The 72089-nt window shown below is 42.5% G+C and overlaps 1 protein-coding gene and 1 pseudogene across 1 annotated transcript in view; both read right to left on the reverse strand.

The window, feature by feature from the left end:
* Window positions 1-18084: 18084 nt before the first annotated feature.
* On the reverse strand, window positions 18085-35190 carry LOC129364979 (homeobox protein Mohawk-like; annotated as a pseudogene).
* Window positions 35191-42310: 7120 nt separating this feature from the next.
* LOC129364965 (outer dynein arm-docking complex subunit 2-like) overlaps window positions 42311-72089 on the reverse strand; it is a 31347-nt gene continuing 1568 nt past the window's right edge. Inside the window, 19 exon segments of the mRNA XM_055037924.1 lie at window positions 42311-42580; window positions 46973-47194; window positions 47351-47539; window positions 50648-50762; window positions 52804-52865; window positions 52944-53038; window positions 53041-53123; window positions 56666-56820; window positions 56950-57060; window positions 58102-58335; window positions 59140-59349; window positions 59836-59982; window positions 64218-64371; window positions 66755-66874; window positions 67394-67578; window positions 70370-70486; window positions 70939-71075; window positions 71577-71683; window positions 71876-72035. Of these exon segments, the coding sequence (XP_054893899.1) occupies window positions 42470-42580; window positions 46973-47194; window positions 47351-47539; window positions 50648-50762; window positions 52804-52865; window positions 52944-53038; window positions 53041-53123; window positions 56666-56820; window positions 56950-57060; window positions 58102-58335; window positions 59140-59349; window positions 59836-59982; window positions 64218-64371; window positions 66755-66874; window positions 67394-67578; window positions 70370-70486; window positions 70939-71075; window positions 71577-71683; window positions 71876-72035 (2714 nt within the window). The 3' untranslated portion in view covers window positions 42311-42469.

The raw sequence follows: 72089 nt of genomic DNA on the forward strand, positions 1-72089 counted from the left end.
GCATACACCGAGGATGTGCATCAGCCACACACCGCACATTAGTGGTTTGGGTCCCAGCTATCTGATGTGTATTTTTGCTACCTTTCACAGGAAGATGGCTGTTTGGCTTTGTTTGGCTAAAATGGGATCACAGCAAACATTCCAGTGGAAAACTCAGCTTTTGTACAGTATCTGCTGTCCTAGGAGGTTGTAATGGGAATGAAGTTATGCTACATCCCCTCGTAGGTGTTTGGTTCTCCTCAGGGTTCTGTTTGTTCCTGGGCAATAAATGCCCTGTTCATGCCACTGCTAGTCTTACACATGAACTCTCTCAACTGAACTGAAGAAGCAGTCAGGTAGACACCAAAAGTCCCCCCCCCAAAAAAAACACCCAACCCCCCCGACAAACAAGCTTGAACTTTGCTTACCTGGTGAACTCCTGGAGCTCACGAATCTGTTATCAATCAGAGGCGCTGAGGACACAGCCTGTCCAAACACCTTGTGATTATGTATTTCCTGCTGCTCAACTGTCTTTGAACTCCTGCATACTTTTATTAATTTGCTCAAACAGCTTCCAGAGCCACTCCAACCATTTTTAACCCCCCCTGCCCTCCTTCACAGCACTGAGGTGGACACATTCCAGATTCACTGATCCACATTTTCCATTGAAATGCTAAGTGATATTCCACACAGCTTATAGCGTCCCCATTCTCTCTGTCTCTCTCTCTTTTTTTTTTTTTTTTTTTTTTTTTGGCAGCGTATCCCCTGTGTGCTGCTGAAAGGTTTGAAAGAACTCATGAAACTCCATGTTTACCTCAGATCCGCCGGTGGGCAAGCGGAGGTTCGTGGACTAACACTTTTACACACTCCAGACTTCACCTTGTCCACCTTGATTTTCCAGACACGAATTCAGGTCAACGGCAGGCAAAACGCCGCAGAGATGAAATCGAACAATCGCCGAACTCTAAAAATAATCTCACGTTTGATGAGGTAATATGACTCCCCCATGCCGGAGCAATTAGACTGCCATAAAGGATGTTCCTATTTTCATCAGCGCTCTATCCTTCACCCCAAACGTCTCAGAAAGCTCTGGGTCGAACTGTCAGATCGCTGAGATTAAAATGACTGTTTAAAGAAGTCAGTCCAGACCTGGAGTGGTTTCAGCATCTGGACTGTTTTGGGTCAGCTGTGATTTCACAGGTGTCTGCCGACGCAGAGTTTCTGGTCTCAAATCATGGATACTGTGATCCCGAGCCAATCACAAGAGAGACAGCAGCAGGTCAAAGATGGATTATTACTCCACAAATTACAGATACAAATAAATCCTTTTTTTCCCTTTCTTTTCCACAAGGAGAAATTCATCTACATGCAGCTTCCAAGAAAGGAAGATGATATCCTAGGTCGCAATGAGAAGTAGACATTTCTCAGTTTAACTTATTTTATTTACTCAAAGCACCTAGAAAGAGTTTAGACACCCTGAGTCTCCCTGATATTTCTAAAACAAAAGCCAAAACAAACCCCATTAACTTCAGAATCAGAAATCAAGCTGGCTTCTTCTTTTCATCACCAAAGTGGAACCTTATGCCTGACTGCTTCTTGTTGGAAACACATTTGGAGCCACTTTCTCTGCCTCCGACTTGTTGAGCTAACCTAAGGCACTCGAAAAATATTTCCTGTCTTCGTTTCTCATAATAAACTAGAACAGAAACCGCCGAGAACAAGATGGGGAGAGCTGATGCTTACACGGAACCACATGTAAATACCGTCGGCGGCCAAACGAGGACACTGGGGCATTTTTGGCAGATGGTTTGTTTGTTTTTGTTTTGTTTTTTTGTAAAGGGAAACTTATAACACATGCCAATTCAATACTTAAGAAAAACAAAAAAAACGCTCAGTTGCACTTGTACATTTGTAACTGAGAGAACCGGGAGAGGAAGGAAAGGAGGCCACGGTTCGGCCATCATGGTGGTGGTGTCAGTGGGCGTGGCCAGGACGTCGCCATGGTGAAAACTCCGATCTGTTCAGTAATCTATCGGACTGAAAAGGGAGCGCTCCCACCACCTTCTCTGCCAGATTGTCATCCTGTCAACAGGCTGGACAAAGTTTCACTTAAACATGACGAGTCATAGGAGATACTTCTGTAAGACATGAGTCCATCGGTCAGTCGAGGTCATTTGTGCAGAGCATTTCAGCAGCAGCGAGGCGGTTCAAGGTGTTTTACATAAGAAAAACAGAAAAGGACAAAGATACAGAAATCACCATACAGTCAACAATTGGGCAAACATCAGAATTTGATGAGTGCAGTCACTACAGTCAAACACATCGATATGAAGGTCAATGTTCTCCAACCAGCTGGGGTTTAGTCTGGATTTAAAGGAGCTCGATGTTTCAGATGTTTCGCAGTTTTCTGGAGGTTTGCTCCAGATTTGTGGTGCATAGAAGCTGAATGCTGTTTGTCCATGTTTGGTTCTGGTTCTGAGGAAGAACCAGAACCAGAAGACCTGAGAGGTCTAAAAGGCTGATACAACAACAGCTGTTCTCTGAGCTGATTGCATCTCAATGTTAATATTCAGTTTCTGATTCTCTTCACTGACAAGATTCAACTTAATTATTTGTCAAAAAAAGACTGATGACTGAAGACGGCGGTGAGGAATAACTTCCTCCTCACAGGCCCAGTTCTACAGAACTGTTAGCCTGTATCTATATTTATTGTGGTGGTTTTGCTGTTTTGGTTTTAGATCATTGTTTTTAAATAATTCCTCCTCACACAATCTAAATGTCTGGTTCTGAGTCGTCTCTTCACTCTCTCCTCCTCAGCTTGTCACACACGTCTTCTACCATCTGATTTTGGGAACTGATGTGAAATGTTGTTTTCAACACAGAATCATTTCTGTGGTTCATCTGGACGTCGGATCATTATTCATTTTTGAGCTGATTACACATTCGGCTTTCAGGTTCCATTTAAAAATCTGCTGCTATATTTCAAAAAGTCAGTCATGCTTGAGCTGTTCCTTTTCTTTATTATTATCATCATTATTTATTGCATCATTGCCAGATGATTGAAAAAGCAACTCAAAGCGACACTTGACAGAAATGAAGCAACTTTTTGGGGCGGCTCCTGCTGTTTCCGTCACGGTGCTTCAGGTTTCCTGCACTAATGTGAAATGCTTTTCTCAGACGCATGCTGTCATTTTTCTTGGAACGTCTTCATCGAGTGTTTGGAAATATTGAAGAAGTTCTGGGAACATGATCTTGAGCGAGAATTTAATGTCTACAGGGGAACCTGAACCAGTCGTTTGGGATCAGAACCGACTTTTGTCTGAGAGTTTGAAAGATGATGTCCAAATATCATCTTTAGCAGAGAACTTCAGCATTTGGTGTTTTAAGAAGATCTGTTTTAATGTTATTATTATTACTCCATAAACATGCAATGGTTTGGCAATTGGACTTCATTAATTAATGCTTTGTTTTTCACTCCCATGAATGAGTTCTGGGTGTTGGCAGTGTTTCTGCTGCAGCGCTGTTTAAAAATAACCATCATGCCAGCAGCGAATGCCATGATTGTTGTTTTCACATTCTGTGGTGTCACCAGCAGCCGCTTTGAGCAGAAAACTTCATCCTCTGAAGCCGGTGTGGCCGCCCCGTTTCATGAGGAGGTTAGCCGTCACCCAGGCACTAAAACGTTGCTTTTACCCCATCGGACCGGACGGTTTGAGAACCAAGCATCTGGCACAGCCTGCAATTTACCCAGACACACTGCCTCACTGAGGTAAGAGCAGTTCATCCTCCTCCCGCATCCACAGCCCAGAACTAAATAGAGAAATCTGTACCTGGGTTTTCTTTTTATAAATACTCTAAATATAACCAAAGATAACCTTAGTAAAAAAACAAAAACAAATGTGTATAAATGAGCTTTTTATATCTGAAGAGATAAAAGTTGTACCTGACTCTTTGAAATCCAGCGAAGCCATACAAGTCATAATGGAGTCATGGCTCCACAGACAGAACTAATCACCGCTGAGTTCAGCTCCATCGGCAACACAGAGCTCACGTTACAACCAGATGTCTGCAATAAAAATTAAAAAGCACCTGTCTGACGACGTGAAGTAGGCCGAAAGCTCTATAGAAATTCAAGATCAGATCAGAAACAATCAGTCTGGAAATGTGGTAACACTTTATTTGAAGGGGTGTGTATAAGACTGACGTGACACAGTCAAAAACACAACACCTGTTATGAACATGAAGGAGTCATTCGGTAAATAATGACACTTTAATGTAAAAGTTTTATCAAAAGTTTAGTTTCAAGTGCAAACTTTGCATTAAAGTGTCATTATTTACCGAATGACTCCTTCATGTTCATAACAGGTGTTATGTTCAGACTGTGTCATGTCAGTCTTCAAATAAAGTGTTACCGGAAAGGAAAGGTTACAAAACCTTTATTTTTTATTCTTTTTTTCGCTTTCACGCTGCAAGATGGCTTCCCCGTTTCGATTTTTAGAGCCTTGAACCTCAACTGTGAAAGCCGGGTTAAATAAATAAAAAAAAACAACTACTCTTAAGCTCAACGTTAAATGTATGTAAGTTTAGGGACCAAAGGTGATTTCTTTACACAGAACTAATCCAGATGATAAAATATTGCTCACAGTCCTGTGAGGTCACAGATCATTTCCAGCAGCAGCAGCAGCAGCAGCAGCAGACTGCACAGTAAAACAGAAGCCCCAAAAACTCATAACATAACGACAGCCAGGGGGATCACAAATAAGAGCTGGAGGAGCGCAGGGGCCCGGCGTCTGAGTAATATTTCATCACAGAAAAGCTAAATAAATTCCTCGCTCCAGTCGAGTGAGACCGCGTCCATGCAGGCAGATGTAAGAGACTGCAGGAGGAATGTTGTTTTAGCTCGGAGCGAGGCCCGAGGAGAGACTGGACGTTCTTCTCACGTTAACACTTTCCGCTTAGGATTTAATCACAATCTGCCAGTGTTGTGTGTAAATCAGAGAAGGCTAAAAAAAAATATTTAAATCACTCTAATTACATTTTTTTTTCTTTCTTTCTTTTTATGAGTAGCCTGAGAAATGTTTCATAATGATGCCATCACGGGGCAGTCAGTATTTAACTCACGAATGCGCACACAGTCGACGCCCAGAGCGAAACCCAAACACAGAGAGTAATGAAAGCAGAGACTGGAAAGCGGCGTGGAGCTGCAGCGGGGGCTGGCAGGCGGCGTGGCAGAGCTGTGGCAGCCAGCTTTCAAGGCCAACAGAACCGAGGCCTCACATCAGTCACTGATTCCAGCCGGAGCCAAATCCATAATTTGACCATAAATCTGAAATCGACTTGGGCACCGGCTGCCAACGCAGGAGCTCACTCTTCCAGATGTTAGTCCCGGTTCTTTTTATTTTCTTTTTCCTCCCGCTCATCAGATAAATATGTATACATGTTCAAACTGGAACGTAAAGCTGTCCAGGTTTCACATTCCCATCACCGGGGAGAGGGGGGAGGGGGGAAGGGGGGGGGGGGGGTAGGGGGGGCAGAAGGTTTACGGCTTGATGAAGTCAGGTCATGATTTCATTTAGCGCAGCAGATCAAACCCCGCCCAAAGGAAAGTCAAAGTGTGCGACTGCGGTGGATTTACCCAATCAGGAGGGTTTCTGCTCCATGCAACACACACTCACTCTGTGTGTGCTGCATGCTGTTTAAATCAATTATGCCTGTAATTAATAAAGCATCAAAAATTGCTTTTGTGAGATTCAGGACTGGATGCACAAGGAATACTTGATTTCTTGCTTTGTGGATAAAAGCTGAAACCGATTCAGTAACATCTAAGCTAATTTGTGTGAAAGCACAGTCGGCTACTGTCCATGTTAATCATTTCACTCGTTAACTCTGAAATGATTCATTTCACATAAAAGCTGCAGTACATAATTTTCATCTAAAGACGTTTTTTTTTTTTTTTACGTGTTTGAGTTGAGTCAGTTTATGAGAGATGAACTGTGAAAAGATCAACGTCCTCCTCCCTGAGCTAGCATCGCAATCTGACGAAATGCAAAAACAACCAATCAGAGCCAGGAGGAGGGTCTTGGCGCTGTCAATCAATCTCTCATCTACACGTTGCTGTATGTGCTGATGGTGGAGAAACGGCTCACTATTACAGGAAACCCGATTATCTGTCGACATTAGTGGCCATGCTAACTGCCCTGAACATTTTATGCTAGAAGCAGAATAGCAGAGAGCAAGAGGAAGAGAGATAGTGACAGTTTCAACCAATAAAGAAAACACGTTTTATAAAAATTATATAGGCTACTGCAGCTTTAAGACTTCGAATTATCACATAGCTTAAAAATTTATTTCTGGTAGGAAATAAGATGTATCCATTCGCCTGTCTGTGTGTGTGTGTGTGTGCGTGTGTGTATGTGCGTCCTTGCAATGTATCAAATAAAATGCCACACACACACCATTTTCCTAACAAATTCTACTTTGTGGGAACCTTCTGTTCATTATAGGTCACGTTAGAATAAGTGTTAAAAACCTCTAAACATTCAAAACTCATACTTGGGGAAAGTCAGTTTGTTGCTCGTTTCTTGTAATGTAATTAAGTGAACTTAAGAATAACAACCGCTGCAGCGATTTGTTCTAAATTTTTGGTATTTAGTTTATCTTTGTTATTTCTTTTTGCATGTTTTTGTCATTGCTTTTGGTTCATTATAGTGCGTGGTACCATCAGAAAACTATTTCAGTCTGTGTCATTACTTGCTGCTCCAGCTCCAGCTGATGACTCCATTCATCAGTCTCGCTGTGTACCAGCTGACTGGGTGCTGCACAAACCTCAGCCAGCCTCTGCTTACTCTACATTGCATGTTTTTTCAAATATGCAATTTTTTTCCCTTTTTTTTTTATTTCCATTTGCTTTAAACTAGAGTCAGGCTTAAAAAAATACAACAGGAGACATAAAAGTGAATTGAGAAACTAATTTACTGAAAACTGAACTGAAACACTCCAGCTCTTTATCAGCTGGTTAAAAGTTTCCGAACGTAGCCTTAAAAAGTTTGAATCTGTTTGGGCTTCATCTGATTCCTATCAGATAGTCAGACTGTTAGAAGCCGATGCCAATAGGATAAATGGGCTTAAAGAAAAAAAAAAAAGAACAGTGAACCTCTGACTGGGAAATCCTTTTGTTTCCATTCAAACTTTTATCTTTTATTTGTACTGCATCCATCTGCCTGTCTGCACAAAGTCAGTATTCAGGGGTCAGAGTCCTGCAACTTTTAGATCAAACCTAAATCAAATAATTAGGCCATTAGTAGGAGTTTGCACAACTTGACTGAATGATGGAATGAGAAAGCCATTGGATTCAGAGGTGCTGACCCTGGGACATGTCTGAACCCTGCAGCACACTAACCCTCACAACGGTTAGAGTTTGACAGGCCATCCAGAGATCCAATGCAGTCATAACTCAGATCATTAAACCCACAGAAGTACCTGTACTTGAACTCCACTGTGTGACTCTCACAGCGTATGCGGTTACAAAACACTTGTCACGCCTTTGTTATTCCGCATAATCTGATTGAAAGCAAATCCTCCAGCAAAGTGGATAATGTACACACAGAAACTGGATGAAGCTAAAGTATGCCATGTTTGTGTGACCTGGGTTCCATTTCCTCTGAGAAGGCTTTGGTGGAGTTTGCTGCTCTCTCATGTGAAGGTGGGAGAGGTCCTTTGTATTCTTTAAATTCAGTGTGGAAGGGAGCTATGTTTTCAGTTGTTGGTCATAATGGACCTAGATTCAGATTACATTTCAGACAAAAAAGTCAACAAATGGAAAAAAGAAAGTAACCCTCCCTCGGTCTTCGCAAAGTTCTCAGGAAGACTACGGCAGACGGTTCGGTCGGACAACAGGAGAAAGACAGGGGTGTCCCATCAGACCGTCAGTTCCCGAAATCGCAAGAAAAAAACTGAATGTAAAATTAAAACTTGTACAAGCGCACCCTGCCTAGTAAGAAGCTCACAAAGAGCTTGGAGACTCCAGCCGTCTCTTCAGAGGACCAGCCATGCATCTGGCTGCCAAAGCAGGAGTTTTCCTGGGTTTAAAGAGAGTTTTGTTCAAAGGGAACAGGACACCAGTCATCTTATGTTGGTGGTTTACAAAAAAGAAAAGGGAAACAAAAATCACTAATCTAACCCCAAAAAGCTGAAATCAGAATGGCAAAGAAAAATAAGCAAAGGAATTACTGCACTGAGGCCACATTATTTATACAAATAATGAATTTGTTTCTGTTCTGTATATATGCCAATCACCCCTCTGCACCCTCCCCCCAAAAATAAGGAAAAGGAGTTTATAAATGATCTTTCACCTGGAGCAAAGCACCAGTTCAGCTTGTGTCTGCAACATGAAAATCTTTGAGGCATACGGAAAACTAACACCCAGCCCATGTTGACATAAAGTGATTAGTTTATTATAGGAGCCAGCGGCCTGAGGAGGATGAAGGGGAGGAGGAGGGTTCGCTTCCAGTTTGCAGCAGTAGCGGCCAGTGAGTCCTGAACCGGATAATGACGACTCTGCCGAAGAATCCGCCGTGGCCCGAGGTCCGCCACACAGAACGAGAAAACCGTGAACACTGGGCATGAGGCCAGAGCGGCCGCAGGGACGGGGCTCTGCCAGCCTGGCTTCACCCCATGGACCCGAGGCACGGATGAAAGTAACTAGCCCCCTCCCCTGCCCAACCACCCAATCTCATTTTTCTCACCGTGTGGGCTGTGTTTCGGAAAGAATGGGTTAAAAGAAAATTAATCAACCCTCAGTTAGATCAACAGGGCATTAAATATGAGGAAACTCGACCAACTGAGCTAACATGCTACCGAGGCCAGAGGTTCACACCAAACAGCTTTTCTCTTCGCCCAAGTTTAGGAAGGCTGAGAAATATCCATCATTTACGGAGTTGCTGAATCAAAGGCCTGTGTTTATGTAAAAAACGAAATTACTTTCCTTAAAATCAGCTTACGCGTGACTGTTGATTGGAGCATTACTTAGTAGCACAGCCCCAGCTGAGAAGGCCTGGGCATTGTCTTCAACTTGGGAGAAGTAGAAATTGTTTTGACTCACCTCTGACCTGCGAACAATCTACAGGAAAGCTGAAGTCACTTTCTCAGTGTTATGGAATGTCAAAGAGCCTTAATGTGAACAAGGTACAAAAATGTAAACATCCATTTCCAAGCAAAGTGTTTCCACCTGTGGTGACGAAGCAGTCAATTCTGGAATCAGGCTTCTGCTGTTCCGAAAGTCAATGGAAACGCTTCAGAGCTGGGCGCTGGTGAACGTCAGAGGATGGATGCAACGGGAGTGGATGCAACGGAGTGGATGCAACGAAGTGGATGCAACGGGAGTGGATGCAACGGAGTGGATGCAACGGGAGTGGACGTCACTTCAGCTCCAAACGCAACCAATCAGCAAACCTGCGGGTTTCGTTCTGCATCGCTCTGAAACAAAAACTCCCGGTTTTATTCACCCAGGTTTCCCTCCCCTTGACTGAAAAACCCTATGCCTCGAAACAAGCAAACTGCAGTCTGAACCATTATTCTTATTATTACTCATTTTTATTGCGCTTCGACCTCCATTCGGCAAAGTTGCCTCATTCTTTTCTACATCAGTTCATGTGACGAAGCTGGAGAAACATCTTTCCAATCTTCCTCACTCTTACTTTATAAGTCAGGATGACAAAAACACTCGCCTGATAGCAGCGAGCATGATAAAGTGAGTGATGTGAAGGAACCTGACACCTTATGAAAGCAGGCCCGGCGTCTCGCAGCCCGGCGGAGAGGCCAGGCCGCGCTAATGCGAGACAGATCCGCTCTCTCCGCCGGGTGTCTGCTCACACAAAGATCCTGCATCAGAACGTTGACCGACAAACGCGTTGCGTTATTGGCCCGTGTCGCTTTCAGCAGTTGAAACAACACTTAGCAAATCCCAGCGGTTTCCCGACTCACAGCCAGGCTCCCTCCATCCTCGGTTGAGGCAGCATTCGCAGATCGAGACAAAACTCACCGTAATGTCTCAAACCTTTCCAGGCGTTTTTATGCCTTTCTAGACCCACAGATTTTGGCTTTTTTGTTGTTGTTTTTTTCTCTCTGGCTAGCGTATTATCACTGCTAATGAAAGCATGACAAGGCCACGGTCTGCTACTTCTGCTTCTTTTGGAAAGTACATTTCCTGATTCTTCAGGACGGTCATGTTTAGCGCATCAAACCGTACCTGAACCAACACATTCGTGGCGCTGCTTCAGCCAAACCCTTTTTTCACTTCAGCTGAGAAAGTTCCTGACAGACTGGCCCACCTTCAACTGCTCAGTCGGAATGTGAATAAAAAACACCAGCCTATAAATAAATGTATGCACACGGTGCTAATATGGCTATTTTTATTCTCAGATGGCCACTACAATTTACAGCAAGAATATGTACACATAAACTACAATATAAAATCTAACTATATCTCACCTGGGTCGTCTTTAGCCTCAGTCCAAGCAATAACTTAGTACTGATGATATGTAGAGGGTTGTGTGAATAATGTGAGCAACAAAACCATACGGAGGGTAGAAACATAAACAATGCTGACGTCGCTAAAGCTGCTGCAAGCAGCGTGATCTGACCCAGCGTCATGTCTGACGGTGATACCAGACCCAGAACCAGAGGGAGGACCACCAGACGGATCAGGGAGTTTTATGCTGGACATGTTTGCATTTGTAATGAATTTTCCGTAATCCCATGATGATGAAATATTAGGAAGAAAAAAAAACCCACACACTTCTTTTGGCCACAAGGAACTCAGAAAGGCTTAGTGTTGGGCTGCTTTATTCATCCCATAGCTGCACAAAATGTGGCTGTGCAGTGAGTCACACTGTATTTAGCTGGGCTGACCAAAAGAAATCACTGAACAAATACTAACTACTACATCCTCTCAAATCATTTGAATGAATCACTGACCAAGTAACGGTGGATTGTAAATTCAGATTGTTAGACAAGTCGATCTGCTGAAACTCAAACAATATTATTTAAGGACGTTTGTCACTCACTCCCTGCTGCCTTGTGTTTTTTCATATCATGTGATATTGATATTTTTAAGCTTTACCTCATGTTGTAATGCCATTCCCTCACTTGGAGTGTTGCCTTGATTCTTTCATGCAAGTTTGAGAAATGCTTTAATCTCCTGTGGCAACCAGTCAGCTGTGCAGAACATCTGGGTGGACCTAGCCCCGCCTTCAAGGACGAAGCTTCTCTTCTTCATTTTTCACATTTGAGAGCTTCCTCCTCACAGAGCATCCCGTCCCGCGTCTCCCCCACTCGGCTCCTTCAGACTAGCCAGCAGCAATCAGCAAACACCTGCTGGAACTGGACATCTGCTGAGCTCTTTATGGGAGCTACTTCTCAGTTTATCAAAATGTTAAAGGGTTAATAGTGGAGCCATGTTGGAATGACTTCCTGAAGGTGGAGTTTCAGAAAAAGCAGGAGTTTCTTATAAAGACAGAGGCCCAATTTTAAGCTGTTAAATTACAAATTCAAATTTCTTTTAAGTCATATTTCATGTAAATGGTTTTTAAATTACTGAGGGAAACTTGATAGTGCTATAAAATGGTTCTGTGTGGTTGGAAAGCCCCTTTAACCTGTGTACAAATTGATTTAGCTACTTTATGCGAAGCAGCTCAGCAACCAACACACCACAGTACGACCATCCCATCTGATGTATCATTTTCACTCAGGACACTCAGGTGGAATCTTTTGGGAAAACTATTTTACTCCTTCCAAGCGATCAAGTCAGAGGGTTCTTCTGGACTTAAATGTCCTAAGTATGGTGGGCTCATCAAACCGCACTTAAATGAGAACTGATTTTCCAATAAGAGATCAGAGTCCAAATGCAGAGACTGCTACTCCATGCCAGCATCGGGCTTTGGGGCCAGATTTCTCAGTAATTTGAATCTACTTTGCCTGAGCCTGAAGTGAAAACGGAAAACCTGATGAAACCAGAGTTCACTGCAGTTCAGGTCTTTGCAATCAGCGACAAAACAGGTTAAGAGGAGAGAAGGGCAGCACTGCCTCAAGTCACGACTACAACATCCTGAACAGAGGACCAAACCTGACAGTCACTGAGCTGCTGCCAAGAGAACTGACCCATGTTAAATCAGTTCAGTGTTCCCCAGGGAGACTCTGCACAGTTCTGTTGTAAACTTGGTGATTGGAAGGACAGACTTGGAGAAAGACAAAGGACAGAGGACATGAAGAGTGGAGCAGTTTAACAGCCCTCTAATATCAGTTGGTCACTTTTAGTTTGACCACATAATCTTCAGTCTGAGGAAGGATTTGTCATTTCTGGTGGAGCTTTCAGAAGGTCAGGAGGAACAGTACCAGTTCAGGAACACCTGGGACTTTTAACAAGACCCAACAGGCTCATGATGGACGGGCTTAGAGAAACATTCTCCACCCTCATCACGCTCCAACGGTGTCTGCTCAGATCACACAGGATCAGATGGTCACTGGGGAAGTAAAGTCACTCTACCATGTGGTATAAGATGAAATATGATAAATTGGAGTCAAATATTTCTCCTTCTTCTCATTCAGATCTTCAGATTGTTCTGTCACCATCCAGTGGAAAGTTTCTTTACTGCAGGGAAATCTTTCAGCTGTTAATTGGGACATAGTTTCTACCTGACCAAAGTCAGCACATCCCATCTGTTCCTGCTTAACCTTGATGTGTGAAACACACGGTCTGATCAGTATTTAAAGAGAAAATAGCTCCAGGTGGTGGATGAATAGATGGGACATGGGGAACACAGAGGTGTAGGAAACTGTTTTTCTTCCTCACTTTTCCAAAACAAGCCTGTCCATCCAACCAAGGAGCAACATGGGTGGAGGTGTTCGGCTCTCAGCTGGATGTTGTTAAAGTTCCTCTGATAACAACAGAGTCAGGAGGTGAAGGACTGACAGTTAAATGACCTGCAAGACCTTTCTGAAAGAGCCAATCAATTCAAAGTTCTGCTCCAAAAAAAAAAGTTGAAGCACTAACAGAGGAGCCGTGTTGTGATGACTTCCTGAAGGCGGAGTTTCAGAAAGAGCAAAAGTTTCTTAAAGAGACAGAGACCCCATTTCAAGGCGTTAAATCACAAACTCAAATTTCTTTTCCGTCATTTTTTTAAAATATGTGACTACGTCATGATGACATATGACTATTTATAACAACTGATGATAACATAGTTTCTTGATTGTGCTATAAAATGATACTAAGTGACTGAAAAACGCATGATGCTGCCCCTTTAATAGAGGAATATAACAAGAACAGGTGAAGACGTGATCATGTTAAAACAATGCTGAAGCCACAGAAAAATTTATATTCTGAAAATATATTTTAAAAAATGTCATAGTGACTGCTGCGTTATGACACCACAAGAAAACCTAATCTCCATTCAATCATCTTCAGAAATCGAGACATGAAAAATACAGAAAAATGAAAAATTGGACGACGGACATATTCCCATGTGGATTTATGGGACCCCGGCAGCTTTTATGGAAAACTTGGTTTGCTTTTCTTGAACCCTCACTGGTGAGCTCTGGCTCTGGCTGTTATTCTGCAAGGGCAGCTGTGAAGACAGATGGGATGTAAAATCAATTTGCATTTCATTTGCCCTGCATGATCACGGCTTGCAGCAACCACAACGTGTAAAGTCAGACAGACAGAACCAGACAGAGTTACGGCCAAAATTCCCCAACCGTGTATTGGGTGACACCATTAGACGATATAATGCCACAGTGGTAAAAAAAAACACAAAAAAAAAACAACAACATAGGTTTAACTGCAGACTCTAACTGTGGGACTACATTTCAATCAGATGGGCATTAATGTTCAGCTGTATGATGTTATGACACGAAGTTATTGCACAAACAGTAAAAAAGGAATTTTTCAAATAATCCTCCTGATCCCAGCGCCGATCTTTCCCCCTTTTTCAAGATTCAGTGGAAAAACACATTGTTGAATAATGTCCCTCTCCTGCCTCGCTGCATCGCTGCCAACATGTCACAGCGTGGATTCCTATTGGAGCACACTGCTGGCAGGACGGCGCTGTGCTTCCTGGAGTGTGCCACATGCCTTGTCAAGAGTTGAGGTCAGCTTTAAAAGGGACCGGGGAGCTGCTGCAGTAACACCGTGATACCTGGAACCGCTGTTCCTGGAACAGCGGGAGGAAGAGACTGGCTGCTGCTGAAACGCACGTGGAATAAAGGAGGAGTGGATGAACACTCATCCAGAGAAGAAAACAAAGAGCAGCTTTACCAGGACGTTAGCAGAGACAAAGGAAACAAGGGAGAATCTCTGTACCGCAGGAGTTTTTCCTAAAGCTCTGGACTGTTTCCACAGAAAGTTGTAAAGCAAACTCTTGTTGTTGCTTTTCGTCATGTTACAATGTTGTTCCTTCATTCTAGTCATGCCTGGAGTGCAGCTTTGGTTCTTTCATGTATGTTTGAGGAATCATTGCATCTCCAGTGGCAACCAATCAGCTTTGCAAAAACCTGGGTGGGCCGAGCCCTGCCTCCTTAGACACACAATTCTCCAAGCCTCCGAGTCTCCCATAGCAGCCCTCCCCTTCAGACTAGCCAGCAGCAATTAGCAAACACCTGGTGGAGCTTGGCCTCTGCTGAGCTCATTATACACTGGTAAAAACGTTGTTAAAGGGTTAATACAGGAGCCATGTTGTGAGTACTTCCTGGAGGCGGAGTTTCAGAAAGAGCAGGAGCTTCTTAAAAAGACAGAGGTTCAATTTCAAGGTGTTTAATTTTTTAAAGTAATATTTGATATAAGCAGCAGTTTTATAACAACAGAAGGTAACATAGTTGCTTGATTGTGTTATAAAAATGGCATATGTGTCTAGAAAACGCAGAATACACACTCTTTATTATTTGACTACTTGAAAGTCAGCATCAATACAACAATCCTCTGTGGCGCTAATTTGGTCAACTTAAACTCTACAAGTCGTTTTTAACTGAATTACTAAAACTCAAGCTTCAAACAATTGTTTACAGTAAGTGTTTGCATTTAGCTGGTGCCGGAGGGTGAACGGCTGTTCCCTGATATTGAGGTTGGAAAAAGAAGTTCCCATTCATTCTGGGCAGTGGATGTGGGACGTTGATGCACCCGCTCCAATTAGGAACAGTCTGAGCGACTGCAGGGCTGTGATACATTGCGACTTTCCCTACCAGCCCCATCTTTTTGGCTAAAACCAACATTTTAGTACGTGGTTGAGGACTAACCCCTCACGGAAATGCGAGTCACACCATTCAGAAGATGCAGTCGCATGGGTAAAACGGCAACTGGTGACACCACAGAATGTGAAAACAACAATCATGTCATTTGGCGCTGCCATGAAGGTTATTTTTGAATAATGCTGAGTCTGGAGACGCCCAACGTTTTTAACAAGAGCTAAAAGAGAACGGCAATAAAAAAAAAAAAGAAAAAGTTCTCCCAGAACGAAAGTGTTGCTTGTTTCTTCTGAAAGAAAATCGACCTTTGAACTATAATGACTTGCGAGGTTGAATGGATTACATTTGTTTTTAACATGCTGCCTCATTTAGTTTATCAGGAATAAAACGGCAAGATTTTCTTTCAGTCATTTTGAACAGTGAAACGTTGAGATGCTTCCAGTCATTTGCATATGAAAATAGATACATCATCTTAGTAGTTCTAAGTCCTCTAGATCTGTGCTATAGACTGCTCTGAGGCAGCAGCTGAAAACCAAAATGACTTTTTCTTTAAGTATAATTCTTTTAGACTTTAGACCTCTGAGAGTCTTTAGTGCTGCCACTGAGGTATAAAGTTACATCATCTTTAGAACAGAGCTCTTCATTTCTTGCAGGTTTCCAGCCAGGCTGGCTTAGGAGCTCAGAAGAACCGGAATCGACTGAGACGGAGGCGCTTGAGCTCAACGCAACCATGTGCTTTTCACCCAGTCCTGTACTGTGAGGACGATGCCACAATATAAAACCTGGACGTTTTTCCATTTCAACTCTTACTGCATAGTGAACAACAAGCTCAATCAGGCAATTAGGACACCATTTCCAGATATGCGTTCAATCAGATATTGATAACGACTTGACGTCACTATTATCGACATTTTGGATCGATCCACCCATCTCTGCTTCACAAAATATGCCTGAAATGTGGTGACATTTCTGCTTTCACAATTGGTAACCGTGAAACCAGGGGGAAAAAAGGAGCAAAGTATTTGTTTCCAAATGTAGAAGTGAATAAAAGACAAAGGCTGACTTTAATAAACAGGAGTCCAGGGAACATCCTTCACAGCAAGGTAACCCATTACTTCAGAATGCTACAGGAATCATATTTCTTCATTAAACGAGAAATGATTTTTCGAGCATCTGTATTCTTGGGTTTGGTTTGGCGACGTTTTGTCGGCTGTTGATGTAGTTGAGTTTCTGGCCAAGGTGAATGTCTGGAGTGCGTCACGCCAGGAGAGTCGCTGTGCCTGTCCGTCCACCGCCATCGGGATAAACGTGAAGTTCCATGACTTCTTCCGAACCTTTCAGCGGCACTCAGTGGAGAAAGAGATGGGAGGGGAAAAAAATTAAAGAGAACGAGGAGCAGTGTGGAATATCACTTAAGGTTTTTCAATGGAAAATCTGGCTCAGTGGATCTGGAAGTTTGTCCACCTGAATGCGGTCAGGAATGAGAAGACAAAGAAAACTTAGTTTTATTGTTTTTGCAGGAAATGACAGTGGGAGCTGTCTCACCAAACCTCCACACTTCATGTTGCTGCTCTGCTATCAATTGACAAACCATTGAGTTTGCAGGCATTGGCGTTTGGATTTCAGCTCTGTGGCAGAGTTCAGTTTCAGGAATAGCATGCGGTGCACATTAATACTGCGTGTCAGACGAAGGATCCACGAGGAGAGGGACACACTTTGGAAGTGTTTGAGGTCATTTCAGCTCCCTGGGATACCAAATACTAAACAAAGAGCGAGCTGACGATCGAAGTCATTGTGCCAGATCCGTGACACCGCAAATGCGCTGAAATCTTTATGTGAATAAACATTTTGGTCTCGATCCGGATTCACCCACTGCAGGAGGGAGAGCTTTGTGTGGTCCTGGTTCAAATAAATACAGCTAAATAGCTGCCATCGTTTTGAAAGGCAGCAAAAATACACAGCAGACAGCAAACACCGCTGGGACCCAAACCGCTAATGTGCGGTGTGTGTTTGGTGCGCCTCGCTTCTGTGTGCACTCAGCTGCCGCGGTGGTTCGACATGATTAGTTTGTTTAGCTCTTAATTACCGCCCTGCCCTCTGCATGATAAACAAACATCTTTCATGGTGAGATCAACGCTGAGTGGTGGCCAAGCAGAGATGCAAGGGCATTCCAGAAAAACTCTTCTGAGTATTTAAAAACAGAGATTCTGGAAACTATATTTCCCTGCAGCTCATTAAGGCAGCTGAGCACAAATTGTCTTCACACTGCAGCCTGAAGTCACCCAATTCAGATTTTTTGTCAAATCAGATTACTTTGTCTGGCTGGTCCCAATTCCAAACATATGCGACTCGTGTGTGTGTGTTCTCCAGTGTGAACGGGCTAACGACCTGAAAGTGTCCCGCCTGCACAGCAGAGGGCGCAATAACCTGAACGTTCTCAGTGTTTCGCCAACCGCCATAAAAAGAGGGAGTGCTCAGTGTTTGCGGAAGTAAACATGGATACTAATGGTGGAGCATTAGCATCCACCATGCTACCACTGAAGTTGTTGTCCAACTGGAGCAGCATGTTAACAACTTAATCCTCATTATAGTTGGCAAAAGTTGTTTTTCTTCCTGCTTGCATGAATCAGGACTCAGACAAGTGACGTTTGTCGCTTGTTAGTGACGTTCAGGTCACATTTGAATCGGATTTTATTCGTCATGTCTGTAATATTTGCTTTTTCTTTGTACTTGTAAACAAAGACGTTCATTTATAAAAAAAAAAAAAAAAAAAAAAAAAAACAGCTGGTACTGGTTAACCCTCCACTTTCTGAGTGCCAAGTTGCTGTGAAACTCTGCGCATCATGATGGATAGAAAAGATGCCGTCGTTTCATTCAGACTTTTATTCATTGTTGATACAAAGCAGCGTAAAAAAACTTTACATGAAAACAAATCAAACAAAAGGGAGATATGTATTTGGTCGTTGGACTGAACATCCAGTCTCCATTTGAATAAGCAAAAAATAAAATAACAAAAAAAAAATCTCACTTTGTGAGTCAACATGAAAAATATACCCGGTGGTTGCCATTTTAAATATAAATAATGAAAACATCGTGTTTCTGCTTCATCCCTACGTGTCCTGATTTACTGTATGATAATGACTCCTCTGTTGTCGGGGAATCAAGGTTCTCCCTGTTAAAGCATCGGTTCTCTTCAGAATCACAGACAATGACTTCAGTTCATTGATACAGAACCTTTAAATTTACAAAGTGATTGGAATGAGCTTTATTGTTTGTCCTCATTTTACCTCCTCCCTGACTTATTTACCCCACTGTCGACTCGAACAGAGTTCTGTTGACTGGCCGTAATGCGGCAGGTAACCGTCGTTCCCTGAGTGAAGCTTCACACTCCAGCTGGCGTAGTCACTTTACAAGGCAGGTAAGGTATGAAAGAAACATGTTGAAATGTGTATTTAAAGGTTCTGACTGGATCCTCCTGATGAAGTGGAGAGTTTGTTGAAGACCTCAGTCAGTCTGGTCCACAGATCCACAGTGGGGTTCCTGGGTTAGCCAGTGTGACCGGTCTCTGGTTGTCAGGGGAACAGAGACTTTCTGTCCCTGGACTCTCCTTACCTCCCCCTGCCTCCTCTCGGTGTGCGAGTCGTGAAGCTCATGAGTGACCCAGAAGTTCAGAGACGAAGGCATGGATCCAGTTCCTCCCTGTCTGGATCCGATGTGTATAAACACCGATAGGAGGCCAACAGCCTTACTGGGGATTGGTGGGTTTCACTCATTTCCTTCTACTTGTTTAGACACACCGACTGAAGTAACGCAAAGGCACCCCTCATTTCTTGAACTTTCTTTCATTTTGTTGAAACAACCCCCCCTCCCTTCCCCCACCCCAACCACAAACTTTAAGTGCAGATTTTTTTTAAACATTCGAGACATGTAAAAAAAAAAAAGTCACTGTGCAACTTCAGTCTTTTGAAAAGTCCTTGACCATAACAACAGTCTGCATGTCATAAAACTCAAACTGAGCAACTCATGTTATACTTTCGGTTTCATAACACATGAACAATACCTTGAAGACGTATTAAATTAAAAGTCAGCACAGAAGGCCAACTTGTCTTTCTCCCAAGGACAAGAGAAGGTTTTTTTCTTCTTCTTTTTTTTTACAACTTTGAGCTTTTCCAAGCTCACCACTAAAGTTTATGACATGTGCACCATTAGGAAAAGTATTTTCTCCAGAAACAGACTCTTTCCACTGGATGCCAAGACGTGATCCTAATGCAACAGTCTGGATAAACAAAACTGACCAAAACAAAACAACCAGACATCCAGGCAACCCCAACATAACCATGAGGTTCACATCAGCACCTGATCAACCGAGCAAGAAACTGTCATTCTCAGTGAAGTTTTAATTTCACTAGTCACATGATATATTGCTGAACAGAAAAGGCAGCCATGGCAAAGGCATCTCGGTGACTGGGTTTAAGGCTAATCTAGTGGTAAATCTGAGGCAGCTGTACTTCTGTGGTAAGAGTCTCGTAACCAGAAGGTTTTCGGTTTGATTTGTCCAAAAATCATGTTTATGGATCTTGGGTACAGAAAAGAACTTTGAACTATATTTACTGAGTTCTGAAATCTAAGTATTTGCCATAATGCAAGATTTTAAAAAGCCTTAAAGCTGTAGTCTGTAACTTTTATACAGGTTCGGCAATCATCATGACAGGTGATTGCCGTCAATCACTAACATTGATTGACAGCACTAACACCCGCCTCCTGGCTCTGATTGGTTGTTTCTGGTTAGCACTGGGAAAAGTCAAAGGAGCTTCAATAGGTTATCTGTCTCACACCATAATGTTACAACAAAGTTTCAACAAATATGAAAGATGATCAAAGTTACATACTGCAGTTTTAAGACTTGGCAAAGAAAATAAAAGCTTCCAAAATTTGGATTTCAAATTAAAAATTGCTAAAGTAACATTTAAGTAACATTAAAGACACAATGAAGTATGTTAAAGGGAAACTTTTTACCTTAAATAAATTATATTTAATCAGAAGTATGTACCTTCGACTCCAGGGGTGCCCAAAGTGGGTCCCCGAGGGCCGGCATCCGGCATGTTTCAGTTCCCTCCCAGGTGGTACCAACAACCTTCTCAACATGTCAGTGTTCTTCTTAGGCCTTCTAACAAGCCATCATTGGATCCAGTTGTGTTAAACCAGGGAGAGAACTAAAACATGCAGGATGCCGGCCCTCCAGGACCCACTTTGGGCGCCCCTGTTCTACTCCATGTTGAATCCCATCTCAGCTTATTGTACTGCTAGTTCTTAACACTAGATGATCTTCAAATCCGTAGCTCATCATCATTGAGCTGATAAGTTTGGATAATAGTATAACATTATAAACATTTCTTGCTTCAAGAATGGGAATGTTAAGGCACTGACAATGGCAGGGAAATGTTACAGAACGGGAACTTCAACATGACAAAATGATTTCTTCTTCAGCTTTAAACAAGCCCTTTTCCCTCTGTAGGTAACAGTTCTCTTCATTTAAAGGGGAATTCAGTTCAAACTTGTTGAGAGAGGAATGTTTGCTGGTTTCTATATTTGGATGGGGGGACGTCAGAGCAAGAACCTTTTTAACAGTCTTCACCTCAGCTATATGGGAGGACTTCTGGATGATGCAGCTGGTTGTCCCGGAGACGCTGTCCTTCCCCTGAGCCAAGTTGGTCAAGGCCATGGCGGCGTTGATCTCCTTCCAGTACGTCTCATCTTTGGCCTTCACCTTCTCCTTCTGCGTCGCTGCGACGCCAGCGTTGCCCCTGACGACCGGCACAACACGCAAACGCGCACAGAGAGAACAAAACAGAGCGTTACGGCTCACGTTCAGCTGGTGATTGGACACAGGTTATCTGGGGAGAGAAGGTCGACTCACTTGTCATGTTGACTTGATCCATGGTCTGTGGCTTCTGAAAGCAGAGAGAGAAAAACTCAGTAGACTTCTCTGGGTCAGAACATCAGGACACTAGCAAAAGACATTTTTAATCTCAAGTTTTTGCCCTCGTTAAATAAAGGTTGCATGTTCAGCAGATTAGTGGATGCATGTGCGTGTGTGTGTGGTTTTTGACTTGTGTTTTGTTCTTTCAGTGGACACCGTGTCCTCAGCAAACATGTGCTGCTCTGGTTTCTGTCTTTATTTAAGACGCTGAAGGAAAAAGACACGTTTTAGCGAGAAGGCTTGAAGCGTAAAGGTGACTGATAGGATGGAGCAGAAAGATGTTTCTTATGACTCGTAAAGTCCATGGTGTAATATTTAGTTGGAAAACAAATGGAGCCCAGCCAGCATAATTGAGTTGTCTGAAGAAATCAGATCGAAAAAGACAGAGCGAAACAGAGCTGAGAGTGAGTCAGTGGGAGAAAGATGGCCGAATGTTGGCTTTCCTCCCCCTCCTCAATGGGACCAATCGCCATCTCATCTGTGAAACATTAGTGAGGAATAGCAAAGTCATTAAACAATGAAAGTAAAGTTGTCTTTATGGGCGCCAGAGTGTTTACTTCAGCTGTTTACTGAGAGCTCTTGGTGTTTTGAGACCTCAACCTGTCTTCTGTCTCGCGTTCAGCCTTCGCTCAGCTGCCCATCAGTGAAAATGACAACACAAGCTTGGAGTTTCATGAGGCATTAAAAGACAGCAGAACATCTGGACTTTCTAGCTGTGCAGCCTCCAGGCACTCTACTTAAGTTGACTAAACTTTTAAGAAGTTTGGTCTTTACCAGCTAGAGATGATTGGATGAGAAGAAAATGTTCAAAAGAGGAAAATTATCTGAAAGTTTCTATTTAGTCCAAAGGTATTAAGAGTGTCAGACGTTCAGTAGGTCGTCCTTTGTTCAGAACAAATCCCTCACACAGGGAAACCCCGTCTTCTACAAGCTCATGCTGCACATCCTGCATGTCAATTGGTTCTTCCTCCTGAGTAACATTTTCATCTTCACTGCATCTTTTCTTATGAATATAAAAGTCCAACATCGTGTGAAAGCCAAACCATTAAACTGCTCTGACTTTACAGCTTTATCTTGGTCACCTCTCTTGCTGCTTTAAAAGCCTCCAGAGTTTCTTAATATCCTGATCCACTGATCTCATCTCTGCAGGCTCCACCAGCCTCAGACTCTCCATCTCCTCGCTGCTCTTCTGTCTGCTTCCCATGCAGTCTGAGCCATGATGACAGGACAAGGTCTGAGGCGCTCTGGGCTGATACGGCCCTGATTAGGAAATGTTCCTCTAGTTTTCTGGCTCATTTTTAGATTCTTCCACAGAGAGGAGCCTGACCTCACTCACCACAGTGCTTTCCTTAGAAGAATAGAAGGAATGTGTGAGAGGGAGATGAGGATGTGATAACCCAGAGTCACAAACCACTCAGTTTTAGTTCAGGTTATAGTTTGTCAGAGATTTTCAACAATATTCTCACATTCCTGTCTGTCCATATTTCCCTGCTGTGGCGTCTTTTCCTCTGCTGCTTAAGTTACCATATGCTCACAGAGTCCAACTGGTTCCTCTGATTCATAATCACAGAATCTGGAGACACACCTCTGCTTACAAAGAGTCTATTTCCAAAACTTTTTGCCTAAAACATCTGAAACTCAGATTTTTCCAAACAAAAGCAGCTCCAATGACTCAATAAATCAGCAATAAATCACTGGCCCAGTTTCTGCTTCTTTCCTCCTTTGTGCTGAACACTCAGTCAGCTCTGCTGCTGCCTCTGGGCCGCACTGACAGCACGCTTTATGGAGCCCCAAAGGGGAAGCGCTGAGATGTCTGCTGGTTTCTGGCATCCAGGTGGAAAATCCAAAACACTGGCTGACTGAACACTGATGTGAGAGAAGAGAGGAAAAAGATGGAGTTTAACAAAGAGGGAGTGATGCTCCACCTGTTCAGATGACTGTGGTGGAGATTGGTTTTGCTCCCATCGTTACCATCTGCTGCTGCTGTTAGCAACTAGCACCAAGCTCTGAGTTGTACAGGAACACACACAAACCGCTTCCTACGACCCATCAGGCTTTCCGCTGGTTTATCTAAAGTGTCTTTAAATTAGAGTCAGTTTTTAGCCCCAAGTTGCTTCCTGCTGCTAAAATGTGCTTTTCTTTTTCTTTTTATTTTCTATCAAATCAAAAGTGACACAAAGCTGAACAGACGGTCTGATTGTTCAGGACAGGAAAGGAATCACTGCTCAGTCAATACTTGATGCTGAATTTAAAAAATCACCTCTTTTCCATCTGTCCATTTATAGTCGATGTATATTTGATCATTGCATTAATGGAATAAAGGGTTTCTGATGATTCACTTATTTTTCAGGGGAAACAGAAGTGAACCATGTGGTTAGAACAGTGACACACGTAATAGAAACAACATATCAACCTGATGAGACGCCAGCAAACCTGCATGCATCTGAATCCAAGAGAGACCGAAAGCCGGAACCTGATTGGTCAACATTGTTTCCCATTCGTACAGACCACGCCTCAAAATGAACTAAAACCCAGAAGAGCAAGAGCAAGAACTCAACATGTAACCACCATGTTTGTGTGGCTCCACATTTTTCATGTCTGAACTTTATTTGAAAAAAATAAATAAATAAAAATAACCTGTTACAGCTATTTCAGTTTCCGCTGTAGCAAAAATAAAATGCAGCTCATCTGCTACATCTGTGCATGTGCAGTGCAGAATGTTTTTCTCGCCTGCTGCCTCAGTAATGGGACAGCAAGCCAAAAGACGCCTGATAATTGCTTGCATTTTAATTGGTTGCAGGGGGGCAGAAGGACAGATTTGCCCAGGGCTCCAATCCTGCCAAAAACAACACGAGTCAGGAGTTGTGCATTCTACTTTAGAAAAATAAATCCCCATAGTTGACCATAAACTAGACTAAGTGGCTTTATTACACACATTTTTTAAATTAAGTCTCATCCCAAGTTCCTTCCATCACCTCCTCTTTGTTTTCTGAAGTCTAATCTGAAACTGGTGAGTCTTGGCTGGAGCTAAATCCGCTTTTATTTGTTTCCTTCTTCTTTCTGAGGAAAATCCAGAGCCTGTCCAGCTCCCTGGATTCCTGGGAGGAGCCGTCCTCGTTTATCACCATCTGGGAGTGTCTCATTGACATGAGATCTCCTGTGTACAGCCAGGTCTCTCCTATGGCCTTCAGGATATTACTCTGCTAACTGAATGAATGGATTTATATCAAATGAAACAATGTACAGCATACATTGGCCACTGAATTTGTACCAGGTCGTGGCTACAAATGCTAATTTATATCTGTAGTCACGTCACTGCTAACCAGTCAGACCTGGCAAAACCGTCGTCCTTCAAGAAAAGTGACCAAAATCTGGCTCAAGTCAGATATAATTGGGAAATGAAATCAGGTTTAGAGCAAAATGTGGAAGCAGTCATGTCACAAATCTCATTTTAACATCACTTCATATTTAAATTTCTGTCTAAGAAAAAGAAATCTCCCGAACTGCCTTCTCTCTACACATTATTGTTTCCTTCAGTCGGCTGAATACGCAGATGGGGAACTACTTTCAAGCTCTCCATTATTTAGTGATCAATTTGGGGGAAAATATGCAGATTCTGCTCTCCGATGCCGCTTTCATGACGTCCAGTCGGAGTGTTAATGGCTGAACCGTGGAGTACAAATGGAGTCTGTGTCCACGAGTCATTAGGAATCATTTGGCATATACTGACCCACATGACACAGAACCAAATCTGGCGCCGAGTGAGAAGGGAAACAATCGTCAGATTCCTGCCTTTTAAGACCCCATTAAAGGCTCACTGGCCATGAAACCTCCGTGTGATGGAACTCTGAAAAACCCTTGCGGACAGCAGAGTGTTTACATGTGGCTGCCGGTGTTTGATGTGCGCTCACAACTTAACGGCCATTTATTGTCGTGGTAATTTCGCCGATCTGCAACAAATGTTTGCTCATTGCAGGCCTGGAATATATTTGGTGATGTTTATAGCTTGAGTTGGAAAAATCATTCCGAAACAAACCAAGTTGTTTTGTTGCCATAATAGCAAATATCAGTCAGCAGCCAGGGTTTCGTGAAAGCATTTTTCTTTTCAAAGCAGCAACGTGTAACTTTTTTTGAGAATATGTTTTTCATATATTTGTTCAAACTGTCACCATGCTGTGACATTATGCTATGAGAGAGATGATCTGTGAAAAGATCCACCTCTTCCCTCAGCTGGCTTTGCAGTCTGAAGAAATGCACTGTTCCCAGTCAAAAACAACCAGTCAGAGCCAGGGGGAGGGTTTTAGCGCTGTCAGTCATGCTCATGCACTTGCTGCTGAATGTTCCAACTTATTGTTAAAGGACAACCACTCATTTTCTTGGCTCTGCCTTAAAAAAATAGCATGTATAAACATATATATGATCACGTGCTGTACTACTCTATTGAATAGAGTATGCTAGCTGCAATGTAGCAGAGAGCGAGAGGTGCCAAGACCCGCTGCCTGGCTCTGATTGGTCGTTTCTAGACAGCATTGGACCAAGACAGAGGAACTCCATTGTTATCTCATATATTATTTCACAGCATACTGTTACAACATACTGATAGTTTACATAAATGTGTAAAAAAAGAATTATTTTTTACAGCAGTTTTAACGCTTTTTAAGTTTTAATTCATTCATCTTAAGACATTGCTCCTGCAACATTCGCCACTATTATCACATGCTGCTTGTTTTCCTTTAGCTCTAGTGTGGATGTGATGTTTGAGGTCTTGGAGCTTCACCAGTGGGATTCCTTTCAAGAAGTTTAGTTTCTCACTGGAGCCAATCCATGATCTCCATTTGCTGCCACGTCTGTCTGCTCTTTGTAGTCAGGAGTTCTGGCTGAGCTCACAACAACCAACTGGGACACAAATGGACTTTTGACCAATGGGACGGCAGCGAGCAGGTTCGCCACTTTTCCTTGCCCAATCACAACTTTATTACAGACTGGAACTTACTAAGACAATATGACCAAAAAGTTCCCTGGACAATTTGAAGAAGTGAAGATCTTTTAAAGCCAGAGAACAGAACCCAGTCTGGGTCTGAAGCTTTCAGTAATCTTAAATCAGATTTATTTGGACGCTGTGTCCTCTGTGGAGGTGATAGAAGAACAGATTTATGTCAAATCTGCTGCACAGGGACACATTTTTCTCTCGTTTTAAAACATAAAACTCTTTATGAAAGAAGAATGTGTTCTCTGAAGAAATATCTGGAATTTTCAGCAAACAGGAGAAAAAAACCGCAGGAAATGACAAAAACTTGACCTTGAAAACATTTCTCTCTCTCTCTCTGCAATTTTTCATTTGCTTTGTTCCTCTGAAGTCAGACGTGGAATGAAAATTTGATTTTCTCAACTTTTATTCTAATTTGGATCAGATCTGATTTTCCCAGAAGGACCTTGTCCCTTTTGGATTAATCTTTCCATTTGAAGCTTCTGCCACAAGTAAAAGAGTAATACTTGTGTAAATGTATCAGAGTCCAAAGAGGCCAAAAGGGAGACATGAGCAGCAAGAAATTTTAATAGCCAGAGATAAAACAGTCAGTGTCTATTAAAGGCCGCAGGTCTGCCAGCTGAATTCAGCCCTTTTCGGATTTGTCTTGATAAAATCTGCTGGAGTGAAGCTTCTGCAGTGAAAACAGTCTGATGTTGGCTCAGGTCAAAGGGTTTTAATTGTTCCTGTCTGACTCATTGATTCATTTCAGATACACACACTCTGTCTGCTTCACACTCAGACAAGAAGAAACACTTTTGTCCAAAAAAGACACAATAACAGCAGCTCTTCCCTCCAACAACCCAGTTCAGATCCGGACCCTCCTTGTTCTGATCGTGTTCAACACAAAGGGAAAATGTTACTTCTGGACGTGAAGTCCACCTGAACAAAGACCCAGTGTTCTCAGCCGATACAAACAGAGCTGACCTTGATTGGTTACATCTCTGAAACTCTGCAGAAACTCCTGCAGCTTCCAGACGCTTTGGGCTGCAAAGGTCCCACATTCAACTCTCAGTCTCAAGAGGCCTGTTGGACATTTTGCTCTGCTCTCTCACCTGGAGCCACAGCAGGATCAAAGATAAGACAACCAGCAGCCTGAAAGTTTTCAACATGGCCTTGTTGTGTCTGACCTGTTAGACCCTGGTTAGCTGGAGGTGAAGCTCCTCCCACCTGTCTGGACGGCCTCAGAGACAACCAGTGGTTCAGTGTGTGTGGGTTTGACAGTGTGCAGGTTACTGGATATGCTTGTGTGTTTCAGTTGAACTGCACCTTGTTTAAATTTTACAAAATATTTCAAGAAGCTCCTGAACAGCTTCTCCATTTCATCAACCATGAGGAGAAGATTCAGCAACACATTCAACATGTTGAATTAAAGGAAGAACAGAGAGAGTTAGCAGGAGAGATATTGGAGATCCTGCAGAGGGACAGACAGCTGAACATAATGGACGAGCTGGAGGGATGAAAATAAACGTCCAGAAAAAGACAGAGATCAGACATGAGGAATGTGATGTGTGTGTCGGAGAGTTCCTGGAAGAGTCAGTGGTCTCCTTACCGGCTCGATAGACGAAGTGGGCCTCAGCTTCAGAGGACGATGGCGACAGCAGCTCGTCATCGAACTCGTTGGAGCTGAAGGAGCCAGAGTGGTTCCTCTTGCGAGCGTCCATGACAGCGTTGGCCACCATGACGTGCCGCAGAGAGTCGTTCAGGTAACGGTGCAGCAAGCTGCTCTTGTACTTGGGTGGAGACACGTAGTCCTCGGCCTCCACGGCAGAACGCAGCCCTGGGTCCATGCCGATGGCCACGCCCACCATGGGGGAGCCCTCCTTCTTGATGACGCTCTGGTACAAGGGCTTGGTGAGATCCTCAGGGCCGCTCTGTGTCCTCTGAGGGTTGTCTCCATCTGCAACATCGGGACATGCTCACATGACTGTTGTGTTGGTGGAGGACAGGAAGTCTTCTCCACAACAAAAACCATCTCTTAAAACTTTACAACAAACTTCTGTTGCCATGTTGATCTATAGTACAAGATAAACATCATGTTTATTCTTGCTCTTGTCCCGACTCCTAACTGGGATCAGTTAACGACATAAAACAGTGTAAATGAACCTCAACTCTCCACAGCCAAAAAGAAAATCTGTGTCTGAATTGATCAATCGACTCGTTGGGTTGTAGAACTCTCTATGGTTAAAGAACATCTGTTGTTGGTCACATTGATGCAGAAACACTTAAGACTGCAGCATAAGGCCTGTATGTACATATGGTGTGTAAACCAGTGGAGCTGACTGGTTCCAGTCTCTCCATCTTCATCTGGGTCGCTGCATTTAGGTCCCATCAGTTTTTATATGGTCATAAAGTCACTAAAAACAATCAGTGGAGGTGCACATTGTAATGACTCATTTCCTCCATCAGATGTTGGACTCCAGGTCCAGTTATTGTCTCAGTTCTGTTCACCCAGTCTGAAGGAAAACGGTTCTTTGGAGCTAATCTTTAATTCAAACAGCAGAACCAGAAGAATTCAACTTTCTACTCCTGCCCACAAGTTGGCATCGCCTCCACAACAGAAAGCCCAGTTCAGACTTGAGACACAGAACCAAATCGTAATTAATGCTGGTCCATTTCCTTTCTATCTCAGCCTTCATGCCCTGCAGAATTAAATCCTTCCCAGAATGCTTTGCAGCTGAGGAGACTAAATTAAAGCCCAGCTTCCAGCCTGATGAAAGAAACAGGAGGAAGATAAAAGTCTGATGAAAACCCAGAGATTCTCTAGCAGCAGGGAAATCAGAGACACTTCACTTCAGATTCTGTCGCTGCCAGGACTGCAGTTCTGTCATTTGGCCGGGTTAGATGTCTGGTTCAGCCTGGTCCAAATTAAGATGAGAGCTTCCATTAATCAGAACCACATGGTTCTTCCAGCATCTCCTCTGTCACCAATCAATCTGACCTTTTGATTTGATCCAATAAAAATATTAAACTGTTCTCCTGAACAGAACATCACGTTGCTGGACACCAGCAGAAAACAGTTTTTACTTTAGCCTGGATTTGCTGCTGCAGTTCCAGAACAAGCTGGACCGTTTCAGGACAGTAAGAGGAATGAAGACATGGTCAGCAGGGTCAGATCTGCTCCCAGAAATAGTCTCTGGAACAAAAGCATAGGCTTCAGAACATAATGGAGGGCCTTTCAGCACACGGGCCAGCAGTGGGAGCGGGCTGCGGATCGCTCCAGAACCAGAATATGACAGGGAGACGAGTCAGGGAGATATACGGAGCCTCTGGTGGTGCAGCGGCCTGCGGCACACACAACACAAACACCATGCACACATTCCTCTGGGAGCCACACGCTCAGCTTCTCCTCCTCACACACTGAGGGAGAGATTACTGACACCACAGCGCTCTGAACTTTCTGTTCATTCACTGCAGGACGACTGAACTTTGACTTTCTAACGCTTCCTCACCAAAACGGGCCGGACCTTCCCAGGAGAGCCGGCGTGTGTTTGCACATTTGTCAAACAAACTTGAGGCGTACCTTGAGAGCAGCTGTCGTCGCTGCTGACGCTCAGCCTCTCGGCGTTGCCCTGAACGTATTTGTTGTACAGTTTGATCCGGAGCGCCCAGCTCAGGTCCGGCTGCCTCACCGTGTTCTTCAGGCGTCTCCTGGCGTTGGCGAACCAGTTGGACACCTGAGGGGGACAAAGCAGGAAGGAGACACACACAGCAAACAGGAAGACGTGTTAATGTCTAGATTCCACACTCGTCCACATCCACAGACAGACTAAACGTGTCGTCCTCAGTGGAGACGTCGCCTCGCTGCAGAGACAGAGTCCAGCAGCAGGTCAGCTGCAGCTCTTTGAACGGAGCTGAGAGGAACATCCCAGACGTTCTGCAGAAAAACTGAAGCCTCTCATCCTTTTACTGTGTACAAAGAATCGGCTGACGGCCAGTGAATGCATCATTTCATGATCTAATGCTCTGACTGAGACACACGTCCCCATCCTGCTTATTCTGGACACATCTAGCCTCCCTCCAATAAGACGTTTTTTCCATCTCTGTCTTTAAGATCCAATAAAAAAGACACTTGAGCCGCTGCTCTTCCTTCCACTGGGAGTGGAGACCATTAGATATTCTACTGGAATAACTTTTCATGCTCAATAGATTTCAAGCCTCTGATGAACGGCCGGGGACGGCGGCCTCAAGCTGGACTGCTTAGTTTTCACGTCCTCTCCTTCAGCATCACATTTCTCATTAACTTGGACTGTCCACTGTCTTCAGTCTGCAGCCCAGCAGGCAGGAAGCAGCAACCAATTGGCCAGCAGGAATGGGAGGGGAAGGGACATGTCCTCATGAGGACGGGAGGTCCCAAAGGAGACAGCATTTTACCACTGAGACGGAGTTCAGGAACCATGGAGATGGAACCGGATCATCGGCTCCATTTCACAACATTGACATGGAACAAAGCTAACTGCTGCGCTACAACATGACAGATTTAGCTGCTGTTTAACACCTGCTGCCAGGTCGGCCTCTCCAGGGAAAAACACACAGGAAGTGATGCGTTCAACGCCACTGGCAGCCTTAACAGCGGTCTGTCTGGACTAAACAGTGGAAGAACTCAGCAGCAATCAGTGGAAAGACAGAGAGACATCATGGTCACATCTGAGTTTATGTTCACACTTTGGGACAAAACCATCACTTGTTCAGTCCAAACATATTTTTAAAGACTGAGAGTTTAAAGATTTATAACTATCTGTTTTCATATTCCTAATTGGCAAAAACAAAAGTTTTTGTCCATCAACAACTGAAAATAGAGAAAATAGAGAACCAGGTTCTTCAAAACAGAACAGGAACAAAAACATAATTTTGGTGTTTGAAGAAAACTTTTGATATTTTGCAGAGCTGAACTTTTTATATTTTAGCACAAAGTTAAAATATTTAGATCAAGAACTGATTTGCATCAAACCATTTTTCCACAAATATTAAATATTAAATAAATATTTGTATAAATGATCACTTCAATAAAACTAGAAATACTTGCATGAAACACATTACTTGTATCTATAGTTATAAGTATCAAAAATTACAAAACACCAAATCATTATATAATTATACATGAAAGTATCTTAATCTAAAATTTGTTTAAAACATATGAAATAATCTCATTATTTCTGGATCTAATTTAGCCTGACCAATCAGAGACAGTCTGTAGGGATGATTCTGTTCCAGAGGAGCTGATTGGTCAGCAGATAAACTGAACATTATATTTCAAACAGCTGAGTATAAAATATTATATCTACTGCATGATTCAATTATTTTATGTCTGAATGTAAATCAGAATATAGGAAAATAAATCAATAAATAATCAGATAATGATGTTTTTACTATAATACATTTGAATTTCATTTATAGTTTTCTTCTTTTAATACATTTAAAACTTTTACCTAAATATTATTAATTATTTTAGTCATTAATTAATTTAAGTAATCAGCAATCAGCCAGAAACCTGCAGTTGGTGCACCTCTAAGAAATAGCCATTGAAAATTAATTGTGAATAATTTGCAAACAGGTAAACATCTATTCTTCTGGAACAAAAGAATTGTAAAGAACTTATTACAATTCAACAAAACATATTTAGTTCTGACACTATTGGACTCTCTGGGACATGAGATGAAGCTGAGCTGCAGCTTTTGGAAGAAAGTGGAAGAAACAATCAAAACCTGAGACGCTCAGCAGAGAGAAGAAGCTGCAGGAGGATCTGGAAGGCAGAGGAAACAACACTTCACTCCTGCTAAACATTCAGGAACAGTAAAATCTGAACTATCTAAACTCCAGCAGCCTGATCACTCTCCTGTCTGTGTGACTTTTCTTTGTCTCCTACTGGAATCAGAGCAGAAGAAAGCGTCTCACCTGGACCAGAGTCATCTGCGAGCCGAGCGCCAGCAGGATTTTCTCCGTCTTGGTCGGGTACGGGTTGTCTCTGTGCTTGTAGAGCCACTGCTTGAGCGGCCGCGCCATGTCCTGCAGGGCCTGGCGCTTGTGTCGCACTTTGCTGCCGCTGAGACGACCCCTGTGCACCAGCAGGGACAGCATTTAGACGCAGGCAAACTACCGGACACCCCCAAGGCCTTCAGCATGCAGATGTCAGAAATTCACGCCGAGTCTAAAATGTCGGCAGATGAATCAGAGAAACGTCCTGAACCCACAGGAGGAACACCTGAACCTGCAGATGTCAGTATGGTGCTGCTCTCCACTTCTCCTTTAGCTCCCAAAACGGCTCCACTGGCCGCAGATGGAACCCATTTCAGTCGGACCTCAAAGCGGGCCCGAGGTTCTGGTTCTCCAAATATTTTCCTTGTAATCTGGATCAGCCTGAACATCGTGGAGCGCATTTCACTCTGACCTTTGACCCCAGAGCTCTGTTAGAGAACATTCCTCATTTGTATCCAATAGGAAAATTATTTTGTTTGACAATGTAAGTAAATTCATGTAACAAGTTTAAAAGTGTTCATGGAAACTCTGCCAGCATGTGTTTATGTTAAACTTTGTCTGGTTTTAATTCATCCTGGTTTTCTGTTTGTTTTGTGTCTTTTAGAGATTTTCTCTGGTTCTGGTGGCCTTTATGTGGCCAAACAGGAGAGTGGATCATGAGAGCAAGAAAAGATGAATCAAAGGTCATCAGGTCAGGACTGGAACCCGCGGCAGCCATACGGGTCACATGCCTTTTACACTGCTGCAAAACAATTCATCCCGTTTTGATGAAAAATAAAGTCGATATTAATAAATGATTTCAGTTAGGCAAAAAAAACAAAACAACAACAAATAAATATATGTAAGTTGCATTTGCAAAATTAACATTATTCCTAGTTACAGTTTCCAACTGAACATTTTGATGAAAGTCTTGAATGGAAGCAGAAAGTGGAGCTCCAGTCAGGAATTCAGGCCTGTTTTTCCAGCTGTTTCCAGTTTAACTTCCTTCTTATTTAACATTTTGAATGATCACCTGTTATTATTCAAAATAATATCAAAATAATAGTTTTGATACATCAAAACTACAAATGTTTTGATGTATTTGATGCATTTTCTGTGAACAAATAAATTGAAAAGTTCATCCTACTTACGCTGAGGGTCAGACTTTATATGTGAGATACTTTAAATAAAAGGTCTTTAGGCGCGGATGAAACTACTGAACAAATATCAGCTGCTTCTTAATTCTGATCACAGCTTCAGTGATCATTAGATCAGCAGCAGTTTAGAAAAAGGTTTATTATAGGACCTGTCAGATTGTTCTACATCACAACCTGAGGAAGAAAATATTTGGAAACTACAGGAATCTGAACGGAAACGCTTTTAAAATCATTTTAGCCAAATTTGGAGCAAATGCGTATTTACGCACGTCAGCAGAAAAACTTCCATCATGTTTATTATATTAACAATAAATGCACATGATAAAAACAATGCTGTGCTACTGCTGATGGAGTTTAATAATATTTCTAAACCCACATCAGTCTTTAAATCTCTGCTTTAGATGTTTCATTTGCTGCGCTTATTTGCGCAAAACCCGAAGATTTAATCTGATCTGAGGAGAGTTTTTCCCCGTTTGACGCTCAGCTAACGAGTGACCAGCAGGCTGTCAGATATTTCCCCCGTGGGTTCCTTCACCCACTAAAGCCGACCCACATCCACGCATGCTGAGCAGCAGCCTCTACCAGAACACGGAGCCTCACATACCCGCTCCGCCTGTGTCTGGCCGCCTGGCTGTCTCTGATGGCCGGGCTGCTGCAGAGGAGGTCTGGATGTTGGCCGTCGATGACCTCCAGGTAATTTCTGCTGCTCATTTCCACTTCCTTCGCCTTCTCCTCAAACAGGACCTGACTGCTCAGCTTGTTAAACACAACGGTGTTCATCTTTGGCCGCTCGGTCCGCAGATCTCTCTGCTGCGCTCGAATCCAAAAGGTTCGTGGAGGAAAACTGTCCCCGCGTCTCTCCTGCGGAACAATAGATCACATTTAGTTTGAGGATCAAATGAACTAAATCCTTCATCTAAACTTCTCCACATGCAGCAGCTTCAGAGTTAAAGGTGAGCGGAGCCGCGGCGCTCTGACTCCACTTCTGTCTCTTTGGAAACCTGTTTGCTTCATTCTGTCTCCTCCGCTTCTAATGCGGAGAGGCGCTTCTTTCTGCGCACGTTCATTGCGCATTAATTAGCACAATCAGCTAAGAAATAAATCCGGGACGAGTCGGTGCGGACAGCGGAACAATTACTGGTTCCACTTTCCTGCTGCGCTGTGGGAGAAAAACCCACGGAGAGACACGCAGACTGTGGATGGTGCAAATCTCATTTATTCTACAGGAAGAAATTCATGTGAATTCTGTTAAAGCGACTCTAACCAACACTTTGAAGCAGATCCTGCTCTTTCTCTCTCTCTGCAGCTTCATCACTATGATCAGCTGATGTGTCTCAGACGCGGATCCATCAGCAGCAGCTTCGTGGAAAACAGCTGGAATTTTTCCTTGACATCGACTAAAGTGATGCTGGCAGTAATGTGACTGATTCAAAGTTGGCTTGCAGAACATCTGAACCTGTCCTTTCATTCAACAAGTGAGTGGATCTGTGGCTGTTACCTTCCCCGGCTCCCTCCTGCGTCTCTCGGCTGTGCTGAACAATAATCCCGCTCCCAGCCGCCCATGCCCCGCTCACATGTTCCCCGCCTGAGTCTCTGAGCTCCAACCACACGGACCGCCGTCTCCTCCTCTGGTTTTATCCGGCGGCCCGGGACTCTGAATATCTGCGCCTGCTCATGTTTCCTTGCACAGAGGCTGAGCCTGCGAACATCCTGCTGCTGCTTTAGGCCGGTTCAGGGGCAGCGGCCCCCAGAGGGAAGGAGAGGGAGGCGGGCATGAGTCTGACAGAAGCAGGCTGACTGTCTGAGCCACCGAGCTCCAAGTTACTGAGGATTAGAGATTCAATGGACAAATAATGTCTGGTTAGGAGCTGCTGTGCTGCTGCTGCTGATGGACTTTCATTTATTATGTCTGAAAGCTTGAATAGATTTTAGCTGCTAATTATTCATGTTTTGATTTGATTGGCCAGGAAGTTGAAGGACTTCAGACTAGTTATTTCAGGGATGTGACTAACCATCTGAAGCGTTCAGCCTCTGTGTAATTATTGTTTATTTGTGCTTATTTTCATTTAAAAGGGGAACTGACTTTTACTAAGAGTTTGTGGAAACATGCAATGATTGACCCAGTCATGTAATGGGTTAATTAAGGTCAGGAAGGGTTTATTTGCCCAGGTTTTCCACAATATTGTTGGTTGGACTTCTGGCCTGAGGTGAACTTCTGTTACCTCTTCTGACATTATTGCTGTTTCCAAACCTGTGGCTCAGCAGCAACCTGCTGCAGCTTCTCTTTAATCTTAATCCAGCCTCTCCAAAGCCTCTGCTCTTCCGCCCTTCACCTCAGACTGCTGTCTGTCTGTGGTTGAATAAAACCATTCAACAGGTACACTGACATTAATCACCAACTCAAAGGGATCGGTGACGGGGAGTCTGCAGGCGATCCTTATTCACAGCTCTGTTTCATCTCAGACTGGACTTCAGGAATTACACTGGCATCTGCTTTCTTTGGTATCCATTCAATGGCTGCTGGATTGGACAAGTTATGAGTTTTGAGGCCTGGCACCAGAGTTCTGATGTCAGACAGTGGATATCTGCTGAGGAGCTTTGCAGAGACCCAAGATGCTCTGCAGCTTCACATATTGCAACAGGAGCTCTTCACCAATTCTTTTTCTAACAAACATCTTTATGACACTGAGGTTAAGGAAGAAGACATCTAAAGACATTAAAAAGGAACCAAAATAACAATGTAACAGTTTGATCCCTGGTTTGAAGAGGAACAGAAGAGATTTTCCTCAGAGCTTCATATAGAGTTGCGTTTCTATTCTCTGCATTGTCCAATCCGTTCACTGTTGTTAAACACAGACTTCACCTCTTGCATGTTTAGATCATTCACAGGAAATATAACACAACAATAAAGTAAACTAGTTCTAGTCCTTTTAGTTCATTCTGACGTAGAGGAAACAGAAGGAAAACATATAGAGTCATTTCACCAAAGTTGCATTTTCTGTCTCGGATTACAAATGATCTGAGATCTAAGAAAAATATATATTTCAGAAAGATATGACCTTTTTAAATAATTACAGCATTCACTACTATTTTGCAAGAACAGTGACAGAGGTTCAGTACATGAAGATCCAGACTTGTAAAATCAGAAAGCAGACATCTAGAACCCATCATGACTCTGGATGGAACATCCTGTTTTTGTTCATTCAGTCAGAATTAAAGGAGCTGCCAATGTCCTTTACTATAAATCTGTATTTCCTCAATGGAAACATGCTCGGTCTTTACAGACCAGATTATATTTGTGCTTCTGTCTGTGAACACAATCTCTTATTGAGGATGTTTTTCCTCTAGACTTGGACCTCATTGCTCCATGTAAACCAGGCTGGAATCACAAGCCGTCCCACACAAACTATAAAGCCACACGCAGATCCGTTGAGTAGCTTAGTCAACTTTGGAAACTGTGACTGAAGGAAAAGTGAGCATAATTCCAGCTTTTAAGGGAATTTTTCAGCATTTGTGAATTAAGTTGTCTGTACTGAAAATAATCAGGAAACTGAAAGCTGAAAGTTCCTGGGATTGGTGTCTTGAAACACAGAGAGGCAGAAAGTGGAACAGCCATTTAGAGCTCTACTGTGGCTCTAAGTAAGGCTTCCTAAAAACACAGGAATGGTGACTAAAGAGGAAAAGTTCCTTCGGTGATGGCTGTCTGTCCGCTCGCAGGTTTTCCACTCTGAACTCAACCCTCTGATCTTACAAATTGAAAGAACAAAACAGTGCTTTTATGCAGGCGTCCCTGCCAGAAGCCCTCCGTCCCCCCCCCCCCCCCCCGTGTTAGGATAACAAAGACTGAAAGGTCATGTTTTACTGCCGGCGTGAAAACTAAAGAGAAACATTTCAGATATTTCTGCGTCATCGCCTCTGAAATGCTGCTTGTGGTGTCTCTGCTTGTTGAGTCTTCAGCTGCTTTTCTCTGCAAAGCTCTGCAGGATCGGGGAGCGTTTGGGCAGCCTGACAGACAGCAGCGAGCGAAGCTGGACCGCTGCTTACATCTGCGTTAAACAAAAGAGAAGGACAATTACTGATGTCACATTTAAAGTGCCAAAACACACCAAGAAGTCAAACAGGAAAAAAAAAAGGCCAAATCGCAGAGTTACAGCAATCCTCACCTGACCTTTCAACTAATTTACTGCTTTCCAAAATAGTCCTGCTAATTCAAACAGAAAACTTCTGCTGGTCGGTGCCGTTTTCGTCAGCCTCATGTCTTCCACTAGAGTCCAGAACAGCGACGGCTTGATGAAAAGATCCTGATGAAAACTCTGGGATAATAAAAGAGTTGGTGGGGAGTCGTTCCACTGAGGGAAACCTGGCCGAGGCTCTGGTTCACTCATCCATCTGCTGTGAACCAGAACCGCCTGTCGGCTTCACCGTCCCTCTGCTTTCTCAGCTCAGCCACATAGGAAGAAGCGAGGGCCCAGACGGTTCAAAGGTCACACAGAGCCTGCTGAAACGCAAACTGAGCAGCATCGCAACGCACTTGAAAGAAGCTGACAGTAAATCACTCTAAAGGAAAACTCGAGTCTTTTAAGAAACGGCCTAATGAGGCCAATCAGTGGACTTTAAAAAAAAATAATAATAATTTTAAACAACAGTCGTAGCTTTCAAGTTTCATCCAATCAAAGTCCTGGTCTGGAAGATTTCCCAGTTTCCTCAGTTCTGAAGGTCAGGTAAAGAACTGAAAGCTCTCTGTGTCAATGTGCCGTCAGCCGGATACTTTCCGACTTCCACAGAAAAACCTGGAGGCCATTTGTAATTTTGACAGATCACAATTCATACTGGAACCAGCTGGTCTAGGGTGATGAAATTTAGATTTTATGCACAAAGGTAACTACATCAATCAATTAAAGAAAGAAAGAAAAAAAAACAAAGATTTTCATCAGAGCATCAAATCTGGAAACCGTACTGAACGTATGTCACCATCTTAGAGCTGACAAACCGCTGAAGAGTTTTGAGTGAGAAATACAGAAATCAAAGACCGTCTCGCTGCTCAGGAACCTCGTGGAAACAGAACCTTTTCCTCCTATGTTCACCAGAATTTAACCAAGTAGTGATTAAGTGTGGGTACCACGGTTTGTGTGGTGGCCAGGGTTCACACAGAGCCAGGGGTTCTGTGTGAATGATTTTAGACCACCATCAAGATCACGAGTGTGGGTAAAGTCTAGAGACTGGTGGATGCATTGCAGTGAGTGAGCCAGGCCTGAGGAAACATGGCTTGACGAAGTTTCCCCCGATCCTGTGTCCCTGCTGGGATGGCAGAAAAACTTACTTGATTGAGAACAGAAGCTGCGTTCAGGCCTCAGCTAGCAGAGAGTGTGGCCCTTTGTTTGCAGCAGTTCTGAGAGAACACACATTTATGGTGGGAGAATAACAAGCTAACCATACTGCTGTTGTGCAACAGCTTTTTTCTTTTTTTGTTTCTTTTTTTATTAGAAAATGTTCCTTGGAGGGGATGGAAAAACCACTTCTAATATTTAGAGCTTTTACTATTTATTAGTTTGTTTAGTGAACGTTGCAACAGAGCCCTGGGCCTTTGTGGGATTTCTGAGCAACTTTAGGTTCATTTTAATACATCTGAAATTATCCCAACAAAAAAACAAAACAAAAAAAACAGAAAAAAAAGAAAAAGGAGGACTGTGTGGTAGTAAAAAAACAATAAGGTCTGGACATCTGGAAACTCTCCTCACAGTAGCCATGTGAACCACAGACTGGAGTCTGGAGATGGGTGAAGGTTGGGCCAATGGTGAGACACTTTCCATGGTCCTCCAGGATAGACGAACTGCCATCAGGGTTGTCCCTATGCGTTTCCCTCCACTTGACAATTATTTCAAGTGTTTTATCCATGGGCATGGAAGGTCAGAGTTGGAGATAATAGCTGCTCCTGCCAAAGAGAACCTTTAATTCTGGGACTGAATGATGTCCCAGTGTGATTAATGTCCCAAAGAACGCAGACACTTCTCTTCTCAGAGGGCTTGTGGCAAAACTAATACTATGAACTGTGGCTTCAGGAAAACCAGCCTGAGGGCCGAGTTCCTTGAAATGTTCTGCTGCTTCCTCCCAGCCTGTCCTCAGAGCTGCACATGTCTCAGCTTCATGGACATGCAGGACAGACATGCCTCCTAAATACTATTCTGTGAACTATATGCTGAGTTATTGTTTTATTATAAACTAGTTTCTAACAACTGGTATTAAGAGATTGCGATAACGGGCAAAGAGTCTTTATGATCAGCAGTGAGGAATTTTGGCCGACTCTTCTGTGCAGAAACGACGTCTTAACCGTCATGAGGACAGCGACGTCGTCGTGGAACCATTGTCTGTCACACAAGCATTTTGGGAGTGATGTTAATTCAACCACATTCAAGAGCGGTTGAATGTCAACGGCACATTTCAGGTCACATTAGAGCAGCTGAATGATGGTTTATGTCTGACTCTCCTTCAGCTGATTTATTACGGTGCAGTTACAAACTGTTTCTTGTTTCTTCCATTTGGTTTTTATTTCTTTTGTTGTACATTTCCAACTTCCACATCACAGTGTTGACAGTTTTCTGACCTGATCTTCAGACGTCTTCCTCAGTCTGTGTGTTTTCAGTTTTACAATCTCCTCATCCTGCAGCTACTTCCTCCAAACTCCAGCTGACTGGAAACAACCAACATGTTCTTGGTGCAAATCCTTCCTGAAGTCGTGATTTAAAATCCTTTGAGCTGACAGATGTCTCGTGGGGATCATCAGTCTTTCTTCTTCACTGAGTGATTCCATCATTTCTTTCTGCTGTTGTTCATCTGATTGGTTGTTTTGTCCATAATTCATCCTGATGGGAAAAAGAAGCTGAGCTATTGGACCACATTAAGTTTGACAGTGTGATGTCATATGTAGCTATTTCAACCTCGGGGTGTTTAGCAGACATTGGACAATCTGATGGATCAGAACCGAGAACATCAGAACAGAACCAGCTTCTCCAGAGCTGGTTCTGTTAACTGCTTTGTTTCCAGGTAAACGCAACATTTTAGCTCCACATGGTGGAGTCACTTTGTTCAGAGTTGAAAAACCTTTAGGACTTTTTTCTGACAACACTTCAAGTGGCAGTAACCATTCTGTGATTTTTCCCTCTGAGTTTCTGTCTTCACCAGTTGGTGTTGTTTCATGTGAAGCTCCATCTTCACATGAAACCAGCGATCTGAGCCACTCTTCCCTCATCGTGCTCTTCCAGTGACCCCTGCACGCAGCTGCTGCTGCTTAGACTTCAAAGAGCGATGAAGAGTTCCAGCCACATATTTTCTATGTTTTACTAATTTTCTGTTCTTGCATGCAGCAGATATTGATAAAAATCCCTTTAGACTTTGTGGCAGCGACTGAGGTGAAGAGCCCGGCTTCTCAGAGCTTAGTGGGTCCAGGACAGCAGAAGAGGAGGATCAGAGGACGATTGATGATTGAAGCCAACAGTTTGCTATGGAGGGCCTGCGGAGCCCGACCCAGACTGTTTCTAATAAACAGAACCAGATCAGCAGCAATGATAACCACTCACACAGCCCAAGAAATATAATGTCTGCAAGCTGGAAGAACAGAAAGAGATGGGATTAGTGAGGGAATCTGCAACAGGAACAAAAAGAACAAGTTTAGAAAAAAACTTGAGCAGATTTTCTGTTTTCTAATTCACTGGAATTTTTTGTTGCTGCTGCTGACTGAAAGCAGTAGAAGTGGAACACAGATGATTCCTGCCGGCAAAAAGGAGTTTAAATTTTACTGACTGAAAAAATGAGCTGCTTTATGAAATAGATTTGACCATTCCTAATAAACGCTCAAACTAAAAATGGAATCAGTGGGAGGAAGTTGTCCAAGTACAACACACTGCAAATATTTCTTCCCCTCTGATGCTAACAAAATGACACTGATGACCTATTGAATGCTATTTAGAGACTGTTTCTGCAGACTCACTGTGTTCAACAGAACCAAAGTGTTTTCTTGCATTTATCTAAACGCTGCATTGCAGCTTTGGGTCTGTTCATATAAGAACACGTGGATATAAACTACAGCAGCAGACTGAGCTCCCAGAAGCAGATGTGGCTGTTTAGATATTGTAGTCTCCTCCGAATCGCTTAGCAAAAACAGAGACGGGGTCTCCAAAGAGTTTCACTTTTAAAACTCGTTTGGAAAACAAAGAATCAAAAATAATCTTTTATTTTGATCATCATAGATTCCAGACTGTAGGAGAGCAAGAGAAGGGTTTGTTTGGATGAAATTGTCATGATGTCATTGATGGAAACAAGAAGCTCAAGATGAAAGTTTCCAGGTAAACAAAAGCAAGAGGACAAATAAAAGCACTCTCATCATCACAGGCTGATTATCTGATTGGAGCAGATCTGAAACACTTGGAGCTTTTGCAACATTTTTCATTTATCAAAGAAACATTTAAAGGGGTAGTATTATGTATTTCCCAGGCACATGGTCCCATTTTGTAGTACACTCATGTTTCCATGTTAACTTCAGTTGTTATATATATATATATACACACACATACATAAGGGGAGTCGGAAGTAGCTGGTATAGTAAGTTCAGTAGATAAATAGTTCTATAAGGTGCTTGCTAATTGCTGCTGGCTAGTCTGAAGGAGCTGAAGGGGACTCACAGAGAGGGGTGCTGTTAAGCAGAAACTGGTAAGTTTGGAAACTGCAGCTCTGAGAAGGAGTTGTGCCTCGAAGGCGGGGCGAGGTCCAGTCAGATGATCCGCACAGCTGGTTGGTTGCCACGGGAGATTAAAGGATTTCTCAAATATGGATGAAAGAATCAAGGCAACACTTTGAGGAGGAAATAACATAACATGAAGCTCAGAAAAGTCAATTTTACATTATATTTCCCCTTCAAAACAGTCTGCAGTTAGCTTTCTAAAGTAATGTTGATTTTGCTCAGATGAACTTGACAAGACTCCACAGAAGTCTTCCAGAAAGTCATATACTTTATTCGCTTTTTTATCTGCATCACTTCCATTGTTGATTCCCGACATTTGGGCAATCTGGACTCATCAGGTCCTGCTCCCCACCCTCATACCCTCTGGTGGATTTTCAGGGCTTCAGCTGAGGTCAGCGCTTCTCATTTCAATAAACAGCCCTCTGATTGGCCAGCACCAGCAGACGGATGTTGCGCACACATCCAGCAGCAAACTCCTGGATCTCGTCGGTACCAGTAGCTATGAGCTGGAGCAGTGGCTGTGGGAGTGAAAAAAAGGACAGAAATTACTGGAAGGAGAAACACAGTGGACAAAGCCAACTTTGAAAAGAAATCAACCGTACGCAAATGTGTTTGAGAACATTTAGTGTCATCTTCTCACTGCTGCCACCGACCAGAAACGGCAGAACATCCACTCTTCGATGCATGCCTCACCAGAGGGCTTGCAGCTGCCTGCACACACACCTCTGCAGCTGGACGTTAAAACCCTGCGTGCGAACCACAGAAGTCGACAGCTTTTCTGCCGCTCCACAGGTCAAACTCTATCCCACTGTTAGTGGCTTGTGTAATGGATCTGGTTAGTTTTCATTGCGGAACAGCAGCTTTGGGCTTTACAGAAATCACCAGCTTTGGAAGTTTATTTTTGATTAAATACAACTCGCTTCAACGAGCTGCTAATGATGTGGAGGAAGCAGAAAAAACCCAAACTAAATGAAACACCACTGAGCAGCAGGTGTTTTTGGCCTCAGCTGTTCTTCCCGTTTCTTCTCTGAAATTCCTGCATCAAGTCTGCAGCCAGCAGTCGTGGAACCTAAACCAAAGTATATCTGTGCATAAACATGCTAAATCTGGTCAGTGTGAGCTGTGTGGTCTAATCACAATTTGATTATTGTGGATAGTCAAACATTACAACCCTGAGGTGAGCCCTGAGGCCTTCCTCCTCCTAAACACAACAAGACCCTGATAAAAACCCAGCTGAGACGTCTGAGGCTCTTTCAGGCTCCAGATATTGAGAATTTGTTCTCCAAGAAAGGAAACAAGATTGTGGGAAAGACTTCTGAGGTTCAACGTTTCTCCTGGTTTCAGTCAACACTAGCTGTGTTTCCTTTAAAAATGTGCACAAAACTTAATTTGCTGATGTTGAAACAAATAAATTTTGCAATTCCTGTGTTTTCGCTAAATGAGAAATGCAATCAAAAAATACACATTAATTGTTAACACAGCACCCCGCAATCCCAAAGAGTGGGGTGGGCCCACTAAGGGGGTCGCAGTACTGCTGGGAAGCAGCATGGATGAATGAAAAAAAACAAAGAAAAAGAAGCAGATCCACAAAAGTGTTTCATTGTCAAGATGGTTTGTAGTTTGTTTTGTTGCAACCAGAAGTGTGAAATAAACTTCAGTGGAGTTAGAAAACAAAATATGTTTATGTCTGGTTGAGCCAGTGTGCACAGATAATTTTTTTTTTCTTTTTTGCAGGAGATTTTATTGTAATCCATATGGGGGCCCAGAAAATCTTTGGGAGCCACACAGTGAGGAAAACATGATGCATCATGATTTTATTTATTTGGCAAATCATGATATTCCAACTACTTCTTGTCGTTTTTGTGGTTTGTGCCAGCGGCAACATCTGGTTGTTGATCATGTGACTCATGATGTGAAAAATGTGTTTCTAATGCAGTTTAATAAAAATCAATCTGTTTTTATGTGACCAAAGAAAAACCCACTTCCTTTTAATAGCAAAACGTTTTAGCAAATGATACTTTCAAAATGTAAGAAAAATTATTTTCAAAATGTCAAACTGAGCAATTATGTGGTCAATGGAAATGCAGCTACCGTCACATCCCTGTTCCTCAAGAGCAATGCAAGACAATAGACAGGACCAAACATAAACTCGAGATGAGAATTATTTATGACACATTTAGCAGGATTATTATTCCATTCATCAGAACTCCAGCAGCACATTTCCCTCCAGCAGCTCCAGAAAACATGCAGCTCCCTAAACAAGGCTCTTTAGTGAAAAACAGGATGCCTGAGAAGTGCCAGGGTTGCTTTATTTGCCAGCCTCATGGCGTTTTTCAGACGGGGCCAAATAAGGTCTCCTGAAGAGCTAAGCTAAGATAAGCACGTCTCTCTTTGCAGCCTTTCTTCCAGCTCCATCTCTCCCTCCCATCTGGGATCTCTGGGAATATAATCCAATCCTTATTAGACATTCCCTGACTGAAGGAACATCATCACTTACTCAGCGTTTGAAAACTGCAGCCGAGTTCTCAAGATGTTTCCAGTGAGTCCAGGGAGCTCCCCTGTCCAGCTTTCCCATGTTTTACACTCAACTGTGGAGGCAAACAGGACAGACAGACAGACGGCTGTGTTCAGCCAATATGAGGGGAACTTGGTGCAGAAATTCAGGTAAACAACATTCCCTGCAGCCTCCAGTCAGCCACAGATGCTGAGCTGCTTTTTCTGGGACTCCAAAGAGGAAAAGGAGGGAAAGTTTCAGGTTGAACCCAGAGTCTGTTAGAGCTGAACAACAAGAGGGACAGAAGCTTCAGTCAAAGGCTCTGAGACATTCCCCTGCTTGGATTTAAATTATGGTGGTCCTAGTAAAGCTGTAGCCACAGCTCCTGTATCATCAGCTCAGCACAGCCACAAGCTGAAAATAGCTTTTCTACTAACTGAAAGGAAACTAACTGAAAGGAAACTTGTGAGGCTGAATCTCCAGGTACTCCTGGGTCCTCTTTTGGCTCATTTTATCAAAGCTCCAGAAGAATTAAACATGAGAGAAGAATCAGATGAAAACACACCGTGCCAGGGTGAGAGGTGAACTCAGAGCAACTAAAGAGCAAACGTTTTTCTCATTTAGATTAGTAAAATCCTAAAATACACACCAGGACCTGGCAAAAGCTGCATTTTGGAAAACATTCAGCAGCAAATGACCAATAATTACGGTTTGCATTTAGTAATTTTCAGCAATTTCCTTCACAAAGCTTTGCTTATGAAAGAGGCTGTTTAACACAAGCAGTTGTCTGAATCCGTCTGAATGGATGTATGGCTTCAGCAAACAATTCCCAGGACTTTGGAGGCAACATGCAGGCCAGGAGGAAGGCAGCTTGATTTGATACACAACACAAAATGAGGCTCATCCAGAGGAAAGTGGGAGATTCTGAGAGCGCGGACATTAGATCAATCCAAGAGGCCAGTTTCTCTCTCAGGTGTTTTGGTTGGAGTGCATTTCCCCTGTGAAAAGCAGCCCCATCATTTCTGGTTGTTTTCATTATTTATCCAACAGGAGAAGAAAAAAGCTGTGGAGACGGACAAGCTCCCACTCAGAGTGTTTCCTCTGGACAGGTTAGTATCAGCATCCCTGTTCAGAAGAGCTGAGATGAACTTCAATCTGACCAATGAGGCGATCTGTGTTGTGTTTCCATGTCTGACATTCAGATAAACTGCTGCAGCTACAGGGTCTTTGGTGATTAAGCTCTTTAAAGTCCAAAAATACCTCCTGGTGAATTGTTACAACTCTGAGCTGCAACATTAATAACAAGCACACACACACACACACACACACACACACACACACACACACACACACACACACACACACACACACACACCAACACACACACACACACACACACACACACACACACACACTAAAATCAGGAGTGTTTCACACACCAACATGGACACATAAAGGAACGGTCCAGTTTTTGTTGCGGCTCAAACTCTAAGCACATTTGATTTCAGCAGCTTTTGTAAACTGGGTTGAAATCTTTGAGAACAGCTGAGGTCCAGTTCAGCTGACCCATCATGGCTGCTGCTTCTGAGTTCAAGTAAACCAGTTCAATGAACATGGGAACATCTGGCTTCAGCTGCAGAACCAGAGCCCAGTTTAGAGTCCAGTTGGTTCTGGGAGGCCGTTTCACACACTTGTGGTCACAGATGGATTTTTATGTGGTAGTTTTTCTGTAAAACCTCATTTAATGAAAGGATCAGAAAGCAAGGTTTTACCAACATGCTGAAACATGAACATTTGATCCTTCATGACAAGTCTTCCATCTATTTTACTGTGAGACACAAATAGAGTGTGCTGAGTTGAGCAGGAAAGTACAGAACTAGCTCCTTGTTGGAAGACATGATGGCCCCAATGAAAAGTCTGGTGGATGTAACTAACTGTGAGGAAAATAAACAGCACCATGGATGGGTTTCAGCCATTTCTCCATCAGTCCTGGGTCTGAAACATATTGCTGCTGCATTCTGCCCTGAGGTAGAGCAACAGCCCTTAGCAACAGTTGCCCCCAGCTACAGCCCTTTGCCTTGTGCTGCAATGGCATCTAGGGTCCAGTGTCGGGTTGGCACTTTGCACACACTGAGCTGTTTGCTTTTCTCAATTCCCATGATGGCTGGAAAGTGGAGGCTTGTTTCCACCGACTGTTTCTGCTCCATCGGTCAAAGGCTCTGAAAATAGTCTCAGCCTCTCAAAGTTTATTACTCTGTGTTTTTCACACATCACTGAAACAAGGGCGGCAGGAGACCAAAGCACAAATTCCTCAATGCAGCTATGCATTGTGAAACAAACTTGAAACTGGAAATGAGCAACGAATTAGGACTTAATGAAGACGAAGGTATCCAGTCTAAGAGAAAGCCCAACTGACCTCGACGACTCCTTCCTCATGCATGGTGATGATGTTGTTGGGGTCCTTGGACAGTTGGTAAAGGGCCATGGTTGAGTTAAGGAGGAGTAAAGTGTCGTTGGACTCCAGGTAATGAACCAGGGGCCCAACGGCTCCATGTTCACCAAAGCATGCCCTGTTGGAGCCCCACATGCAGCAGTGGCCGATGGCATCGGCCAGGTGGCAGCGAAGTCTGACATCAGTCTGCAGAGAGGAGAACAGGAAGAAATTCTTGACCAACAACTGATATCTGAAGAACCTGCAAGCAAAACACCAACTAAACTTCACCCTGACTGTAAACTGACAGAATCTATTCAGAGAGTAAAAGCTGGTTTGTTGTCAGTAGTGACATGTTCTTACTGTCTTAGACAGTTTGGCCAGTAGGGGGACAACCCCGCGATCAGAAAGGACGCCCAGGATCTCCTTGTCTTTGGCGAGTTTGGCGATGACAGCACAAATGCTCGTCAACACCTCGTTGCTTGGTGACTTCAGTAACTGAATGATCAGCTTCAGTCCACCAATCAGGAAGAGAACCATTTCCCCGGCGTCCTGCAGACACAGAGACACATTAGCTGCTGCTCAGTGAAGGTCAACGCAGAAGACGATGCAAAGGAGGGACAGTGATGTGGAAAAGGAGAGGAGGGCAGGTTAAGTTGACCACATTTAATAAGTCTGGATGAAGAACTGGAATCAGTATAAAACTATCCTGCAATTTCTTTAGTTTGTTGACCTTTCCTCTCCTACTATGAATAAAGTTGTAATACGACAACTTTATTCTCTTAAGGTGTTTAAGGTTATTTTTAGTGGTTGAAACCTACTTGCTGTATTTGGTCTCCAATTAGCTAGCAAATGTTTTAAAGTGTTAAATCAACCAAAGCGCTTTCCTATAAAAAAAAAAAACATGCGGTTTACGTGACGTAATTGGAGTAGAATGGACCCTAACAACTGCAGTCTAATAGTTGAACTCAAAGAGGCTTTTTTTGCTCAGGTCTGGTTGAAACATGTTTATGTGCGGCTGTTCAGACTGCAATTGCTCTGGAAATGGCAACAACAGAAAAAGGAAAGACAACAACGAAGCCAGAGACCCAGCTTTGACCTAGAGGAGGGTCGGTGGACCAAGTTATTCAATTTTCCACTATCTATTAGCCAAACTGTATGCATGTTTATTATTTATCTATCTTATCTTGGTAGATATATTTCCATGAAAAGATCTAAAGATCTGTAAATGTAAAGATATAGTTGCAAAATTCTCTTAGTTAGCACTGCAGTTAGCATTCCCAGGTCTGTGTACATGTTTTCCATTCCAAAATCTGTTCTTCTACTATTTAAAGTGATCTCTGATTGCTATGTTGTCAATAGTCCTGACTTCTGGTTCACCTGTGAGCCTTCAATCTTAAACATACAGCGAATGTCATGCTTGTAATTGGTCACCTCCTTCGGTCTTATTCAATGCTTTTAGCTGCACCATCCAGAACGCTCTCCTCTGTCTACGTCACTAACGGTTGTCACTAGGGGGCGCTATTTTGAGGCGGAGCAGGAAGCAGATTAGGCAGAGGAGGTACTAATACCTTATATTTTGAAATATGGGCAACTTTTGCCACATAAGTTTAAATTTCAGACGTGTGACAATACAATGTGAAAGTGAAAAGATGTTCTTTAATGTTGTGACTATTTTCAAATGGCCTATTTTGTATTTGTATTTTATTTTTCCTTAGAATGGCTCTCATACTCTATCGTATCAGCATTGGGTCACTTTTTAAAAACCCAATGTACCATATCATTGCCATAGAACAAAACATTAATGTGGCTCAGTATGTAATATTCAGACCTTTGAAAACGCAGCTGAAATTTCTTTCAATGCAATAATTATGGGCAACTGGATGAAGATCACAAAGTCTGCTGCAGCGCAGTCTGTTTCAATATCATCCACTTGTCAGGAGTTGATACATGGTTCTGTGCTGCTGACAAGAAAAATCAATTGATTTTCTTAATTTTTCTGGTTAAATCAAGAACTGGATGTACATTAGTGTTCTCCCCTCCACCAGGGAGAGCTGGGATCAGGAGTCAGTGCAGTGTATGGGCCCTGTGATGCCATGCCAGAGGATGAGGCGTGTGCACAGTGCAGGCCAGTGAGGGAGCTGCTAGGGCCAAAGACCCCCCGACACACAGGAAGCTTTTCCTCAGGAATACTGATGATGGCTGGCTGGGAGTCCCTGACAGAGGAAGCTCTCTCAAGCCACCAGCTGCCACAGACTACCCAGAATCCCTTCCATGCCCCCGAGGGGCCCCCAGTTCTTAAGGCTGCTGCATTAAGAGGATGCACTTAGAAAGACATTTGTTGCCAACCTCCCTCTCACGATCAAATAAAATAGAAAACACATTATCTGTTGTGTTTGATATGAAGCTGAGCTCAGAAGAACGCTCTGAGGCTCTTCTCTGGACCAATCAGACTTCTAGGACTTACACTGCTCACATGCAGTGTAAGTCCTAGAACCTCATCATGTGGAACTGAGAGGGGTCTGTTTATTTGATTGGAAGGACCTGCTGCTCTGTAGTTTGGCTCATTTTACTGAATAAAATCAGTTCCAGTAAATAACCTACAGACAGTTAGCGTAGCTCCTGTAGATATATGTGTCTGCAGAGCAGCAACATCACTGCATGAAGTATTAGAACTATGCAATCATACCACTGTTCTGTCATAAATTTACAACCAATCTGCTAACTCAAACATTTTGGGTTTTCATCTAAACAAAGACGGCAGTAAAGCAGTTGGATCGGGTTCAGCTCATCACTGCCTCGTCCCATAAAACACCAAGAAACTGTCTTTATGTAGCTCCCTCAATCCAGGAATGCAGATCTCCAAATAACACCTGTTGTTGAGAAGAGAAGGGTAAAACCACAACCTTGCTAATATGTTTATGACTGATTGAGCGGGTCGGATCGGTCTGTTCTGATTGAATGTCTTAAAATTTTGCACAATTTCACTTCTAATGTAACAAAACAGCTCCATATAAACTGAGCTAATGTCTGACAAATGATGTTCCAGCAGATGGTCTGGAGTTTATATTGTAGTCACAGATATATTATATCATGCAGTGTTAATGTCAGTTATAGTGATGTCTAAATGCAGGTAAGATCTTCTGTTTTCATGACAGAAAATCGACCAACAAAAGATCTTAATGTTGAAGTAAACATAGCAGCTAACATGATATAAACAGTATTTATGGTCATGTAGTTTGTTCCAGTTTCATAGTGATTTTATTGGAGAAGTGGCTTCACAGAAGCTGCATGGGCCACCATGCAGGAAGGAAATCAGAGCCACAGGATATTACAGTCTTTCTCTCAGTCTGTTCCTCACTTCATCAATCCCAGTGAGCCAAGGAAGCTCCTCTGCTTCATATTAGCCCAGGGTTTATGTAAGCCCCTGCTGACACAGCTCTGCCTCTGCTGACGTCCCAGCAGAAGCAGCAGCTTGAGAGACAAGCTGGGTGACAGAAACAAGCTTCTGCCTTCTGACTGAGACAACCTTTTAATGAGAAATCTATGACTGATAAATGTCTGGACCAGACGTGTTTAAGAGGCAAACGCTCTGCATAGATGAGAAACAATGATGGACTTCATTTCTCCCAGATCTACAAAAATGTATCTTTACTGTACCTTTGCATTCTCGATGCACGGACAAATGGCCCATGCAGCACTAGCCTGAACTTCTGCATTAGGGTTCTTTAGCAGTGACCACACCAGGCGGACTCCATCAAGATGGTCAATGGTTCTGAGGGAAACACACAGAATCATTTCATTGTAGAATCAAATCAAAGTGAAGATTTGGCTCCATCAGGCCGACCTGAAGCAGATTTAACAATGACTAAAACTAAACAGCATGGAAGCAGAAGCTGATTTCAGCACTTTTTATTCCCACTTAGATCTTTTGCAGGGTCTCTGTCCCACCCACTCTCAACTCACTTTCCACAAAAATGTCAGAAAAGCTCAGGTCAGAGGTCAACCTGCACTCATCTGGATCTGGTTCTTCCTGCATGGATTTGTAAATAGATGCTGAGTCAAACTTTGACTTTATGTTTTGCCAAAACTATGTGTTTTGGCAAACATGGGAAAGGAGTTCTGTTTGACTCCTTTCCAAGACAAACAGAACCAGAGACAGGTGGCTCCGTATTTCAGAAAGTGTCAGTGAATTTTTCTGAAGCAGCAGTTTGATTTCATCTCATGGTTTCAAACTGGAGTTGCCTCTGAAAGGTCAAAGATTTACACCACAGACCCTCCATTGTCTGCTATAAAAACATGAAACGTGTTCCCCATGTGTGCTTCAACTAACAAAGCCCACACTGATGCTGTCATAATGACCTAAACACTCCCTAATCACAATGTCTTCATGACTGCAATGAGCGGACGCTCGTCAGGGACATCCTCTGCTCCATCTGTCTTCTTTCTGCACAGAAATCAGTCCAGAGGGATCAGAACATCAGGCTCCAGTCTGCAGGCCTTTCAGTCCACGACCAAAATCTAAAATGAAGTTTCATATCATCCTCCAAAACGTTCCATCTTCCCATGGTGCAGCTAGGAAACAGATTACAATGAAGCTGCAGTTGACAGTGACGGATTAGAGGGGAGACCACAGACCTGGAAGACATTAAAAATCCGTCTTCACGCTTGTTCTTCCACTGGACTCACTGGAGGAAGTGTGATGTCATTGACCACACACTGCCTACTGGTGGAGAATGAAAACAAACAGGAGGTTCTGATGGAAAACCGGGAAGTGATCATGGAGCTCTCATGAGCTTTGAATGATGAGAGAAGAACTGTGGTGACCAGCAGAAGGTCTGATCTGAGAACTGAAACCTTATTGGTCAAACGATGTCCAGCAGGGACAAACATGTTGCAGCTGATTGGGTTTTAGCACACATCATCTAAAACTGGTAATCTGACAAACATTTCTGTCAGTTCTGGTTTGAAATAAGTATCTACTGTGAGTTATGCTAATTGCTCTGCAAACAACTCATCATGTGTGGAAACAAGCCATCGGGCCAAACATCCACACAAAGGTTGTTTGAATAAGAGCTCTGTTGACAGATGGAGGATGACAGACTGGATGATCTGCTGCAAAAATGTAGAGTGAGAGAACATGGAGAACATGATGATCTGATGTAATAGATGTCTCTGGATGTGTAAAGTTTACCACAGTCAGCAGCTAACTAACACCATAAACTCACAGGTTCAGTGATATTTCTGCCCAATGATAATTAAGGCGGCTCTTATAGTCTGGAACAGGTTTATAAAAGCAATGAGGCGCAGATGGAAGCTCCATGATGCTTGAGGTTAAATGCAGAGAGAAAGCCACCGCTCTAGACTGCTTCTCTGGGTTTTCCAGCCATGGAGTTTTGGACGGGGCAGGGCGTTAGGCACGTTAGTCTGAGAGGCTCAGCGACCGCATGGCTTCAGTAAAACACTGAGAATGAAACCACAACCATATTTAACACAGCAGCTACAATAAATAAGCTTTTAAAATCGGTCATTGGGCTAAGGATGAAAGAGACGCCTACCTGCACAGCTCCCACTGAAAACTACAGGAATCTTTCTGAGCAGCAGCCCAGGACAGGTTAATGAGGCTGTGTTTACATCCTACAATTAGTCTCATTTCCTTGTAAAAACACATGACATCAATAAACAGCCAGGAGTGAGTTTGGACTGATTCACTGACTATGGAAATAAGCCACTAATCACATTTTAACAGGCGCCTCATGGACATACTGTAAATATAAGTAGAGCACGAAACATTGAAAAGAAAGAAATAAACTTACACCACGTTTTTCTTTTCTGTGGCACAAGCTCCAACAGCCTTTGCTACATTTACAAGCAGAGCCTGGTTAAATGACACAGAGCAGATGATGGATCAATAAAGGAATGAGTTTGAACTGCAGGAAGAACCAATGTTATATACCTGGTTTGTTCCATTGAGCAGGTTAATGAGAGCCCTTATGCCCCCACCGTTGCAGATGACGGCCTTGTTAGCTTGTATCTGAGCAAACTGTCCAGAGCTCCCACTACATTGACCAGGACCTCTTCAGGCTGATCAGTCAGCAGACCAATCAGGATCTGCAGAGCTTTGTGCTCCTGGAAGCTTTGAGGGAACAACAAGAAGAAAAGACTGCATTAGAATTTAATTAAGTTGCTTTGAATCATTTATTACAGAAACTGGACAACTAACATGGACTAAACGTCAATTCAACAGATCTTGTTGCTCTTGAGAGAGAAGACAAAACTGTGAAACAAAAGTAAAACTAGTTTAGTTTTTAACCCAGAGGCCAAATTTATGAGAGATTCTAATGATCCAGTGATTTAACAGCCAGACTAACAGTGTGTCTCCTGAGTCTCCTCTGTACAGAGCAACATGATCATCAGATGACTGGGTCAAAGGTAAAGATTGTTTTCCCTTCAGTAACATCAGCATCTTGCTGTAACTCAGCAGGACAAGTTTTCCCACGGCTCCTCACAGCCGTCCCTCGTCTTCGCTTTGCAGCACCAAACCTTGGAAACTCTTCCTTCGTCTTTAATTGTGTGATTTTGCCTTGTTTGCCTTCACTATAGAATAGTAAACTATAGTCGACATTCAGAAAGGATACACTGTGGTTCCACTAAAACCTCAGCAACCCTCTGGTGCACAGTTCATTTCTCTGGCAGTTTTTATTCCCAGTTACGGTTGCTGGCATCATAGCCTGTAAGCTATTGTAGACGGCTAAGGTCATTTGGTTCTGGGCAGGGTCCACTGAACCACAGCCTCTTCTTCAGAGTGAAAACATTGCTATTGAACTTCAGTCCAGTTCAGCATCGTGAACAACAATGGTCTTCCTCCATCATCTGAGGTATCACCTACAGCTCACTACTCTACAATGATCTTGTTTTGATAAATCAACACTGTGTCAAGTCTATTTCTGTCAGGTCCAGCTGAGGTAATTGTTTTCTGGCAGGAGTAACTTGACACAAAGCTGCCTGAAGCAGCTCCGACTGAAAACACAGGCCTCTACATGGCTGGAGGATCATAAAGCATGTTAGAGCAGACAGGAACCACAGAGGAGCTTCTGTGTGAGCAACACGTTTTCATCTGCAGTCTTTTCTTCACCAATTCATCATTACAGAGAATTCATTTTTTACCGTGATGACTATGAGCTTCAGAAAAGGTCCAAGTGATATTAAGACGTTTCAGGGACCCTGAGATCTCAAGCAACGGCCACAGAAAGCCGACAATCATTAAATTAATGAGGAATATAAGAAACAGATCAATCAATCAGAGCACAGACTAACATGGGGGAACGCTGAGCTGCAGTCGGATAAAGAGAAGAATCATTTAAAGAGGAGATTATGTTCTGCTCATGGTCGGCCTGCAGCAGAACTAAGATGGAAGGAAGCCAGGATCTGGAAGCAAACTTCACACTCTTGACCCAACCATTGCTGCTCTGGCAAACACACTCCAAGACTTGGCAGTCTCCACCTTTTCACTGCAAACTTATTGCCTCAGCCTTTTGTTAAGTCCTTTACAGCATTTCTGTGTGTCTATAACACCTCTGTCCACAGACCCAAGAGGCCACATCTGGACACAACTAAAAATCTCAACTAAATGTTTCACTGTTTCTCAGTCCTCAGATTTTATTCAGAGCTTTGTCCTTGGTTCAGTGGAGGCCTTTAAAAAGTACAAACTGTGACAATGAGCTTTTTACACATTTATAGTTGAGAACATCAACCGTTTCTCATTTCATTCCTTCATTAAATCAGAAGGTTTAACATTTGCTGCTACTTGTCTCAAATCCACAAGACTCCTTACTGTCTAGATCTGATAAATCAGTCACTAAAGCAAGACTGAATCCTGTCTGCAGGAAGATGAATTTAACTTCATCAAAGACAGAATACTCCAGTTATTGTTGCAGTCTAAAATCTTCCAAAAGGATTTCTCTTCACTTGTCGGCCTGTGACAGATTCCGTAAAGAGGGCGGGGCCTTAAAACCTTGTTTGACTAGCAGCCTCTTTTTTCCCGACAGTAATGCTTTACCTGCTTCATTCATATTCTGATCAAAGACTCAATAATCCTGAGAGAACAAAAACAAATCCACATTAACACATCTGCACAGCATTGTGCTGGTTTCCTCTCAAAAAGTTGGCCATGTTAGCAAACAGTCCGAAATTGTGCAAGATGAGAGCGCTTTTATTCTGAAAGGTTTTTAAAACGCTGAACGAGCCTTAAGTGACTGGTTCAGTTCAGTACAAGAGAAAGCAAAGTGTTCTTACCATTTCTAACTGAGTTGTTACTAAATGTGACGACGATTGATTCATAGATCATATCATTCCTATTAGAGTTATTATTAGTAATAGGGTAAATATTTTACCTCGTAACAGTGTGACAGGATTATGTTTGGAGGAGTGTGTGTGTCATGGCACTGAATGTGTTAAAATGCCACATTTTCTAACAAGAAGCTGCTTCATCAATCTCACCAAGTTGGGTCGGTTCTGATCCAGGAAGTGATGACAGATCCTTCTGAGAGCTGCTGAGAACTTTTCTTCTTACTTTTAGAGCCTCACAGCAGTTTTGAGCAAACATTGTTTTACATTTTCAAAAGTTCTTTGACACCATTTCACTTCAGCTGAAGCCTTCAGCTTCATATTTGTTACCATAACATATTTAAAGGACAACAACAGAAGAAGTTGCAGATTGATGAATGTGTTTCTGTTGCATTAAATCACTGCATGTGGGTTCCTCATTACACTCTCAGAGTCACCCCGAAGAACAAAATAAATTCACATCAGTCCGTCTGTCAAGGTCTGAGTAGTGGGAATGTTTAAGACTGCCAGGACTCAGTCTGAGAGTTTTGTTTATTTTAGAGGGAAAAATACTGACTTAAAACTCATTTGACACTTAAGTCTGAGTCAGGAACTATTCCAACCATCCTAAATGACACTTCAATAAATCTAGCCTTACATGACTAATGAATAAAGGTCCCATCAGCTCTCTAACATTAAAAATGTCTCCAGGCTGATTTCACTGTGATCCCGATGGGTGGAGTTCTGATGGGCCTTAAATGACATGACTGAGGCCTGTAAAGTCCGCACATCTGCCTGATTCATTGTTAACAGAGGAAAGACTGAAATCTAAAAGTAAACACATCAAAGATCAGAGCTGATACAATCTGAACAAAGTCTGAACATTTTACACCAATATTCTCTTTCACTGCATAAACCGAGAAAGGATCTGACAGAGGAGAGTGGAAACAATGACACAGTGAGTCGTGACTAAATAACGGCTGCATATAAAACTCACATATTTACTGATGGCACAGAGCTCCAGCAGGCTAAATCTCCTGTTCTGGATCCATTGTGTTAATTCTTTACACACTGAGGAACTGTTGTGAAGCACATCAGCTCAGCAAGCACAGGCTCCAAAGTTTATTGGCACATGGGGATAAAATGTCTAATTCTTATTAAACCTCTTTCACACAGAACTGTATGAAACGCTGTTCCAGTGAGCAGGTAGAAATTTGCTGAAGTCATTTTGATCTGTTATCCCCCCAAAAAAAATCACAAAAACAAAGGCAGAGGACATGTGTTCTTTATGTCTAACATGATGCTTTCACATGACTCCAGGTGGGACAATAAATAGTAAAGATGTGTGCATACATAGCTACGTTCTCCATGCTGATTGAACACTTCCAAATGGCCCCGGTGGCAGCAGCCAGCAGCTGTTTGTTCTCTGCTTTAGAGAGCAGCGACACCAGAGGCTGCAGGCCGTGGTGGTTCCGGACCAGATCCCGGGTCAGTTTGTCCTCTGCACACTGTGAAACAAACAAGAGATCTGAGAGAGATGTGCAGTCTGGCTCTATTCAGAAGCACAGAGATCAGGTGTTTGTTTCAATGAAGGGCTTCTGTCCAAATAAAGTAATTCAAGACAGAAACCCAAGTACCTTAAAGATTGCACTGGCACAAAGCATCTGGAGCTCCTCATTGTCACTGCTCAAGTTTTTCACCAAGTCCTTCACCATCCCTTCACTTTCAATAGCAACCCTGTAGCTTTTCTGTAGGAACAGAAAAACACAACAAAACGACACAAGCATGCATAAATATTCAAATACATTGTTTCCTATACATGCTTAAACATCATCAAAAGTCTTTAATTTTTTTAAATAAAAATTTTAAATAAAAATTTATCTTGATCTACTTTTTCTTTACTTCTTAATAATAATTGTCAGTTGAAATGTCATCGAATCTGAAGCAAACATCAAACACGTTCATCATTTAAACGTCACTGTGAACGCTCTGTCGTTTCTTGACCTTTCAAGCTGCCTGCTGGACACTGTGTGCTCACCTTGAAGCTGACAAAGTCCTCCACCATTTAAAACTGACGATTTAACCAATAGCTTTAAATGTCATCCTTGATCCAAACTGCAGCCAGAGACTGACTGCTGAACTGAACGTCTCCAGCACACAGGGAGAAACATTTCATCTAAGGAGTCAGAATGTCCTGTTTTTAAAGTTTACACTAAAAGAAAGTTTTAAATGTTGTAGATTTTCGTCATTAAAATGTCAAATAACTTCCACATTGGACGTTCATTGTGCAAACATTTTTTTCCTCAGCTCCTGGTACCTGGTTCCACTAATCACCTCCTAAGCTTTGTAAGTCTGCCAGTTTCTTACAAAGCTACTGGCAGATTAAGCTGTAGCTTTGTCTTCTTTGTCACACCTGTTTCCAGCCTTGATATTTGTCATTTTGTCAACTCTATTTTTAGATTTTGTAACACCATGATTTTCCTGTTGTCCAGTTTCCATTTGAGTCTTAGAACTACTAACGCTCCAAAGTTTTTCTATCGCAAAGCAGGAAAAAAAATAAGAAAAAAGAAAGTACCACAGATGTTTTACAATCGCAATAAATATTTAATGACAAAATTAAATTAGTAAAAGTTTGTAGGAAGCATCACTAGTTTAAATTGAATTAGTCAAAAATAGAAAAAAAAACCTGAATCTCAGTGATGATTAACAGTCATGACTGTTTCACAGAAACAGATTGACATGTCTTAAAGCAAAATAACAACATTACTGGATACAGAGGCTCTCCTCACCTGTGAGGCACATTCCTGCAGGGTTCCCACAACAGGGATCACCATGTTCTCATATGGAGACCTGAGCAGGAGTCCCAGCAGAGGGATCCCCCCAGCTCTACGAATGGCCTCCTTGTTCTTGCTACTTTTGCTGAGGCTCCACAGAGCCAAGGCTCCACAGCGGGCCACCTCCAAATCCTTCTCTATGGCTTCTCCCGGTTTGGCCGAGTCAGGGAAGCATTCCAGCAGCTTCACCTGGTCAGAAAGAGGATCCCAAACTTTTAAACAACTCAGTGAAGCTGACATGATTCCAGAAACTTCATGAGGTTTGCTTCCTACTTTGAGGTGACAATGGAGGGTTTTGAATGGGAAGAATAAGTAGTTAGCCATGATTAAAGGTGTAATTAAAACTCTTATTACCACTGGCTGTGCAAGGATGAAAGCAGAAGAGATGCAGGAGAGAAAAAGGTAGGTCTGTGGGCTATTCCAAACACAAAATCATTCTCATATAATGAGATTTCAGTCTGCTCAGTTCTACCTACTTTGAACTTCTTTCAGAATGAGCTATTTTGGAGCCCCTTGTCACTTTAAATCCAAATAAGCTGCTATGCTCCCCTAACTCAACGTTTACACTCCCAAGTGAAAAGGCCTGCAAACAAATGCATAATTATACAAACACACATAATTGAAAAGTAGAGGAAGTGAAGCCTCTTGCACAACCAACAAGAATGCAACAAGTGTTTTTTTTTCTTTTTCTGAATAGCAAGTCAACAGCAAAACACTTGTCTTGTCCAGCAGCCATTGCACAGCACGTATAGCTGGAAAATCATCCAGCTTAGCTTCGGCCTAACGTGCTGAAACTAAGCATAGGTTACAGTTGACAGGCTCAACTCTCTGATGGTTGGAGGTTTTGGAAACGGTTCTAAAAACATTAATTCATTGACACAAAAGAGCTGGGTGTTTTATTTAAGAGCTTGGACCGTCTCATAGAAGCAGTTGAGGCCCGAATGGGAGCTCCCAAAAAGAAGCAAACATCCATCATTCCAAGCTGAGACTCACCAGTTTCTGGATTCCTCCATGTACCCTCACTATTCTTCTTGCTCTTCTGAACGTAGCCACATGTGCAATGGTCTCAGAAGCCAAGGCCTGCAGCTCCTTCACTGGTAAGTCCAGATTGTTCACCATCCTCTGCAGGCCTCTCATGTTTACAATGGTCTGTCGGATGATAACGTTCTGGCTGATCTTTACCAGGATTTTTAAAGATCCAATCTGATCAAATGACAAAAGCAATGTGTGGGGAAAAAAAGTAAGAACTATTAATTTACAATAACTGTAACTTTACAGGACTATGTAGAAGTCAAGCACTCAGGTGTATTTCCAATAAAAGTAGTCAAAAAGTCTGAATAAAAGCAGCTCTGCACTGAATGATCAGTCATGCACATGTGCAGGTTGAGTCCTTGGTCCCTGGAAATTACTGCGTCTCACGAGAAAAATGAGGGATTGAGCGCCGAGTGTCATGTGTCTTCATAGACTCACATGGATCACCGGCAGATCACCGGTGACTTTGTTGTGATTAACATTTGACCTACACAGGCGCAAGGATTATCATTTAGTTCTTGAAGAGTCTGCTCTGGTCATAAAGGTGAATAACTGCCGCCTGTGTCTTTAACAGCCTATACCAACACTCCTGTAACACTAATTAAAACCCATACTGACTGCAATCCATCCAGGTCCAGCTTACGTAAAGCTACTCACTTTGCTTCTGATGTCTGTAGTATCCAGCAAGTTTAGGAGAAGCTCCAGCCCACCTAAGTCCAGGATAGCCAGTTGGATGATCTCCTTCGATAGATCAATATCCATCATGGCGCAGAGAACAAGCACAGTAGCTGTCTGGTCCGCTGCCTAAAAAGACGTTTGTCGAACAGGAAGAAAGAAAAATTAAAGTGAACATTCAAGGCTAAAGGGATTGATGCAGTGCTTATAGTATAATGAATCAGAGAGAATCAGTTTCTCTCTGATTCACTTTGACTGGATGTATTTGGTTGCTACTGCAGGCTGGTACATAGCTCAGTGGTGCTAACCACTGAGGGAAACATTTATTCTGCAGAGACTGAAGCTCCTCGACCAGAACCTCAGACTACGTTGAATATTGTGTTTAATTGCTTGTTGTCTTGAAGTTATCTTCAGACCTAGGGAGGAATGATATAGAGTCAGCACACAGCTTCAGTCAGAAACTAGTGATCAGGCCTGAATGCTGGGTGTTGGACTCAGACCTGAACTGCCAGAGCTACAAGTTCAGCCCATCTACTGAAAAACATTTCCAGGATTATAAAATCTAATTCACTGATTGATTGTTGTACCTCTGCTGTGTTCTATCATAAGTACCAATGAACAAACACAGAGGTGTGGAAAAAACACACTTAACTTAAATCTAAAGTAGAAGTTGAAACAGGCTAATTAGTGGGGACCTATATCCACAATCTCAGTTGTGTGATCAGATGATCTTCACAGAGCAGTTCTCTGACACTGCAAGACAACAGGAACATGTGTTCTCCATATCATGAAGCTAAAACCTAAATGTGAACCATTTGCCCATTAACAGCAGTGGATCTACTGCTTCCTTTGCCTCCTCCATTCTAACTCTTCAAAGAATTTGCTGAGCCAGCTTCATTCCTTGTAAAAACAAGAAAAAATGTGATGTTCAGGAGCGATAGCTGGGAAATCAGAAAACAGATCATATGTTTTCATTTTCAGATGCTCTGGTCTGGAAGGATTGTCGACATTCTTTAAAACATCGACACCATCTGAAGTCTCTCATGATGAAGGATTTCTGACTTTCCTTCAGCAGGATCACAGCAGATGCTCCGAGACAAAAACATCCAACAACTATTCAACCTTCGAAGAAATTATTCAAATCAATGTAAACTTACTCCACTAATTCTTAGAGGTCAACACCACAGTGGCATCAGGTGCATAAATTAGTGATTCTTAAGCTCTTCTAGCTATTATGGAACAGTTGATAGGAAAGTTTCATCTTCTTGTTTGATGAAACTTTGTAGTTAAAAAGGGTTGAACTAGTCTGAAGGATAAAAGCAGCACCAAAAGTTTCTTTCATGAACTTGATGAGTTTTCAGGCAGATTCCTTCCACATGTTGCTGCTTCTCTCCCTGCAGGTTTCTCTGCCTGAGCTGCTAACAGCAGAAGCCTCCACGTGGCTGAATGAAGGCCTCCTTGTAATCGGGTTCCTCTGGAACGGCAGCTGGGATTCTGCAGACACAGTCTGACCTGCTGCAGCTCAAGGCCAATAAATCACAGCACTAAGGATGTGGAGCAGGATTGAGGTGAGCAGCAATGCCAGAGAGGGCCTGCTGACCCTTTATGCAACACTTTCTGCATGTGACCTGGACATGTTGCTAGAAGGAGTGAATATCTGTGTTAAGTGTGGTGCTCTGATCTGTAGTGTATGCAGGTGGCTGACAGAACTTGGTAGATCTTAATGTCAGAGAGGAAACCTGGCAGAGTTTGAACTAATGAGGACAGATCAGTGTTCAAACTGCAGGTTCAGAGTGAAGATCACCCAGTAACAAGAACTATCCAGTCTCTGGATGCTCATAGGAAGGATGGTGGTAGAACTGAACAGAATGATTGATTATTGGATGTCCAGTAAAATAAAGTTGAATCACTTAATATTTATCAGTGTCATTAAAGGAGTTAATCCCTTATTGAATAAAGTTCTCGTCAGGTCTTTGAGTTGAGAAATGCTTTGTTCACAAGAAGAAAGTGATGCCATCATTAAACTTGTGAGAATAAATAATTATTAGAAAAAAAAACATCAGATGTTAGAGGACAACATAATGAGACAGAAATTAGCTTCTGGTGAGAAAAAACTGCTGCTACTGACTGCTTTATGGATCAGTGTTATTGCAGCAATCACTCATGGATCTATGAAGAACAATGCAGCAGTTCTGCTTGTGGCCAGCAGAGGGAGGAAACGTTAATGAGGACACAGCTTGCATCAATCAAGCTGTTAAATTCATTAGTTTAATGAAAATCTCAGTGGATATTGAAACAAGTTTAACATCATCTTCCAAAAATATCTCTAGTTTTATCAGCTCTGTTTCTTTCTGCAGTCATTAGATTGAACCTTTAAAATCAACCAAATTTTATTTGTGTAGCACATTTCAGCAGCAAGATATTTCAAAGTGCTTCACATCATAAACACAAAAACACAAAGTCATGCAACATAGAATTAACAATCAAAACATGACATTCAGTCATGTTCCATCATTTAATTGATAATTGATTACGTTTCCAATACAATTCTAAATAGGTGGGTTTTTAGTCAAGATTTAAAGGAAGTCAGTGTTTCAGCTTTTTTACAGTTTTCTGGAAGTTTGTTCCAAATTTGTGGTGCATAGATGCTGAATGCTGCTTCACTTCATTTGGTTCTGGTTCTGGGGATGCAGAGCAGACCAGAACCAGAAGACCTGAGAGGTCTGGAAGGTTGATACAACAACAGCACATCTTCAGTGTATTGTGTATTCAGTGATTTTGTAAACTAACAACAGCATTTTAAAGTCTATTAAAGTCAGTTGCAGTATTTCAACCTGCCGCTTCTTTCCTGTTAAATAATCTGTTTATGACAGGGATGAGGGTTAGGGTAAGCCCTAAGCTCAAACTTTAATATTGATGCATTAGAAACTGGAGAGGGAAATGAGAATTATGTGACACAAACAGCTTAATTCATGTTTGTCAGAAACTGACTTCAGTTTGCATTCTGGATGTTGTGAGAATCAACATGAGCCTCATAGAGGAACAGGTCTGTAGCCGTCCAGGTAGAAAAACAAACACTTCAGACTCCTGAGCAAATATTCCCTCATAAACATCATTAAAAAATTCAAACAGATCAAGCTTGTGTCGCTGTGTGAAAGTGTTTCACTTTCAAAACAACAAGCAGCAGTCTGTGGTGTGAGAGGGAAAAGATCTGCTCCTAAAATAAAAGCAAATATTTCTTATTTGTTTTTTTCTTTTTATGGTGATATTATGAAATGACTGCAGATCAAAAGGTCATAAATAACTACACTGTGGGGTTTCCAGACAGAAAGAGAGCAGGGACATGCTGTTTAGAGTTACATGCATCTTTCTGCTGCAGGAAAACACAAAACTCTAAAGCCATCAGCACAATCCTGATGTTAAACTTTAAATACACTGAAAAGTGTGTCGATTTTATCTGAATGTTGCCTCTTTCATATCATTTACATTCCTTTGTTCCTTTGTTGGAAATAGTGAATTCCTTCTTTAAGATGTGGAATTTCCTCCCAATTATTTTCTATTTTCTTCAGCTAAAAATTCCCTCACATAATTCCTCTTGACTGGAGAGTTTTCCACAAAACATTTCTTTCCTGGAGTGAGCAGGATCTCATTTAACAACAAGCTCTGGAAGTCAGAAAAATAATCAGTTCCAACAGGACACCACAAAATTGTTTCCTGAACATCAAGCACTTCAGTATTAAGCTATGAACTTATTTTTATTGCTGAAGAATGAAGTGTGAAAGTTATTCCTAATATAATTTGTCTGAGTGATCCCGTCTAGATAACACAGAAAAGGGATCAGAAAAAGGAGGAAGGATTTTTTAGGTATTCCCAGTCAGTCTGGGGTGCTGCTGCATCCAAATTAATATTCCCCATATGTCCTGTCAAAGCTATCATAGATTTACTTCTCTGTGGTTTGGGCTAACAGGGATACAGCTGTCTTTCATTATTGCCTCCTGAACCTTGGCTCTGATATGCAAACCAAACAGGTTTGTGTCAGAACAAGAATCCAATCAAACACTTCAGGAAACATCCCATCCAAAGCAGAGCTTTAAATAGGAACAGTTGACATTGGTTTCCTCTGACATCCTTCAGTCACGGACTCAGATCACGAGTCTGGATCTAAACAGGTGGCATGGTCTTATAGGAATGCAGGCTTTGGGAACAGTTTTGATTGGGAGGCAGATGGACAGAAAAAGAGCCCTGATTTTACTGCCTCCTGTCAGCTATGGCCTGCTTTGCCTGAGCTAGAAAAACTCTCACTATATTGGGATGAATTCTATCTGCGGAAGGAAACAACAGTGTTCTGGGCGATGTTCTCAAACCTTGAGGTACTTGACGAGTTTCTGGACCTGCCAGTACTCAGACTGCAGTTCAGTGTTGGTATCAGGACGTCGCTCTGTCTGCTCCTCTTCCTCCTCACTTTCACTGGAGCTCCCGCTGAAATGGTCATCTGGGAAGGATGCTGTTATGCTTTTCCTGAACACAAACAGCACATCTGTGACTGTAGATAACCACATCTGGAGGAGTATGAGAGAGGATACATTTCATTCAAAGGGATGAGCTGTAACATCATGATTCATTCTGGGAGTTTAAATGGATAAACAGCTTGGCCATCCTACTCTAGAGCACCCATCAACTATATTCATATTTCAGGTTCAAATTAGAACTTGCACAAGATCTGAGCAGCGGGAAAAAACATCAGAATAATGTCACAAGAGGATAGGAGCTGTCATCACACAAAGAGCGAAGACTCGTTGAGCCATTCATGCAACAACAACTGCAGATGTTTCTTTAAAACTGCAGAGCTGGTTAGATCAGGAATACTGGGCATTGTGGGCCAATGAAATCTGCTCCCGGTTCAAATGAGAGGTGGTTCCCATAAACAGCCAGATAGCATTTGCAGGGAGAAGATTATCAGAGAGAGGAAGCTCATCTGAGTGGTTTTCAGGATGCGGCAGATGAACGCTCAATGAAGCTTCTCCAACGCGGCCAGAACTGTGGTGTCCTGGTGGGAGATGAAGAGTGGACTGACCCTGGAGTCTTCACCGACTGGACAGAGAATGATGGCTAATGACGAAAGAGATGGTGGTTTAAATCCACTTAGTTGATTCCACTAGTACTAGTAGTAGCAAGGAATCACAGATGCGACAACATTCAGTTCCTTATGCCAGCATCCAAATCTGATGCGCGAAATACCACAAAGTCTGCAACGTCAGAACAATATGAAATATTTAAAAGGTCAACTCATATCAGGTTTATTATTTTTAGAGTTGAACTGTTCAATATTTCATCTTCACAGTTAAAAGGTAGGTACCAGTAGGACTACATGACCGGTATCTCCTAAGAGAGATGCCACTTTGGAGCTACTCTGCCTTTTTTACAATTCTTAATAAAAATAAAACTGGTTTTATAGCACATGTTACATGTACGTCTCAAAATGCTAGAAAATTAAAACAAAAGTATTAACCACTGTAAAACATAATAAGAACTCATTTAAAATATAAATCATAAGATCTTAAAACAGGAATGTTTTGAGAAATACATTGTGGTCTGTGGCACCATGGAAGCTCACTCCACAAGCAAAGACAAACTGAGATAAATGCCCGGTTAACTTCGTTTGTGGGGTTTAGAGACACTCCTGTGTTGCGCATGGACAGTACTTCGAGGAAGCGAGGTACGATCCTGTGAATGCTCTTGTATTGAATCTGTGCAAAAACAGGGAGCAAGTGAAGAGAGTAGTGATGCTGTCATATTTTCTGACTGAAAATGCAAATGAATCTTTGTGTGATTCTTTCCTGTTTGCCAGTGGTAGAAGACAGAGTGGATATGTCTCCTCCCACTCCACGCATGTGGAGATTTAATGTAAACAAAGGTGAGCAAGTGACACATAGCCCACCTGAGCGCGCGTCTATAAATAGAATCTGGAGGGCTATATTTGGTGTCTTATGTTCTTGCTGTTGTTTTGGCGTGCTTCACAATAGTCCAAGTTTTGGGGGCTTATTGGTTTCTGCAGGTCTGACAGTATCTGACAGTGGACAGGCTGCATCAGATAGAGGGTCTGCTGTTCAGAGCTACTGTCATCATTCTAAGGCAGGGGTGCCCAAAGTGGGTCCCCGAGGGCCGGCATCCGGCATGTTTCAGTTCCCTCCCAGGTGGTACCAACAACCTTCTCAACATGTCAGTGTTCTTCTTAGGCCTTCTAACAAGCCATCATTGGATCCAGTTGTGTTAAACCAGGGAGAGAACTAAAACATGCAGGATGCCGGCCCTCCTGGACCCATTTTGGGCGCCCCTGTTCTAAGGAATGCCTCGAACTTGATCCAGGAGGCAGGAGGATGCACCAGCAGAGGAGCGGTCTCCAACTATAGGGTGTCAGTCAGCTGAGAGAGTCGATAAGAATGCAAAGTGGAGTCGATGTTGGTGATTTTGGTACAGAAAAAAACCCAAGAACCTATTCTTCTACATTTGACAGATCAATATTAGAAAGGTGAATAAACACTTCAGGTGTTTTATTTCATCAGGAAAAAGTAAAAGGTGTGAACAGCTCTGTATTCTCCATTTGCATTTTAAGAACCTCAGTATATTATGTTAAAACAGATCAAAACAGAGGGAGCTGTGGTTTCCTCCAGCGTTTCTGACCATCTCTTATTTAATTATTGTGGATTTATTTCTATCACCACTTATGCTGCAGTTGCCATGTAAACATTTGCAATAGTTGGAATTACACGTTCCAGCGTCTTTGCTGCTTTCATTTAACAAAGCATTCTTCTGTGATGCTGTAAAGTGGGAACATTTCCACTTGTGCAGCTAAAACTTTCCTTTCTAGACTAAGACAGGCAAATGATAACCTAATACTTACCTTCTCTGGGAAGCTGTAAGTCCAATTGAAGATGCTGCTGTGAGTCCACTTTTCTTCCTTTTGGATCCCAGTTTTTTCTTCTCTTCAGCACTCATCATGAGCTCCTCTTCGTCTGCTAAACTGTAATAATTTCAAACAAGAGTCATTATGACTGCTTCTATTTTTTATCATCATCATTATTTAACAATCTGAGACAAGGCTGGTACTTTTTAGTTTCAACTTGAGCCAGTTTCTCCTCCAGTGTGTCCACTTATCAAAAGCTCCAGCTGCAACAGCTCAGCTCTTTCTAGATCTATTTATCAGTCAGAGACCAGATGTAATCGCTGGGTTTTTTGTTTTTTTTCACAACTTCTCCTGGTTTGGGGTCTGTAATTGGGCAGACAGGGGTTCCACACTCTGAAGACTTTATTAACTCTGATCACTGAGCCATCAGGAATATTACCACTGATATTCATAAAGCATCCAATCATCTCTTCATAAAGTGTGACTGCTGGCAGGCATGCTGAGCAGATGTGGAGAGAGCTCTGCATCCTTCTGCTCCAAAGCTCCTCTGCACTGACAGAGGGATCACTGCCTCACTCTCTTCATGGCAGTCTGATCAGATTTAAAGCCACTTTTCTTACATCACTTCTCACTTACCCATTTTTGTTCAGCACACCAAGATTCCTCCATCTATGACATGGTTCACGTTTCTTCCTGCCGTACAGAGATTCTTGTACTTTCTCCCACTCTTTTTCTTCAGCCGTCTTGGGTTGGGCTAGTTCTATTTCATAAGCCAGGTGTGCAACGTGAATACTCTTACGAGGTTTCTGTTCCACAAAATACTGATGGTGACAGAAAAAAAGCAGAGGTTAAAAATAGAGAACAAAGATTCAATTATGTCAAATATAATAAATCTTGATGGAACAAATCTGTAAAACTCTGCAAATGTTACTTATTAAACCCAAATGGTCAGTTTGATTCCTGCTACTTGTGAAGATGTGTTCTGAATATTGTCCCAACAAACATCAGAGTTTAATTATGTTTCATTATTGGATTAAAAGGATATTAATGTCGAACAAAGTGTTGTCATGTCAGTCCAAGAAGAGTGAAATGAAAACAACACAGCAGTTATTAGAGGCAAACGAGAAACCTGAACTCCCATAAAATCCCTTGTGAACAATCTGCAGGCCTGCATCAGGACTGGGTCTTTACTGAGCAACTGGAACAAAAGAACACGATCCCAAAGCTTTCCAAGGCACAAATCCCTCTTTAATCATCTCAATGACATCAAACGTCTCCCATTCCTCAGAATCCAACTAAAGGCTCCCAGCTCAGTCTGAACTGAACTGCTGTTCTTCACATCTGACTGGTTCTGGAGATTTGAAGCTCTACAGCAAACTGTACAGCCTGTAGAAAAATGCCAACGTGCCTGAATGAAGGTCAAAGTTTAATCACTGACACCTGCTTCTGCAGGAACAGCTCAGACTCTGATTGGCTATCAGGAGCTGCACATTGTTAAGGGCAGGGAAGGGAATGAACGTGTTCATCTGCAGGTTGGGTTCACCATCAGCTGGATCCAAGCGCGGCCCATCGTCTCATTAAACACAAAGTGACTCGCTACTGGAAACATACAAGTCAATTCACCCAACCACAGACTAACAGGCAGACTTTATTAGGCTAACCAAAATTCTGTAATTCTCTTATATGTGAAATGGACAAGAGCCATGTGTTTGCTGAAGGGAACACTCCCTAGAATAAAATCAAACTCTGTTCCAGATGCTTTTAAAACGCTGTAAGTGAGAATGATGTCGGAGAGTTCTGAGCACTGAAACCTATTTATTAGTAGGTGTCCTAACGTCCCCTCTGGGATCCTCTGGTCCAGCACTGCTGGTTCAACTTCAACAAGCAGACATGTTTGGAGATCAGCTGCTGGTGTCTCTGGCTGCTTCTTGTGGGTTTGAGCTTCTGCTTTGCCATCAGGGGAGGGGAGCTGCAATGATGCAACTTAGTTTCCTCAATTGGACCTGAAGAGAGCCTGTCCATAAGAATGACTGTGATTCTTAAATGTCTCCCAGATATGATGCTTGTCGTTCCATTTACTAGAATCATCAGCAAACAACTGCTTTGAAATATCCTGCAGAGATAAAAACCTAAACTGACATGGCAGTGAGCTGTATGGATCAAAGCAATGAAGGAATCTAAGGGGAACAGATCCAGACAATGATTTGTTCCACCGCAGACTCCTTCACAGTTAGTTTTACTGCAGCTCTCCATCATTTTTATCCTCTTCAGGCTTTAGGCATCACCCTCCACACAGAACTCATAAAACATTAAAGCCTAACTGTCTTTTGTAATCGTGGCTCACTCTGGCACTGCTCGTTGGTTTACTGAAGTTTCTACTAACCCCACAACTACGTATGATGGCACCTCCAGGTCTGTCAACAGCTGAAGGAAATGAACTGAGAACCAACAGGTGACTATAGGCACGTGTCTCAGCCTTCAGGAACGCCTCAGTTCTTTATCTTCTCCTTTCTACTCAAAACAGTCAGACTTTCGTCTTTTAAAGTCGTCTTTCTAGGTTGCCTTCCAGGGAGTGGTCTGCTCTTTGACTCATTTCCAACCTAATACATGAGCAAATAAAAACATCCTGTCTTAGAAACCTGCCTGTGAAGTTCTCATTTATAGTACTCTATATGTTCTAGATGATTCATAGGTAAGTGTGAAGGTTTTAACCAACAACTGTCTGCAAAAACTGGATGGGTTCAAAGATTGAAAAGAAAAAATTAAAGACCTACAAACAGGATCTCTAAAAGATCTTCCTAATCTCTTTATAATGCTTCAGATCTTCAACATCTCTGTAGATACATATTCATTCTCATGATGCAGTAATAATCAAACTAAACGTAGTTTTGTTGCTTAAGACATATATCATTCATTTTTTTGCCCTCTTATATTCAACCCAGTTTTTAGAAATCAAATTAAATATCTGTTGTGATGATTTCCATTTATTAAGAATTAAACGATTTTTCTAAAAATGAGCTTTAGAAACTTTTCCTTCAGTGTAAAACAAGAGCTGATCCTCAGAAATCAGGCGGAGAGCATGAACGAAAACTTCAAGCATCCGATGATCCTGTGATGATGGCACATTTTCCATCAACAGTGTGAGGGAGAGAACCTAAGATCAAATTTCTAAATGATTAATAGAGGTTTTTTTTTTTTTAAAGAACAGATGGAGTCCATTATTGAGGTCATCTGTCAAATTACTTCAGTAGGAAATAGCACTACTGAATAAAACACACATATTTTAGCGTCTGGAATTGAGGAAAATGTGCCTCTACGTTATGTGTGTATATTGGCTTGAACGAGCCTTTACTGTTTTGACTCGACTTGGAAGAAAGCAGATCAGAAATGTTTCAACCCGGTGACAGCCACACAGAAGCTTGCTGGCATAGAACAGCGCAGTGACTGATTCCTCACTCCTCACTCTGTTCAGCCACTCTGCTGCTGTGGCTGAACAGAGGAAGACCTCTTTGTCCAAGCTTCTTCATGGACTAAGAGGGATTATTCATCCCCAAACAGGTTTGAGAAAAGGCGTGTTGGTGTGTGGTCTTAGAAGCATCTTTTTCACTGTACCTGTTTTCTCACGTTCTGATCAAAATGTGGAGACACTTTCCTTATAAGTGAAGCTATGTCTTCACAAAAATCACCTTGTCTCTCATAGAGACTCTCGTCTTCTTCTTTGTCCACCCCCTGTGGGGAAAACATGAAGCAAAATATGATCATTAATCATAATAAAGCAGCTATGCCAACCAAAGAGCTAGAGCTTAAAACTGTCTCTACCTATCAGCACGTCAAACACTTCATTTCTTTTTTTATTCAATGCACACAAACTGAAAATTACAGCATTTCTTTTTCTACAAATGCGTCAGCAAGCAACCAGTTCAAAAATGTGATTTTTGTTTCCAATTCAGTAAAAATCAGATAATGATGATATGAGACAGAAAAGGGGATAATCTGGTGATCATCTCAGTTTCTGACAGATTCAAAATTCTGATGTCAATCAAGAAATGTGCAACACATTGTGTTTCGTGACCAATTTTAATTACATTTCATGATTTAAATGAAAAACTGCACATTGATACACTAATTAACCTGACTTGATAAACAGTTTCAGCTATAGTCAAAACCACTGTATTACTTACCGCATTACAAAAGGCTCCAGCAGAGCTGCAGGTGATGTACAGGGGCTCAGCGTCACATGGCTCAATAACAAGGTAACAAATCTCACCAAGCAGCTGTCTCCAAGGTGGAGCACGACAGCCGTTTGGAAACTCATAGTCTGAAAGAAAAAAACCCCAAAACACACTAAATGTGAGCATACAGGGCCATTTAAAACCTGCAGGAATCTCCCAGCAGAATTCCTATGAAGGAACTGAGGATGATGGGAAGACAAAGGAAACCAAGGATGGAAACAGAAGCTTGGGAAGCTGATGGTGATAAAATAGAAGCTCTGAGGGGAGAAGCTCTGTCTGATGAATCACTTTCATTTCTAGTGTAAATCATCCACTAAGAACCTCGGCCCCACAGTTACACTGCTTCAACCTCAGCTTGGAGAGAATTTCAATTGATGCTGCTGGAGAGCAGACGGACATGGAAACCTGTTTCTGCCTCATGCTTTGTTTTCAGTTAGACAACAAGCATCTGCAGACTAAAGGCTCTGTAAACCAGAATCTGTCAGATAGAATGACCTCCATGTTGGCTCCAGCTGCACAATATTAAGATTTTTGTCATGAAAAAGACAGCATTCGTGTTAACAGTGAAATGTGAAGAAGATTTCAACCTGATGTGTATCTCAGTGACTTCAGCAGCATCTTCCCTCCTTCAACGCAGTGCTGGTTCAAGAACTCCACTTCCTCCTCCACTGCGGTGGGTAAAACCTTAATTTGTCTGGAGTCAAAATGTAGAAAAATAAACACAGATCAAAGATCCTGATTCAGTCAAGTCACAATCTTTTATCATGCTGCCTGTTTCTGTCAGGCAGAACCACAGGTCACAGCTGATCAGTTGGAACGAGAACAGTAGTCGTGGTCTGATGCAATGCGAAGACATGTCTAAGTAGAGAGAGAGAGAGGTACTCACTTTGCTATTTCTCCAACAAACTTGTTGAGGATCTTTTCATCAATGTGTTTGAGCAGGACAAACAGCTTAATTCTGATATCTAATTCCAGAGCTGAGAGGTCTTCCTCTGATGTGTCGACGAGACGCCGACCCACAATCCTAGCCATGAGGTCTCTATTTTCTGGAGACAGAACAGATCAGATTTACAGAATCAAACGAACAATAATTATTTTAC

The sequence above is a fragment of the Poeciliopsis prolifica genome, unplaced genomic scaffold, assembly GCF_027474105.1.
Source record: "Poeciliopsis prolifica strain line A6 unplaced genomic scaffold, Auburn_PproV2 SCAFFOLD012, whole genome shotgun sequence".
Lineage (NCBI taxonomy): Eukaryota > Metazoa > Chordata > Actinopteri > Cyprinodontiformes > Poeciliidae > Poeciliopsis > Poeciliopsis prolifica.